The sequence below is a fragment of the Sceloporus occidentalis genome, unplaced genomic scaffold (assembly GCF_023333645.1).
Source record: "Sceloporus occidentalis isolate IW3139 unplaced genomic scaffold, rSceOcc1.0.p SCAF_354, whole genome shotgun sequence".
NCBI lineage: Eukaryota > Metazoa > Chordata > Lepidosauria > Squamata > Phrynosomatidae > Sceloporus > Sceloporus occidentalis.
The window spans coordinates 279,613-351,159 of NW_028317334.1; the positions used below are offsets into that span (position 1 = coordinate 279,613).

Here is a 71,547-nt window from a genome sequence, read left to right on the forward strand (position 1 = left end):
CAGACAAGACTGAATCTCAGTGTTAAGAGAGGAAAGGGTTACCCCAAGATTTAGCCCCACGTTCATCCCTCCCTATTTGAGGTTAAATTAATAATGTTGGTGTGAGTGACCTGAGCATGACACTGTTCTGGATGCCCCAAATCCATATAATGACTGTATTCTTACTCAGAGCTACCAAAGAAGAAATTGAAGGGGAACTGTCATGAGGAAATCAGTAGAAGCAGATAGTCAGGCATTTGAAAAATATTCCAATATATATATGTAAAAATACTTTGATTGAAAAGTGGCATCATTTCCTGTGAGACTGCCATAGAGTGTTGAGTCAAAGCACATGGCATGATGCAAGCTAACTGCAGAGGATGCTTCATGATGTGTGGCACCAGGAGATGCCTCACAACCAATACAGTATACAGCTCACATGTGGATTGATGTGGGTTGGAGTTGTGTGTACAAGAGATTGTGAAGTATAGGAAGGGCAATGAATTCAGCTTCCTTACCCACATAGGTCACATTTTCGTAATTCTCGATCATCACATAATTGTACATAAGTCTCTGCTTCTTTGTCAATAGTTTCCATTCATCCTCAGTGAAATATACTGCCACATCTGCAAAGGTCACCTGCAACAGAAAATAGCCCTCATTCAGAGAATGACTAAAAAAAAAAAAAAAGGGGGGGGGGGGGCAAATGATGCAACCCAAAAATTATTTGATCACCTAAGAATTTAGTCCAGGAAATAAACTTTAAATTCTGTCAGCAAGAAAAAAGCTACTGCCTTTGAAATCCAGTTTGTCTCAAATTCTTTCAATATAATATACAATATATTAATCAATATAATTTAGGCCATGGCTGGGATATTGATGATGGATTAGGATACTGACTGTCCCAACACATACAGTACATTTAGCCACCAAAGATTATAGTGGATTTAGCAATTTGTTGCCAAATTTCAGAGGCAAATGTAATTTTTAAAAAGCAGTTCTGGGGAGCACTGTGGGCTTGAGGGCCATGGGGCCACCCCCACTTTATATCCAGTGATATTCTCCCATATCACCCAATGTTTCACAGCTGGTAAAAACAAGACACATGTGGACAAGGAAAACCAGAAAGTGGTGAAGATGGTCAAAGTTGTTTATGAGGAAGATCCCACACGCGGGAAAGGGCACAGCAGTTTGCTTTTGCCTCAGACTCCTTGCAAAGGAAAGTCCCTGCCCCTTTCTGTCTTCTCCTCTCCCGACCTTTGAGTGGATGGGATGCAAACTCCTTTGCACACTTTATGCAGAAATTGAAGTGACTGAAGAAGGGGGAAAGTAGGAGGAGGAGAGAGAAACCAGAACATTTGAAAAGCCCCTGAAAAAGTGGGGTGTCAGAGGATTAACCAGGACTGTCTCTGCCAAACTCCAACAGTATTTTATTTGCTTCTTTTCATAAATTGGCCCAGCAGTGACCCAGATGAAGCTATTAGGATAGTGACTCACCAAAGAGTTGTTGTTCCTGGGCAGCCTCTTTCCGTTGGAGCCCAACTCCCTCTGGTTGGCCTCTGTGTCGGCCATCAGGTGGGCAGGGGTCCTGGTGGTCTTGCACTTGGGTCACTTCCTGCAAGAGAGGCCCCAAAGCTGTGTCCAAGGGGGCCGAGATGAGGTTCCTGAGAAAAGAGACCAGAGATTCAAAAAAGGACACAAATTGGATCTCCTATAAAGAATCAATGCAAACAGATAGAACTGGTTATAGAATAAATACATGAGAAGATCCTAATGATCTTCTCGTGTCTTGATCTTTCATGGTTCTTTGCCAGACAATTAAGAAAGCTATTCCTAATGGATAAAAAACAATACGGTATTTGCAAATCAGACTCTGATCTAGAACAGGAAATAATTCCTTTAAAAGAAATAAACAGTTTGCTTTTCTGTCTAATTCTTATTTTTGTTCTTCTTGTTTGTTTGTATGTTTGTTTGTTTCATTCTTGGTAATATGAGTTATTCTGATCTGCCTCCTTCCTTCTTGCCTGAAAATCTATTAATAAGAAAAGTGAGAAGACTTTTAAAACCTCCCAAAGGAGCTCCTTTTGGCCTTTTTTTTTTTTTTTGGGGGGGGGGGGGGCAAGCCTCCTCTTAGGAGCCAAAGCCAGATGTTTGTGAAGAAGAAGAATAAGGCTTGTATGAAAACCATGCTCCCCATTTCTGTATAAGAAAACCCTCTCAGGAAAGAGACACAAAAGACACACCAAGAAACAGACTGACTCCCTTTTGGCCCAAGGAGCCTGGCCTCCTTCTGGCTCTGAAGTCTCAGGGAGAGAAAGAGGAGTCTCTCAGTTCAACTGAGGAGGCCTCAGAGAAGGTTCTGGAAGATTAGTCCCCACAGTCAGAAGAAGCACAAAATGGTTGCCGGAAGACAAAATGGCCGCCAGAAAACAAAATGGCTGCCGGAACAGAAACTGAATGCCTCTGCCTCAGAATGAACGTGGGGGGGGGGGGGGGGTTGGCATTAATGATGATTAAGGTCTGGTGGCAGCTCCATCCTCTCCCCCTCAGGCCTGATAATATCATCATCACCACCACCAGCACCATTGCTACAGCATGAGAGCCACCATTAAAAGCATTGAAATCCCCTTTGGGGAGTCCCACTCTCCCACCTTCAGAGAGATTGGCTCATGCCTAGAAGGACTGCTGGGCCTCCTTCCTCCCAACCTTAATGGCAGTGGACAAAGAGAAGCACCAGCAGTAGACACAAGCCAGGCCCAGCCAGACCTCAGGACAGCAGTGAAGCCTAGTGGTTCCAGGCCTTGTCCCTCTGCTGTCACTTCACTCACCTCACTCCTTCCTCCCTCTCTGTCTGTCTCTTTCTCTCTCTTACACTCTGCTTCTCTCTCCTTCCTTCCTCCCTCCCTCCCTCCCTCCCTCCCTCCCTCCCTCTCTCTCTGTCTCTTTCTCTCTCTTACACTCTGCTCCTCTCTCCTTCCTTCCTTCCTTCCTTCCTTCCTCCCTCTCTGTCTGTCTCTTTCTCTCTCTTACACTCTGCTCCTCTCTCCTTCCTTCCATCCTTCCTTCCTTCCTTCCTTCCTTCCTTCCTCCCTCCCTCTCTGTCTGTCTCTTTCTCTCTCTTACACTCTGCTCCTTCCTTCCTTCCTTCCTTCCTTCCTTCCTTCCTTCCTCTCTGTCTGTCTCTTTCTCTCTCTTACACTCTGCTCCTCTCTCCTTCCTTCCTTCCTTCCTTCCTCCCTCTCTGTCTGTCTCTTTCTCTCTCTTACACTCTGCTCCTCTCTCCTCCTTCCTTCTTCCCTCCCTCCCTCCCTCCCTCTCTCTCTGCCTGTCTCTTTCTCCCTCTGACACTCTGCTTCTCTCCTCAGTCACTCTTCCGCGCGCAGAGCTAAATAGAGAAGCAGAAGCTCCTCCTCTTCTTGAAGCTGGCCAATGGGGGCAGAGCAGCTGGAAAACCCCGCCCACTGCCCCAGACTCACATTTTGTGTTCTGGCGTCCATTTTGTGTTCTGGCAGCCATTTTGTGTGCTGCTTGTGACTGTGGGGAATGTTCCAGAACCTTCTCTCTGAGGCCTCAGTTGAACTGACCATTGGCTTCTCTTTCTCTTCCTGAGGCTTTAGAGTGATAAGGAGACCCAGCTCCTTGGGCCAAAAGGAAGGAAGTGTGTTTCTTCGTGTGTTTTTTCAGATTTCAATCCTATCTATACATATTATCAGACATAACTCCAGAGAATGTTAGCCTTTTGGATGCCAGAAGGTTCCTCTCCTTCTTCAGAGCAAGAAGCAACACCTCAGCTGCCTTCTCAAGATAAAGCAAAAAGGCTTCCAAAAGAACTGAAGCCTTGGGCAAGTCACACTCTCTCAGCCTCAGAGGATGGCCATGGGAAACCCACTCTGAAGAAACCTGCCAAGAAAACCCCTTCAGAGACTCCCATAAAGTCACCATAAGACCTGGAAACAACTGGAAGGCACACACACACTAGTCACAATATTGGGAAATAGGTGCAAGTCTTGCCCTGGGCAAGTCACACTCTCTCAGCCTCAGAGCACAGTAATGACAAGAATTGCTCAGCCAAGGGTGCCCACAGCCTTTCACACTGCAGCAGCCATGGAGCACTTGATGATGGAAAGGTCAACAGTGCCCCAGCCACCGGCCACTGCCTTCTTGGCAGAGGCAACGGTTGGGCAGAGGCTCAAGCCCATGGTGGCTCCCTTGATCCCAGCCATTAAGCCCTGAAGTTGATGGGAAGGTTAGGATTCATTTCTTCCCTGGAGAAATCACACTCTCTCAGCCTCAGAGGAGGGCAGGGACAGACCTCCTCCCCGGCCTAAATCTTGAAAGTTAAGAATTGATCCAAGGACAAGATGGGCAGGAGACATCTGCCCCTTTTCTGGAGGGACTAGTTCGGATCTAGGATCCATTTTAAGGCCACCAGGCTCAAACGTAAACACTGATCTCAGTCAGAGTCTTTGGTGAGGAGATAAGTTTGATCCTGCTATAAATCTGTAGATATAAGGATCCAGTAGTACCAGCGGATCCACATATGCACACGTTCAGAACAAGACTGCACCTGTCTATTCACAAGCAAGTCTCACTGAGGTCAGGACAAGCATGTTGTTGTTGTTGTTGCTGTTGTTGCAGTGTGCCTTGGCAGGAATTCTTCAGAGTGGTTTTGCCATCATATCCATCCACTGACGGCTGAGAGAGTGTGGCTTATTGCCCCATTTCATCCAGTGGGTTTATACAGCCAAGCCTGTACTCAAACCCTGGGCTCCAGAGTCACCCAGGACATGATTTGGTTTCCTGGAAATACAGTGCTCAGAGGAAGCCTTTTGGTGCTGGACTAGGACTCTGGAGACCAGAGTTCAGATCTCGTTTGCTCAGCTTCAGAGGGTGGCAAAGGCAAAAAAACAAGGAGTCTTTAACAACGTGTTTTCCAGAACTATATCTCTCAACATCCTCCCTCCTTCTAAGGATCTCTTTTTGCTGCCCTCCCTGCCAGGATCTCCCCCAACTCTAGAATTCTGTGTATTCCTGCATGGCAGAAGGGGGATGGACTGGATGGCCCTTGGAGGTCTGGGATTCTGTGTATTCCTGCATGGAAGAAGGAGGCTGGACTGGATGGCCCTTCATGGTCTAGGATTTTGGGTATTCCTGCATAGCACAAGGGGACTAGACTGGAGGGCCCTTGGGGGTCTAGGACTCTGTGTATTCCTGCATGGCAGAAGGAGGCTGGACTGGATGGTCCTTGGGGGTCTAGGACTCTGTGTATTCCTGCATGGCAGAAGGAGGCTGGACTGGATGGTCCTTGGGGGTCTAGGACTCTGTGTATTCCTGCACGGCAGAAGGAGGCTGGACTGGATGGCTCTTGGGGGATCATTTCCAAATCTAGGGCTCTCAAATTTTCTTCTCTTCCCATTTTATGGAGGTCAAATGACTATGCTTCAAACTCAGTTGGCACTAATTAAAGCAGTGTGTCCTAACCCCATTTAGGACTTTCGGTCCTCGCCTTCCCCATTTCAGCCTCTCTAGACCAAAAGAACTCTGCAGAACCTAAAAGCCTCCATCTTTTTCTAGTCTCAGAGGTGGTTAATAAGGGAGGTCCTTTGCAGTCCAGGCCTCTGGTCACCCTCTTTGGGGTCCCTTCTGACTTTGCATCCCTTTCATCTTGCATTAGGGATTCCCTAAAGGCCTCCACCTGCCAAGTGCTGAGCCAGAGGCAGCCATTTTGTGTTCTGGCGGCCATTTTCTGCTGCTTGTGACTGTGGGGAATAATATTCCAGAACCTTCTCTGAAGCCTCAGTTGAACAGAGGCTCCTCTTTCTCTCCTGAGGCTCCAGAGAGAGTAGGAGGCCAGGCTCCTTGGGCCAAAAGGGAGTCAGTGTGTTTCTTGGTGTGTCTTTTGTGTCTCTTTCCAGAGAGGGGTTTCTTATACAGAAATGGGGAGGATGGTTTTAATAGAAGCCTTGTTATTCTTCACAAATATTGGGCTTTGGCTTCTAAGAGGAGGCCAAAAGTAGTTCCTTTGGGAGGTTTTAAAAATCTCCCCCCTTTTCTTATTAAGAGATTTTCAGGCAAGAAGGAAGGAGGCAGACCAGACCATCTCATATTTCCAAGAATGAAACAAACAAACAAACAAACAAACAAACAAGAATAACAAAAAAAAAGGATTAGACAGAAAAACAAACTGCTTATCTTTTAAAAAGTAAAACCATATTAAAGGGTAAAAATCAGGCTTTGGTGCTTCTACACTTTTACAACTGACTCTGGCTGTATCTGTACTGAAGAAATAATTCAGTTTGAAATCGCTTTAGCTTTCCTGGCTCCATCCAGTGGAATCCTGGGATTTGTAGTTTGTTGCAACACTAGAGCTCTCTGGCAGAGAAGGCTAAGTGTCACAAAGGGGGAAAAACCGGATTCCATAGCAATGAGAGGTTAAGCCTTGTCAAAAGTGCCTTATTTCTGCAGGACCTCCTTTCGATTCTTCCCCTCAGTCTCCCTCTCTTCCCTGAAGGCCTCAAACTGCCAACTGCCAAGCGCTGAGGAAGAGGCGGCCATTTTGTGTTCTGGAAGCCATTTTGTGCTGCTTGTGACTGGGGAACAATGTTCTGGAACCTTCTCTGAGGCCTCAGTTGAACAGAGGCCTCTCTTTCTCTCCTGAGGCTTTAGAGAGATAAGGAGGCCAGGCTCCTTGGGCCAAAAGAAAGGAACTGTGTCTCTTTGTGTGTCTTTTCAGATAGCATTTTCTTATACACCTCTCCTCCTACAGGGAAACATGGGTTTTAAAAGGGATCAGAAATGGGGAGGATATTTTTAATACAAGCCTTATTATTATCCTTCATAAACATTGGGCTTTGGCTTCTAAGAGGAAGCTTGTCCCCCCAAAAAGGCCAAAAGTAGCTCCTTTGGGAGGTTTTACAAGTCTCCTCAGTTTTCTTATTAAGAGATTGTTACTCATGAAGGAAGTTGACAAACCAGACCATCTCATATTACCAAGAATGAAACAAACAAACATCAACAAAAATAAGGATTAGACAGAAAAACAAAGTGCTTAGTTTTTGAAAGTAAAACCATTATTAACAGGGGAAAAAGCAGACCTGGGTGCTTCGACCCTTTTACATCCAGCTCAGGCTGTATCTGCACTGCAGAAATATTCCAATTAGAAACTGTGTTAACTCTCCTGGCTCCATCCTGTGGAATCCTGGGATTTGTAGTTTGTTGCGGCACCAGACATCCAGAGCCACCGCAAGGCAAGGCTCTCCAGGTCTCTCTTGGCCCTCCTTTGCTTGCGAATACAATGGGCCCCTGATATACGTTCCGCCCCCCCCCCCATGTATACCAAAATCTGCGTATGCTCAAGTCCATGCGCGCCGACATTGGGAACAAAAGTCCCTCTCCTCTCCTCCCCAACTTTTCCCCTCCTCGCCACCACCACTGGCACAAAAGGTGTGTTGGAGGCCAAGATAAATGAACAGGGATTGCAATCTTATCATACATATCATCAGACATAACTCCAGAGAATGTTAGCCTTTTGGATGCCAGAAGGTTCCTCTCATTCTTCAGAGCAAGAAGCAACACCTCAGCTGCCTTCTAGAAGATAAAGCAAAAAGGCTTCCAAAAGGACTGAAGCCTTGGGCAAGTCACACTCTCTCAGCCTCAGAGGATGGCCATGGGAAACCCACTCTGAAGGAACCTGCCAAGAAAACCCCTTCAGAGACTCCCATAAGGTCACCATAAGACCTGGAAACAACTGGGAGGCAGACCCCAAGAACAACATTGGGAAATAGGTGCAAGCCTTGCCTTGGGAAAGTGTAATGACTGGGCTCCAGTCAATGGAGGTCTTCTTCAGGCAGAAAAGGGAGGTTTATGCAGATGCAGAATGACATCACTGCTACGGAAGGCTCTCTTGACCAATCAGAGAGCAAGATAAAGGTTCTTCTGGAAGCTTCCGTGAGAAGGCGATATAAGGCCTGAGAGACCAAGAGACAGTTGGGGGAATTGTGTCGGTTGGAGATCGAGAGAGAGAGTTAAAGAGCGGATCTTGGAAGTTAGTCTCAGAATTGGACACTTAGGTTTATTTAATAGCGTATATGAATATTATATACTTACGAATATTGTACCTGCAAGATTCTTAATATCTTATAGTAAATATCTCCTTGGAGTATCTCCTACTCGACGCTCCTTTTACACGTGTTTTGGCTCAGTTGATGCTTGGGAAGATCAGTAAAGAAGGAGAAATAAGGTTCCTTAACTGGTCCCAGTGTAGGTTAAGGGAAACCCTTTTATAATTCACTGGATGATGGCAGGGGGATTTAAGGAAGTTAAGGGTCTGCTGGGCTAAGAGCCATCATGTCTAAATGTCTATTTAACAATTTGTAATCCACTCAGATAGCCTTTTGGCTGAAGAGAGGGATATAAAACTATTATTATTATTATTATTATTATTATTATTATTATTATTATTACAGGGCCGCAGTTTGGCTGCTTGGACCACCGGAGATCATCACAGTGAGTCAGTTGGAAAAGCCCATCTCACTCCAGAAAATAAAGGTACTTGAGGAGTTTGCTCTCTACGTCTTTCTGTAATAATAGCTACAAAACTGATAACAGCATTTGGGACATTTAGTCTTCTAAAAACAAATATGGCAGATTTAAATGCTGCTTTAAAACCTCTTTCCATCTGCCAGCTTTGCCCTGGTTTTGGGGGGAAATCAGAAAGTGTTGGGAGGGAGTGACTGCCAACAGAATTAGGAGATGCATGCAGGCTATGGACAGTTTGCAGCCAAGAAAGGTCCAAAACACACGGCAGCAATAGTCCAGTTTGAGAGCGCTTTCACTGCCCTGGCCCAGTGCTAGGGAATCCTGGGAAAGGGAGTTTACTGTGGCACCAGAGCTCTCTGACAGAGAAGGCTTGATGTCTCACAAAATGACATTTCCCAGAATTCCTTAGCACTGAGCCAGGGCAGTTAAAGCGGTCTCAGATTGGATTATTGCTGCAGTGTGTTTCGGACTTAGTTGACCCTTGGCAAGTCACACACTCTCAGCCTCAGAGGATGGCAATGGCAACCCCTCTCTGAAGATACCTGCCAAGAAAACCCCATGATAAGGTTGCCTTAGGGTTGCCATAAGTTGGACACGACTTGAAGACATACATGAAGAACAGAAAAAAGTCTGTACTTATTTCTCAGGTTGTACATGGGAATGGGAGGCAGTGTGGTGCAATGGTTTGAGTGTTGGGTTGCAACTCTGGAGGCCAGGGTCCAGTGCCTCACTCCTCCATGAAACCAGCTGGGTGCCCTTGGGCAAGAAGCCACACTCTCTCAGCCTCAGGGAAGGCAATGCCAAACGTCCTCTGAACAACTCTTGCCAAGGAAACCCCAGGAGAGGTTCCCCAGAAGTCAGCAATGACTTGTAGCCACACCACAAAAAACTACAAAGCCTCAAGAAAGAGACAGCATGGTTCAGTGGCTGGATGAGTGGACTATGACCCTGGAGACCAGGGTTTGAATGCCCTCTTGGCCACAGAAACCCACTGAGTAACCTTAGGCAAGTCACACTCTCTCAGCCTCAGAGGGAGGCAGTTGCAAAACCACTTCTGGACAAATCTTGCCAAGAAAAGCCTGAGAAGGGCTTCCCTTAGGGTCGCCATACGTCAGAAACAACTTGGAGGAACACAGTGACAACAAAAGCAGTAACACCACTAACATAAGGCAACTAGGGAGAAAAGAAGGAAGGAAGAAGGAAAGTAACAAAGAAAGAAAGAAAGAAAGAAAGAAAGAAAGAAAGAAAGAAGATAAGAAGATATGGGAGTTGTAGTCCTCGGTTCAGAGGGATTGGAGGGGCCTTACTGCACGGCAGGACCAGTGTTGCTAACAATCCTCAAAAATATTTCCTGGCATGTTTTACCAAAATCCACGGAATCCCCCCCCCCCCAAATATTACATGGAATATTCAGTCAAAATCCCTGTAACGTTCCCGTAATGTTAATAATAATAATCGTAATAATAATAGGATGTATTTATATATTTATTAATATGGTGGATCTTTTGCAAATAAACATAACCCTAATTGAATAAAAATAATTGTAACTTATTTCAACTCTCAAAATTACCATTGGACCAAAGAAAGAATCTTTCAGTCCTTCTAATACCTTTAAGATATTTATTTTGACATGAAGGGGGTCCAGGAAGCTTTGTGCCAAATAGAAACGTTTTGTGAGACATTGAGCCTTCTCTATCAGAAAGAGGTCTGGTGCCACAATAAACTACATTTCCCAGAATTCCTTAGCACGGAGCCAGGGCAGTTAAAGCGGTCTCAAACTGGATTATTTCTGCAGTGTGTTTTGGACCTTTGTTATTATAAATGCTCAAGATCCAATCCATACTGCAGAAATAATCCCGGTTGAGACTGCTTTAACTGCCCTGGCTCAGTGCTAGGGAACCCTGGGAATTGTAGTTTTCTGAGAAAACTCTGGTGCCACAATAAACTACAATTCCCATGCATCTGAGGAAGCACGCTTAAGTCTAGGAAAGCTCATGCTGGCAACTTTTCTTTCGTGTGTCTCAAAGGTGCTACAAGATCTATCTCTGTATCATCATCACCATTATTATTATCATTATTAAATCCAAATGCAGCAGAAGAAGTGGACTTAAATTGGCAACACTGATGTACTGTAGACTCTTTCTCTGGGGCTGTGATCTCTAAGTGTGGAGGCAATTCCCTTGTCAAACCAGGGGATCCTGGGAATTGTAGTTTGTTGTGACATGTATGTGTATATATGTGTGTGTGTGTTGTGTGTATATATATATATGTGTGTGTGTGTGTGTATATAAGAGCCTTGTCTCCCGCACGTCTGCTCTGGCTGAGCTTTTCCTGAGGGCGGGGGGGGGGGGTGGACGACTACTCTCCTCTCTCTGATTGCCTGAAAACTCTCAGTGTGACTCCCAACAGGACTGGTTGCTCTGTAGCCTCGCTCTCAGAGTCAGGGCCACTGGTGCCAATTTCGGGGGTTTGTCCCGGAAATTGGGTTGTTTTTTTTCAGGGCTGGAGCTGAAATGTGCAAAAGTCCCTGAATCTCCACAGAATAGAGCCAGGCAGGAAATCACATGGAAAGCACTCAAAAATCCCAATTTCCGTGTGAAAGTCGCAAAATTGGCAACAGTGTACCTCTGTTCAACTGAGGCTTCAGAGAAGGTTTTGGAACATTCTCCACACTCACAAACAGCACACAAAATGGCCATTGGAACACAAAATGGCCTCCAAAACACAAAATGGCCACCGGAAAACAAAATGGCTGACAGAACACAAAATGGCTGACAGAACACAAAAAGGCTGTCTCTGCCTGAGTGCTTGGCAGTTGGCATTTGAGGCCTTCAGGGGAGAGAGAGACTGAGGGAAGGAGGTCCTGGAGGGAAGGGGCCTTGGGAGATATAGGGCTTTCCTGAGATATTTGGGGTTGCTTCCTAACAAAGGGGTTTCTGGACCCATAAAGGATTTGGGGCAAACTGGTTCTGAAAGGCAGTAGCAGCCTTTTCTCTTGCCAATGGGATTTACAGTGTATTTGCTTGACTGGATCTCCCAGCATCCACATGGCCAGAAAGAGGAGGGGTCCTGCCCTGTATTTCATGGGTCTTAGGCTCTGGGAACGTGTGCCTTTGGCCAGTGTCCGTGTGGCTGGGGCTCCAGAGTCCCTCCTGCCTTGTTCCATATTAACTGCAGGAGGAGCCTGTGAGGGTGGGGCAGGGGGCGGGGCCTTCCAGCTCCTTTGCCCCCATTGGCCAGACTGAAGAAGGGGAGGAGCTTCTGCCTCTCTATTTAGCTCTCTGCGCGGAAGAGTGAGAAGGCGTTAGAGAGAGACAAGGAGGAAGGAGAGGGACAAGGCTTGGAAGCGGTAGGCTTCACTGCTGTGCTGAGGCCTCCAACTGCCAAGCGCTGAGGTGGAGGTGGCCATTCTGTGTTCCAGCAGCCATTTTGTGTTCTGGGGGCCATTTTGTTCTGCTTGTGACTGTGGGGAATAATGTTCCAGAACCTTCTCTGAGGCCTCAGTTGAACAGAGGCTTCTCTTTCCCTCCTGAGGCTCCAGAGTCAGAAGGAGGCCAGGCTCCTTGGGCCAAAAGGAAGGAAGTGTGTCTCTTTGTGGGTCTTTTGTGTATATTTCCTGAGAGGGTTTTCTTATCACACAGCTCTGCTCACCTGCGTATGTCACCAGCAGGATTCTGTTCTCTGTCTCTTTGAGTGCTGCAGAGTTTCTTTCCAAGCCAATCCTAATCCTGGTCCCTTTTCTCAGGAACCTCATCTCGGACTCCTTGTACACGGCTTTGGGCCTCTGTTGCTGGAAGTGACCCAAGAGTAGGGCAACCAGGACCCCTGCCCACCTGATGGCCGACACAGAGGCCAAGCAGAGGGGGTTGGGCTCCAACAGAAAGGGGCCACAGAGGTACAACAGCTCTTTGGTGAGTCCCCATCCTGGTTATTAGTCTCATGTGTTTCACTGCTGGGCCAGTTCATGAAAGCAAGTGGAGAACATACTCTCCCAATTTGGCAGAGACAGTCCTGGTAAATCCTTTGTCACCCCACTTTTTCAGGGGCTTTCAAAAATGTCCCAGTTTTGTTCTCCTCCCACTTTCCCCTTTGTCTTCAGCTCACTTCAGTTCCTACAAAATGAGTGCCAAGGATTTTGAACCCCATCAACTCAAAAGTGGGGAGAGAAGAGGAAAGAAGGGGCAGGGAATTGTCTTTGCTAGGAGTCTGAGGCAAAATCAAACTGCTGTGTCCTTCCCTGCTTTTGTGACCTTCCTCATAAACATCTTTGGCCATCTTGACCACCTTCTGGTGTTGTTTGTCCACATGTGTCTTTCTTTTTCCATCTGTGAAATGTTGGGGGATATGGGGCAACGTCTCTGGGTCTAAACTGTGGCCCTCAAGCCCACAGCGTTCTACAGAACTGTTTTTTAAATATGACATTTGCCATGAAATTTGGCAACAAATGGATAAATGCACTATAATTCTTTGGTGGCTAAATGTAGTATATGTTTTGTTATAGTCAATATCTTAATCTATCCTCAATATCCCAGCCATAGCCTAAGTTATTTTGTTTATATCTTATCTTTGGTTTATATATATATATATTATATATTATATATTGTGTATATCGAGCTAGAATAGACCCATTCAATCAACTACTAAACGATTCTTCAACAGATAGGTAAATTCAGCTGATTCAGTGGGTCTACTCTGGTGAGGGCCACAGGCAGTTTTGCTTATGTGAAATTGCAATACTTGTGAAACTCAGCTTATTCCACACATGGTTGTAAATCCTATGGGATCAATAGGTCTTCTTGCACTGAGACTAACAGTATGATTCAGGCCCTTATCATGGTAATGAAAATCATTTGATGGTTCAGACTAAATAATAGTGAATCAAATATGATTGGGTGGGTTATACTTATAAGATGTAGTGATTGTTTGCAGAGGGATTTTGCAGCACCCTTGAGACCAACTGTGTGAAAGATACTGCAGCATTGAACCTGGTCTGTGCCCCTTCCTCTGGCAACAGCCCTCTGACCCTCTCCTCTCACCCCCTCAGAGCTCAGCTGCAGTGGTAAGTGGGACGGAAATGGGTCTTCCCAGCCACAACACATTGCTATGGGCTCCATTCCTCTGGCCATGCAAGCAACTGCACAAGACCATTCCTGAGAGGAACAAGAAGGGATAGGAAATGTCTGAGACCCAGGTAGCCCCCTGTCCTTTTGGACTCTCACTCTGTGGGGCTCTTGCTACTGAGATGGCCTCAGGGAAGGCAGAGCACCTGACTTCTAACCTCTGGTGATGGTGGGGCTGGGGTGTCTTTTCCAGGCATTCCTCACCCTCCTCAAGGGCTGCCCCACCTTCGGCCAGAGCCAGTAATGCAGCCACCATGGTTCTCCAGCTCTGGCAGAGTTTGTCCTTCAGCCCTCCCTGTTAGCTCACCATTTCCTCCAAAGGAGGCCATACTTGAAGGCCACAGACCCGGTCAGTCCCTTGGAGGGGACAGAGAGCTGGGGGGCTCTGGAAGAAAATGGAGTGGGGTGAACCCAGGAGGAAATGGATGGGAAACAGGATGATGTGAAAAGACCTTCCTATTGACACCCAGAGAATGTCAGAAACTCAGAGCTTTGCTTCCCAGATTTTATCCTACACAAACACACACACAATTGACATATCCAGCGGGAGCCATGTTGGCCATATAGCAGTATCATCCCAAATCCACAAAACTAGGATATCGGATATGTTATATGGATGTGAATATACCACATTTTAGGCTTCATGGGAGAATGATAAAGAGAAGGCCAATGGATGGGACCTGTACTATTGGAGGTTGCTACCTCCAACAAAGGTTTTAAAATATCTTTTAAATTGGGACAGCATTGGCATGTTTTACCTTATCAACACCTACAAGTTTTCCTGTGTAAAAGCATGGAGCCTGCCTGAGAAATTCAGTTTTCTCTTCCAAACAGAGGGGCTTGTAGCCTCACAAAGGATTCGAGACAAACTGGATTTCAAAGGCAGTAGCTTTTTGCTTGCTAACATTATTTAAAGTTTGTTTCCTGGGATAAATTCTGAAGTAATGAAATAATATTTGGGATGCACCATGTGCTTTCCTTCCCTTTTATTAGTCACTCTCTGGATCAGGGCTATTTTCTATTGCAGGTGACTTTTGCGGATGTGGCGATATATTTCACCGAGGATGAATGGAAACTCTTGACAAAGAAGCAGAGACTTCTGTACAGCGATGTTATGATGGCGAATTATGAGAATGTGGCCTCTGTGGGTAAGGAACTTGACTCCACTGCCCTTCCTGTGAAGACTGAGGGTCCTTTCATACTACATTGTTATGGTGTTATGTTTCTACTTTAGAATTATGGAATCATAGAGTTGGAATAGGCAACAAGGGCCATCCAGTTAAACCCCTGGCCATGCAGGAATACACATTCAAAGCACCCCCAACAGATAGTCATCCAGCCTTTGTTTAAAGATCTCCAAAGAAGGAACGCTTTAGAAATAAATCTTAATAACAATAACAATGGCTCAGTACAGATTAGAAGAAAGGGGTGGCCACAGGCTGTGCCTTTCTCCTCCGGATCATTGCTGCAGCAACCTCATGGCTGCAAGAACGATCTGCAGCCAAAAGGAGCTCAGAAATGGAACTCCTTCCTGTGATGCCACCAAGGCGCCATTTGCACCTTGGAGCGTCACGGTGATATGTCTTATGTGCCGTGCTGTTTGGATGCGTCACACAAGACACGTCATGGATGCATGCGCCGTATGGATGGCGCTGCGTCAAGATTGTGCTGCCCATAAGTATTAGGCTTTGGGAGTGCGCAGTTACTGCATGCTCCCAAACCCTAAAATCACCGCCGGCATGCCACAAAGTGCCCATTTGTACCAGGCCAATAATAACAATAATGATACTCCACCACGTTCAGAGGAAGTATATTGCACTCTCGAACAGCCCTTACTGTCAGCAAGTTCCTCCTAATCTTTAGGTGGCATCTCTTTTCCTGTGGCTTGCATCCACTGTTCCTCTCCTTTTCTCTGGAATAGGAGAAAGCAAGCTTGATCCATCAAGGTGACATCTCTTCAAATATTTGAACAGGGCTATTATATCCACTCTTAAGCTTCTCTTCTCCTGGATAAATATAGCCAGCTCCTAAGCCACTTCTCATAGGGCTTGATGGTTTTCAGTTCCTTCACCTTTTTGGTTGCCCTCCTTTGGATACTCTCCAGATTCTCAACATCCTTTTTGAATTGTGGTGCCAAGAACTAGACACAGGGTTATTTCAAGTGAGGCCTGACCAAAGCAGAATAGAGTGGCACTATTACTTCTCTTGATCTAGACACTATACTTTTATTGATAAAACCTAGGATCATATTGACCTTTTTAGCTGCCTCATGTTCAACTTGTGGTCTACTATGAGTCCTAAGCTGCTTTCACACGTAGTTTAATTGTCATAACAATATCCTGTGTAATCTTGGAATTTGTAGTTTGGTGAGGCACTATTGCTCTCCACTTTCTAAGGATTCTAAATATCCCATTCTAAACTGCCAATTCTAGGATTCTGTGGGAAGGAACTATGGAGATAAATGCTTTTCACCCCCAAATGCTCCTCAGCACATCCCTCAGTAGGGCGGTTTACAGACTGCCCCTTTGGGGTGGCCTGTACCTGCCCCTTTCATCAACGGATCAGGGCCTCAGCTGCCACAGCGGCAGCCCTGAGGCCCCAATCCACCGCTTTTCCACGCCGTGGCCTGGAAAAAGTGTCCTTGGGGCTTCAAGCCCCAAAGACACCCCAACAGCGGCGTGGAAAGGAGAAAGGGGCCACTCTGCACCTTTCTCTTTTGTATCGCTGGCGCAGCTCTCTAAAGGCTGCACCAGCGACACAAATGAACGAAGGAGCTCCAAAATGGAGTTCCTTCCTGCACCGTGGAAAGGGCGCCACGAACGCCCTTTCATGACACCAGGACGTCACGTCCATGCCGCTCCGTTTGGAGGCAGCGCGATCGTGACGTCCTAAGGGGCACCACTATCTGCATGTAGAATGGGCGCCACCATTTTGTACGTACTGTGTGCATACCAGGGTTGGGGGCATCTGAAAAAGATGCCCCCGGGCAACCCTAGTACGTACACAGTACGTACTAGGGTGCCCTTCTGGAAAGGTCCTAAGTTTCCTGGCTTTTTTGGCCCTTCTTCCAGGCTTTTCAGGCTCAGGAGTGTCTTCTTGGGGAAAAGGCCTCCCTTGGCCCTACAATGGCTCAGAGAGAGCCCAATAGTGGCAAAATGGCCTCTGGTTCCCCAAAGGGATGCTGTGGGATACTGAGGAGAAAATAGTATTTCATTTCACCCCCAGACAATACAACGTTAGGTTGCTCCTGAGATCCCCTGTGGGCCAGTGTGACCCCCCCATCCCCAACATTAGGCCATCCCTGTCTTATAGATGCCTTAAGGCTGGCACTTGACCCTCACCAAAATTGGAGTCCAGGTCCCAGCCCCCTTGCTCTTGCTTTCCCAATGACTTATTTGTATATTGATTATCCTGCCTTTCTCAACAAATGGGACTCAGAATGTCCCTTTTGTGCATCACATGCTGTGGATGTGTGTCTGTGATAGAGAGATGGAGGGAATGGGAAAAACAGAAAGGCAGGAAAGAGATGCTGAAGGTGAAAGCTGAAGCAGTGCGGATAGGCAAGAGGGAAGGTTGGAGAGTGGAGGGAGAAAGGGAAGGGGATCAGGTCTCTGGGAGCCAAGAAAGGAAAGCAGGAGCAAAGCCAGGATTGCCTAGCTCTGTGTTGTTGTTGTTATTATTATTATTATTATTATTATTATTATTATTAACCTTTATTTATAAAGCGCTGTAAATTTACACAGTGCTGTACATACAATCTTTTTAATTGGACGGTTCCCTGCCCTCTGTCTTACAATCTAAAAAGACATGACACAGAAGGAGAAGGGAGTGGTGGTGGCTAAGGGGCCTGTCTACTAAGATAATACATATAAAATACATAGCAATACCGGAAATGATTCAATAAAACAGCCAAGAAAAGAACATCAAATAGCAAGTGACAATTATGCAATGCCTGGGAACGCTTCTCTGAACAGGATGGTCTTCAGCTCCGTTTTGAAGCTGGTTAATGAAGTGATGGCTCTTGCTCGCGGGGGAAGAAGGTTCCAGGAGTGAGGGGCAGCGAGTGAGAAGGGGCGAATCCTAGATGGGGCAGAGGAAATCCTGGGCTGGGACAGCAGGCTTGACTACCAGAACAGAGGGCCCTAGTGGGAAGGTGAGGGGAAGTAAGGTGAGGTATGTGGACAGGAAAGGACCTCTGGGAAGGGTCCAGAGAGGGGCCTTGGGGATTGGGAGGCAGCCACCAACCTGGCAGGTTTTAAGAACTGAACTGGTGAGAACCGGCTCAGACCCTGGTTTTCAGACATATTAAGGGCTTCCATTTAGCAATTATGAACAATGTCTATGAAGAAAGGAAAGGCAACACAAAAATTCCTTTTTCTCTAATGTTTCTTTTTCCTACCTGAGCTTGCTTAGGGTCTTTTACCTGAAATGCTGGAGTTTGGGGAAGACACCTGCAAGTGCTATGCTTTTAGGGGAATTAGATACTTAGCTCAAAGGGGAGATATAGTTTGATTGAGGCAACAGTGATCTCAGGATCCAGCAAAGCTATAGCAGGTCTGCAATCACACAGAACTCCAGAGGCATTTGAAAGGCAAAATGCACACACATGCACACAGAGAATTATGTAACAAAGGTGGGAGTGGTGAATAAATGTAAGACTTTGCTAATGGTAATATGTTGCCTGGATGGATCTCAATCCCAGTTGCTGAGAATCCGGAATGGGGAGAGAAGTCAGTAGCTCCCATGGCAAGTGGGGTTGGAGAGTGTATTGAGGTGCTTAGCCATGTAAACCGACAGAGGACCCTATCGCATGGGATAAAAAAGCCAGCTTAACTTTTCTGAACTGAATTCTGATTCGGGCTGCATCCGGGTCCTATCATATGTGAATCTCCGCTGAATCCACCAGCCAAATCCATCCTGGATTCAGCCCGAATCCCTGCAGCACTTCAGGGCCATTTTTTAATGTTGGAAGCTTCCGCTTAAAAAAGAGGGGGATGGCTGAGCATGCCTCGGACCCAGGCTACATCTGGGATGGATTTGGCCAAAAGATTCAGCAGTGATTTACATAAGATTGGACCCGGACATAGCCCAAATTAAAATTCTCTTTGGGAAAGGTAACCTGGCTTTCTTACCCCATGCAATAGGGAGCAGAGTGTCTGCCTGCAACTGGACTGAGGCTGAAGAACAGCCACTAGGAGCAGATATTTATGCTGTAATTGTTGCTTAGTGGCAGAAACTGAGGGTACGAAAGGTTTAAATTGCTTTAGAATGTTTCCTGGGTGAGGAAAGAATGGTCTGAAACCAAATTTAATGCAATGAGGGCTTGGTTTAACCTCTCCCCATTTACTGTGACTTCCTTCACTCTGTCCATCACTTAAATTAATGAGGAGAATTAAATTAAATTTAATTGAAATTATATTCTGGCCTCAAAAAGAAGAGCCCTCCCTCCGCCCCAACTGTCATCATCAGACCTAGGAGGGTGTGAAAAAGACAGGCCCAATTTCCATCAGGCCTAACTGTGAATTTTACTGTAACTCACGTCGCTCTGTTTTATTTTACTGTATTGTATTTATTTTTGTATTTTATTTTATTCTCTTTATTTTTATTGTTGTAACCCACCTGGATTCCTTGTGATTGGGCATGCTATAAATAAATCATCATCATCATTATTATTATTGGTGCAAGTACCTCAGACAAAAGGGATTAGCACACTGATTCTCAGAGCCTTTTTCTGACTATTTCCTTCCAGTCCCACTCCTTAGCCATAATCCCTTCACCCTCTACAGACATAAATGGATCATGCAGCTAAATCCACTCATTTTCTCAAGGCAGGTTCTCCTACAATCTCTTCTTTGCTACCTCCTATGAGTAGGGATCCATACCTGCAAAAATGCTAAATTCAGGGCACCCACTCTAACTTTATTAATTTTATATCAAATAGGGAAGGGTTAACAGGTGGCTAAATCTTGGGGTAACACATTCCTCTCTTGATTCAGAGAGTCAGTCTTGTGTGTCATTGTTCTTTTTTTCTTTTTCTTTTCAGAAGAACATGTCAGTCTTGAGAGAGTCCATACATGTGAGAGGCCACATAAATGCCAGCACTGTGGGAAATGTTTTCCTTCAAAGTCAGACCTTGTGAGACATCAGAGAGTCCACACAGGAGAGAAGCCATACAAATGCCAGCGTTGTGGGAAATGTTTTTCTTGTAAGTCACACGTAGTGTCACATCAGAGAGTCCACACAGGAGAGAAGCCATACAAATGCCAGCATTGTGGGAAAGGTTTCTCTCAGAAGTCAGACCTAGTGAAACATCAGAGAGTCCACACAGGAGAGAAGCCATACAAATGCCAGCATTGTGGGAAATGTTTCTCTTCAAAGTCATACATAATGATACATCAGAGAGTCCATGCAGGAGAGAAACCACATAAATGCCAGCAGTGAACTAACACTGTTTTTGTTAAGAAGTATTACAAGAAAAATATTTTCAGTGCATTGGTGATAAGAGAAAGCCCTTATGATTTTGTTTTTAAGGGTTGTCTGTTCATAAAGTTATTGATTTTTGTATGTTGTTGTGTTGTGTTGGGTTGTTGTTGTTGTTGTTTTATTTTTTTATAGAATTCTAGAATAAGAATGGACCACAGGACCCATGCAGTCCAACCCCCGACACACAGGATGACAAAGCATGGATTTATAGGATTCTGGCTTTGTAAGGCACCACAAGTGCTATCGAGTCCAAGCCCCTGCCATACAGGAAGACGTAGCATGGTGGGTAGGTGTGTTATGTGTTATTGTGACAGAATTAGAAGATGAAGTATGAGATGAAGGATCTGGCACAGAGAAGCAAGAAAAGCTCAAACTGAATGTGCAAAAGATAAAGACACCGTAATGCAAGGACATGAAACCAAATGTACTAAAAGAAGAATGGACTGTGTATAACACAACTTGATGTAAAGAGCACCAGAACAAGAACGGAATGGGAACAAGAAGTCACTCATCAGGAAAAATGATGCACATATTAAAAAGCATAAAGGAATCTTCAAAACCATGGTGCTAGTGTGCCAAAATCAGCTGGAACTGGCACCCATCGCTCTTTCAGAAAACTGACCGACCTCTGGGAAGATTTGTGTGCATGAGCATTGTATGAATGTGTGCATGATTTGAGGCCTCTTGATATGTAATATAGTAGAATGAATGTCCCTAATGTTAGAATAAATGTTACATACAAAGTGTTTGAACCCAGATCTGGTCTCTTATGTGTCTGATTAAAAGTTTTATAGCCCAATTCTGTATTTACTCACCACTCTAGATGTAAAGAAGAAGACCTAGATTGGTGACAGGTGTGTGATCTCTCATTTCACCTTCTGGAGCTTCTGCACTGATCCCTGAAAGCGGAAAGAGAACTAACCAAGCAGTGGGGACACACTTCCTTTGTTAACCCATTACGATTCCACTACAAGAGACAGGCCTTGGAGTTCTGATCCACTTCCAGCCGTAAGGTTTGGGTTAAAATATGGGGGGTTGGTCATCTCCTGCAGCCTCTGGTTCCGTTGGAGGCAGGGCCTCTTCTCCAGCATCACCTGGAACAACGGACCAGAACAATGGACAACAACAGATGGATGTGGCATGTGTGTTTGTGCATATACATCTGTATATATACATCTGTATATATATGTATGTATGTGGAGGCATCTCTATCTAAGTGCATTCAGACTTATACTTTTAAGAGCCTACACACACAGACATGGAATGTTTAAAGTCTATAGATCTTGCATACAATACCCATAGATACATCATCTATACATACCCATAGATACCTGTGTACGCACATGTATTTTATATATATATATATATATATATAGAGAGAGAGAGAGAGAGAGATGCAAACACATGTACACATATATGTTGGATCATATATATATGATTTATATATTTATATATACTCTTCCACTTGCATACAATTTAAACATAAGGAAATGCATAGAGAAATATGTAAGTACATATGAATGCACATGTATACACCCCCCAGGTTCTGGTCAATATCCGCGTGTATATATAATTATAATTGTATATATGTTTACTTCCGGTCATAACAGCATAACTGCCCTGCAATTGCTGTAATTGGAATTTATACTTTGTGATGTTTTTATGACATGTAGTTTACACATGATTGCCTCCTGAGGAGACTCTGAGGTGCTGCCATTGGCTGGAGTCCCCACCCTCCCTCCATCCCTGGCCCTGATTGGCTGGAGTCCCCACCATCCCTGGCCCTGATTGGCTGGAATCCCAGTCCCTCCTGCCATCCCTGGCCCTGATTGGCTGGAATCCCAGTCCCTCCCACCATCCCTGGCCCTGATTGGCTGGAATCCCAGTCCCTCCTGCCATCCCTGGCCCTGATTGGCTGGAATCCCAGTCCCTCCCACCATCCCTGGCCCTGATTGGCTGGATTCCCTGTGCCTCCCACAGTCTCTGGCTCTGATTGGCTGGAATCCCAGTCCTTCCCACCATCCCTGGCCCTGATTGGCAAGAATCTCAGCCCCTGCCTCCTTGTTTTCTGGCAGCCATTTTGTGCTGCTTGTGACTGTTGGGAATAATGTTCCGGAACCTTCTCTGAGGCCCCAGTTGAACAGAGGCCTCTCTTTCTCTCCTGAGGCTCCAGAGTCAGAAGGAGGCCAGGCTCCTTGGGCCAAAAGGAAGGAAGTGTGTCTCTTTTCTGAGAGGGTTTTCTTATTACACAGCTCTGCTCCTTCTGGGGAACATGGGTTTTGAAAGGGATCAGAAATGGGGAGCATAGTTTTAATACAAGCCTTATTCTTCTTCTTCACAAACATTGGGATTTGGCTTCTAAGAGGAAGCTTGTCCCCCCAAAAAAGCCAAATGTAGCTCCTTTGGAATTTTTTAAAGTCTCCCCAGTTTTCTTATTAATACATTTTCAGGGAAGACGGAAAGAGGCAGACCTGACCATCTGATATTACCAAGAATGATACATACAAACATACAAACAAACACAAATAAGAAGAATAAGGGTAAAACAGAAAAACAAACTGCTTATATTTCAAAAAAGGCAAAGCCATATTTAACAGGATAAAAATTTGACATGGGTGTTTCTATCTTTTTACAGCCGACTTTGGCTGTATCTGCACTACAGAAATAATCCGGTTTGAAACCACTTTAACTCTCCTGGTCCCATCCTATGGAATCCTGGGATTTCTAGTTTTTGTGGCATGAGAGCTCTCTGGCAGAGAAGGCTAAGTGTCCAAAGGTAAAATCCCAGGATTCCATAGCACTGAGGGTTAAAGACAAACCTATTACTCACATTTACCATCCGCTGCTTCCAAACTACCAGACAAACTTTTATTTCTATCTCATTCATTTTTTAATTATCTGTTAATAAGTAAAAAGTAAATATATATTGTTCTACTTATACTTATCCTTACAAATAATTTGTTTTCTCTTGCAGTCCTCATTAAAATTGTAAAACACTTGATACAAAATCGCTCTCATTAGATTAGATTCCACAGCACTGAGCAGTTAAAGCGGTGTCAAAGTGCCTTATTTCTAAAGTGCAGATGCAGCCTTCTTGGGAAAGGGGCTGATGCTGGGGAAAAGAGGAGGAATGCAGAAGGAAAGGAGGACAGACGGACAGACAGAGGGCCACCTGCAGCTGGACTGGCCTCCCTGAGCGGTCAAGACCTGAGAGGGTTGTGGACGAGGGACACTCTTAATATTAATATTGATATATTTCACTATTGATTGTAATTAATCAGGTTCCTCCTTTCAATAGCATCAGGAAAATGCTTAGGTTTTGTTAAGGTTTAGAAGTCCTGTTTGGGTCCCTTCCGACTTTCGGGCCCGTTCATCCTCCATTTTGGTTTCCCTGAAGGCCACAAACTGAAAACTGCCAAGCGCTGAGGCAGAGGCGGCCATTTTGTGTTCTGGTGGCCATTTTGTGCTGCTTGTGACCGTGGGAAATAATGTTCCAGAACCTTCTCTGAGGGCTCATTTGAACAGAGGCTTCTCTTTCTCTCCTGAGGCTCCAGAGTCAGAAGGAAGCCAGGCTCCTTGGGCCAAAAGGAAGGAAGTGTGTCTCTTTGTGTGTCTTTTGTGTGTCTTTTCTGAGAGGGTTTTCTTATTACACAGCTCTGCTCCTTCTGGGGATCATGGGTTTTAAAAGGGATCAGAAATGGGGAGCATAGTTTTAATAGAAGCCTTATTCTTATTATTCACAAACATTGGGCTTTGGCTTCTAAGAGGAGGCTAGTCCCCCAAACAAGGCCAAAAGTGGCTCCTTTGGGAGGTTTTAAGAGTCTCCCCAGTTTCCTTATTAAGAGATTTTCAGGGAAGAAGGAAGGAGACAGACAGACCAGAATAACACAGATTACCAAGAAGGAAACAAATAAACATACAAACAAACAAACAAACAAACAACAACAAGAATAAGGATTAGACAGAAAAACAAACTGCTTATATTTTAAAAAAGCAAAACCATTTTTAACAGGATAATAATTAGACTTTTACATCCGACCCAGGCTTTATCTGCAATATAGAAATAATCCAGTTCTAAAGTGTGTTAACTCTCCTGTTTCCATCCTGTGGAATCCTGGGATTTGTAGTTTGTTGTGGCATCAGAGCTCTCTGGAAGAGAAGGCTAAGTCTCCAAAGGTAAAATCCCAGGATTCCATAGGAATGAGCGGTTAAAATGGTGTCAAATTGCCTTATTTCTATGGTGCGGATGAAGCCTTCTTGGGAAAGGGGCTGATGCTGGGGAAAAGAGGAGGAATGCAGAAGGAAAGGAGGATGGACGGATGGAGGGCCACCTGCAGCTGGACTGGCCTCCCTGAGCAGTCAAGACCTGAGCTGGGTTGTGGACGATGGGCACTCTTAATATTAATATTAATATCCTTCACTATTGATTGTAATTAAGGAGGGGATCAGGTTCCTCCTTTCAATAGCATCAGGAAAATGTTTAGCTGTTGTTAACGTTCAGAAATCCTGTTTGGGGACTTTTTGTGTTCTCACAGCCATCGGGTGCCATCAGGAAAACCTTTCTGTGTTTTTTAGGGTCAGAGATCCTGTTTGGAGTCCCTTCCGACTTTGGGGCCCTTTCATCCTCCATTTTGGGTTCCCTGAAGGCCTCAAACTGCCAGGTGCTGAGGCAGAGGCAGCCATTTTGTGTTCTGGAAGAAACTTTGTGCTGCTTGTTGTTACCCATGCTGGTTTATATAAATTTTGGAATCAATGATAACCCTTGGATGACCCTTGGCCAGACTCCAAGCCTGTCCTCCATTACTGGCAAAGCGAGAGGACATGTGCACCTCCCCTGAGGGGAGAAGCCCCATTTACATCTTAGAAGGTCTGGGAAGTCGCATGAAGGGATTATCTTGAGTCAGAAGGAGTGAAATGTTTGCCTTCCCTGAAGCTATCACCCCCTCCTCAAGTCTGTTGTCCGAACAACTTAAGTCAGTGATATTATCAGATCCAGACATCCAGGTGAAAGAAAGCAATTAAACGCCTTTGTTCCAATCCCCAAAACTCTCTGCCCTCAGGCGAGATTTTGCCCTTAAAAGGTCCCAACTTTGGCTGCTCAGCGCGCCATCCCAAAGGTCTACTTACTCCACGTCAGTCAGACCTCTGTTCTGGTAGCCGGCATTTCTGCTCAAACCCAGGTTGCGGAGCAGACTTGTCTCACTGTCCCACATCCCATTCGCTTCCCAGAGGAAGACTACATCTTGGTGAGTATACCATTAGCAAAGCCTGAACATCTTTTCCACTATTCCAACCTACCTTCCTGAGCCTTGAATGTGTGTGTGAGTGTGTGCATTGTGTGTGTGTTCCCCCCTGTTTTCAATAAAGTAGACATTTAGTTATTGCAATCTGTCTCAGCTTCAGTTATTGGGAGGCCCTGGTCTACTCCGTATACATGTCGGGAGACGATCTCGGTGGGCTCTTGTAGCCAGCCCCCTCTTGCAATATTTGGACTAATAACAACATAATAAAATTCCCCTACGGACCCTTGGCTACACTTGTGACTGTGAGGGTCCACCGGTCCTTGCCTCCCTCTTTGGGAAAGGAGACCCCCTCAGCCCCCTGGACTCACTCCTGCCACTCATTCCTAGAATTGCTGGGACTCAGAGGAGTTTCCTAGGCATTGTCACCTTCTGCCCTCCATGGCCATTGGCACTGACCTTTCCCCATTGCCTTCCCTCCCTCAGCCCTTGGACCTCCTCCTCCTTCGCACTCAGAGCAACCCTTCTCTACGGCTGAGGAGACGGCCTCTGACCCAGCTCCGGCCATAAAGGACTGCGGAAGAGGCCTTCCTGGGGCTGCACGGTCTTTGTACTGAAGGTAGGATTTTATTCCTGGAGCTGGAAGAGGACCTTTGTTTAAATGCTTCAGTCCAGGATTGTATGGAAGGGTTGCAGCTGAGAGAGTGAGACCTTGCTTTGGAGGAATAAAGCCCCAAATTCAGTCTCTGGCAGCATTGTCTTCCCAGAAGTTTGAAGTGAGATTTCCAGACCCCAGACACACAATGCACCAGTGAGTCCTTTGTGTGGGGACTGTGTGTACGTGTTGTTTACTAGGGCTTTGTGAGGTATTTGTTTCACTGGGTTTATATAATGAATTTACATAGGTCTTCACTTCCTCAAAATGAGCATAATCCAGGATGCAATCTTCACTCATAAACCTATACATTTATAGATTTTTGTTGTATAAGTTCAACATATTCAGCAGTGTGCTTCTTTTTTAAAAATATACAAGGAAAAGTGAAGAAATTGTGATTTTGACAATAGATCCGTTCAGAAACAATGCACACAAATGTACATACCTCAATTTCTGTGTGGCTTTTGCAAGCAGAGGGAGGAGGTACATACCTCATGCTCCTGCTATGACTGACACACACAAACACACAAATTTTGTAATTGTCAATTTGTAAACTGCTTTGATCTTTTTGGAAAGGCGGTATATAAATAAATGTATTATTATTATATTATTATATTACAAACACAGCAGTTAAGCTCAGAGATTTGTCTCATTTGTAAAAATGAAATGATTATTTTCACCAGTGTCTAAATGGGGAAGGGGGCCTAATGAGGGGAAGCCATTGATCAGATCATTGAAGAAATACAGGTCTTATTCAGCCCAGGGGCCAGAATTTCTCCACCTGGGATACAAATCATAGAATCATAGAGGGCGACTAAAATGGTGAAGGGTCTGGAAACCATGCCTTATGAGGAATGACTTAGAGAGGTGGAGATGTTCAGCCTAGAGAAGAGAAGGTTTAGAGGTGATATGATAGATATGTTTAAATTTTTGAAGGGATGTCATATTGAGGAGGGAGCAAGCTTGTTTTCTGCTGCTCCAGAGACTAGAACCCGGAACAATGGATGCAAGCTCCAGGAATAGAGATTCCACCTCAACATTAGGAGAAACTTCCTGACAGTAAGGGCTGTTCGACAGTGGAACAGACTCCTTCCTCGGAGTGCAGTCGAGTCTCTTTCCTTGGTCTTCAAGCAGAGGCTGGATGGCCATTTGTCGGGGATGCTTTGATTGAGAGTTCCTGCATGGCACAATGGGGTTAGACTGGATGGCCCTTGGGGTCTCTTCCGACTCTACGATTCTATGATTCTATGAATCTATGTGGCTAGAACAGGACATTCCCAAGCCAACATGGCCAGGCAATAGCGTGGAAAATAGGCAATCTCTATATGGGCAAAGACACTCTCTGAATTGTGACTTCTCTGCATGCAGAAGGCTGCCATGGGAATTGGGGAGGAGGGCTGGATCCCATGGAAGGGGGGCAACCAGAGAAGAGAGAGATCCTTTCCTGCCCTGCCTGACTGGGGGCCTCCCTGGGGGATGGACGGCAACTGGTTTGGCCACTGGGAGAATGAGGGGCCACCAGGCCAGACATGCCTGACCCAGCAGAACCTTCTATGCTCCAGTGTTGCTCCAGGTGGAATCAGGCTGCAACTGGCCATTCAATGACCCAGGTATTACCATAGAGTTGTGGAAGCCATCCCGCATGACCATTCCATGCCTGGTGGGAGTGTTGGGTGCAAGGTATTGGAGATGCATCCAGCTGTGTTTCTATAGCCAGAAGCAAAACGAAGACATTTTCCTGTGAGGGCCACTGGGGACCTCTGCAGGTTTCAGCAGGTGATGCCCTCATTTCACATCTAGCTATGGGGACATAACCAGGGCCTTTTCCAATTTCCCATCCCCGGATCCCCAGCTAATCTAACAAGGTATGGAGTAACTGTTGTGTAGGGGAGCTGCTGTGAGTCTATGCTAGGTCCAAGGGGCTTTGTTTGGTGCAGAGGGAGGAAGTGATGCCCACCTGTCAATTGGGCCAAAGGAGGCATATGTCACCTGCGTATATCACCAGCAGGATGCCGATCTTTGTGACTTTGAGTGCTATAGGGTTTCTTTCCAAACCAAGCCTAACCCTGGTCTCTTTTCTCAGGAACTTCATCTTGGCCCCCCTGTACACTGCTTTCCGGTATCTTTTGCTGGAAGTGACCAAAGTGCAGGCCCACCAGGAACCCCCTGCTTACCTGATGGCTGACATAGAGGCCAAGCAGAGGGAGTTGAGCTCCAAGAAGAAGAGGCTGCCGAGGTGCAACAACTCTTTGGTAAATTGCCATCCTGACTATTAGTTTCATCTGGGTCACTGCTGGGCTGGCTCATGAAAGCAAGCAGAGAACAACTGTCCCAGTTTGGCAGAGGGAGTCCTGCTTAATCCTCTGTCACCTCATTTTTCCAGGGGCTTTGAAAATGACCCATTTCTCTCTCCTGCTCCCACTTTCCCTCTTCTCCTCAGTTCACTTCAGTTACTGCAAAATGTGTTCCAAATTCAAAAGACGTGTCCAGCGCATCAACTCAAAAGAGGGAGAGGGGAGGAGAGAAAGGGGCAGGGTCTTGCCCTTGCCAGGAGTCAGAAGCAAAAGCAAACTGCTGTGCCCTTCCTTGCTTGTGCGATCTTCATCATTAACAACTCTGGCCATCTTGAACCCCTTCTGGTGTTGCTTGTCCACATATGTCTTGCTTTCCCCATCTGTGAAATGCTGAGGGATATGGAAGACTTTCTCTGAACCTAAATTGGGGATGGGCCCAGTGGCCCTCAAGCCCAGAGTACTCCCCAGAACTGTTTTTGAAATTAGGAGAGAGATGGCTAAATTCACTATAATTCCTTGGTGACTAAATGTACTTTACGTGTTGGGGTAATCAGTATCCCAATCAATCAATAATATCTCAGAAATGGTCTAAATTATATTGTTTATTATATTGTTTATTATATTGTTTATTATATTGTATATTATATTGAAAGGATTCGAGACAAACTGGATCTCAAAGGCTGTAGCTTTTTCTTGCTTGCAGAATTTAAAGTTTATTTCCTGGACTGAATTCTGAAGTGTTGAAATAATATTTGCGATGCACCATGTGCTTTCCTCCCCTTTCGCTTAGTTACTCTCTGGATAAGGCTATTTTCTATTGCAGGTGACCTTTGCAGATGTAGCAGTATATTTCACCGAGGAGGAATGGAAACTGTTGACAAAGAAGCAGAAACTTACATACAGTTCTGTAATGATGGAGAATTATGAGAATGTGGCCTTTGTGGGTAAGGAACCTGAATCCATTGCCCTTCCTGTGAAGACTGAGGGCCCTTTCTTCATTCACTGTCAGAGCACTTTGTTTCCACTTTAAAATTATAGAATCAAATCAACTTCCTGACAGTAAGGGCTGTTTGATAGTGGAACACAATCCTTCCTCGGAGTGTAGAGGACTCTCCCTTCTTGGAGGTCTTTAAACAGAGACTGGATCACCATCTTTCGGAGATGCTTTGATTGAGTGTTCCTGAATGGCAAGGGGTTGGACTGAATGACCCTTGTGGCCTCTTCCAACTCTACGATTCTATGATTCTATGATCAGTTATGAGTAATATCTATGAAGGGAAGAAAGGGGGACACAAAACCTGCTTTTTCTCTAATGTTTCTTTTCCATCCTGAGCTTGCTTAGCTTCATGGTTGATTCCAGAGGCCCTTTGTTACCCAAAATGCTGGAGTCTGGGGAGGACACCCGCAAGTGCTATGCTTTTAGGGGAATTTGGTACATAGCTCAATAGATCGAGATAGTTTTACTGGGGCAACAGTGACCTCTGGATCCCGCCCAGCTCTAGCAGGTCCTGAATCAAACAGTACGTCAGAGGCATTTGAAATAGGTTTTTGTGTTTTATTTAGGGGATACACAAAGAAGTATTAAAGCTCTATGTTCTTTCTATTATAATAAGGGAGGCCAGTACATTCCAGCAGCTCTCCAAGTCTTTGTTATTAATATCTTAGCACAACTATTATACGGTTCTGAGATTTGTACTTTCAGTAGCTTTACAACCTTCGAGGCAGTTCAAGCAAAAATTTTAAGAACAATTTTACGTGCCCCAAATTGTGTTTCGAATCCCATTCTCCATCTAGAAACAGGGATGCTATCTGTTGAGGTGCGTGTATGGATATGCAAATTAAATTTATGGCTCAAAATGTTTTTTGTTCCGATCGTTTTAGTGCCATTAATTCTAACAGACTCCTTTTTGTCCCCTGGAAGGAGACACTGACCTTGAAACTCTTATCTCTTGGACTCTCACTATCTGAAATAACTGTACTAGGCTATGATAAAGCAAAATCTGTGATTTCTCAACGCATCAAGGATATTGATTTCCAGACTCATATAAGCCAACTAACTTTACATCCTGTTAGGGAATCCAGTAGACCTGGCAAATATGCGAAATATTTTGAGAATCTGAAGGTCCCGAAATACAGAAGAGCTTTCATGTCAGCAAGGTTTAACATCTTACCATCAGCAGTCCTGGAGGGCAGATTTAAAAAGATCCCTTACGAACACAGATACTGTCCTTGTGGCTCGGAGGAAATCGAAAATATTAATCATGTTCTCTTTGGCTGTTCTTTGTATACAGAAATATGTGCTTTATATATAACACCAATTGTGTTGCAGTTTCCAGGCAGACAAGAGAAATTTTATACCAATTTTCTACTTGCAGATCAGAAGGAAGTTATAACGCAAGCAGTTCTTTTGCAGTTGCTATTGCAAATCGTTAACAGCTTGTTAAACAGATGTAATATGTTATAATCTCAAAATCTGTATAGATGGCTTGATTTAACGTTAAATTTGTAAAGGAGGAGGTATGACCGTATTTTACCATACCATCAAACTAACCTAGTTGGGGACTAAAGTCTAATGAAATTACCCCAATCAGTTGCATCTGATTAATGGCACTTTGTAGTTTAGCTCTTGGTTGGACAGGGGATATGACTGTGGTTTTGAACTAATATGTCTTGAATGTAGTACTCTATTACACAATATGATAGAGCTGTTTGTGAGGTGATGGCAGCCTACTCGTTGTCTGTTTACCTGATCGTGCAGCCCTATCCTTACTTTTTATCCTTACTTTTTATCCTTACTGTTTATAAACTATCATTTGGTTATACTCTCCAATCTGCCTGTACATGAACCTATGTTGTGTTTTAAATTGGAATTTTGTAATTGTGCTGGCCAAATGGCTGTAATAAAGTTATATTATTTATTTAGGGGGAAAGCAAAATACACAGACACACATACTATATATATATAAGTGTTCATGCGCACACACAAGATCTAGGTAGCAAAGGTGGGAGTGGTGAATAGATGTAAGGCTTTGTTAAAGGTATTTATTACCTATCCAGAGCTTTATTCCAATTGTTGGAATGGGGAGAGGTCAGTAGTTCCTGCGACAATTGGGGTTGGTGAGTGCATTGAGGTGCTTAGCCAAGAAAACAGAGTGTCTGTCTCTAACTGGACTGACACTGAAGCACAGCAAGTTGGGCCTGATATTTATACTGAAATTGGTGCTTAGGGCAGAAACTGAGGGTTCGGAAAGGTTTATAGCTCTTTAGAATATTTCCTGTGAGGGGAAAGCGTGACATGGACACGAATTGAATGCAGTGTGTGTTTGATGCAGATACCTCAGACAAAGACCACACTGCCTCTCAGGTCCTTGTTGGCTCTGAATTTCGATTGCGTTCACAATCCAATGTACACTACAATCTGAGGGTGACGCTCCCAGATGCAGCTCAACAATAACATGGCAGAGTATGGAAGCAAATATCTAGATATAGGTATTGGCAATACACAGACCACTTTCCACACTTAAAAATAAGTCACAGACACAGTAGATTTCATTCAAGTCCTTGGAGGTTCTTTATCTTGAGTTACAAAATAATACAAATGAATAAATGAATGATTTATTATGGCACATGGCCAGCTTAAAAAAACAAACAAAGTAAAAACAAGTATTACAAAGAATCACAATAAGTAGACTGCATCCTAGCAATAAGGGTAAAATCAGTTCATAAAATGAAATCCTAAACCTTGCAAGTAAAAATTGTCCCAAATAACTTTGAGAAATATAGACTTAAAACAGTAGACTGACTCTATGTCATAATTATTTCAAGATAGAATCATAGAATAATAGAGTTGAAAGAGACCGCAAGAGTCTAACCCCCTGCCATGCAGGAAATCCAAATCAAAGCATGCCCAGCAGATGGCCATCCAGCCTCTGCTTGAAGACCTCCAAGGAGGGAGACTCCACTACACTCCAGGGGAGTTTGTTCCACTGTCGAACAGCCCTTACTCTCAGGAAGTTCTTCCTAATGGTGAGTTGGAATCTCTTTTCCTGTAGCTTGCATCCATTGTTCCAGGTCCCTGTCTCTGGAGCAGCAGAAAACAAGCTTGCTCCCTCCTCAACATGACATCCCTTCAAATAATTAAACAGGGCTATCATTTCACCACTTAACCTTCTCTTCTCTAGGCTAAACATCCCCAGCTCCCTAAGTCATTCCTCGTAGGGCATGGCTTCCAGATCCTTCACCATTTTAGTCGCTGTCCTTTGGACATGCTCTAGTTTCTCCACATCCTTTTTAAACTGTGGTGCCCAGAACTGGACACAATAGTCCAGGTCGGTCCTGACCAAAGCAGAATAGAGTGTCACTATTACTTCCCTTGATCTAGACACTATACTTTTATTGATGCAGCCTACAATTGCGTTGGCCTTTTTAGCTGCTGCGTCGCACTGTTGACTCATTTTCAACTTGTGGTCTATTTGGATTCCTAGATCTCTTGCACTCATAATTTCATTCAGCCAGGTGTCGCCCATCCCATATCTGTGCATTTCATTTTTCCACCCTAAGTGCAATACCTTACATTTCTCCATGTTGAATTTCATTTTATTAGCTTTGGCCCAGCTTTCTAGTCTATTCAGGTCATCTTGAATTTCATCTTGTCCTCTGAAGTATTAGCTACTCCTCCTAATTTGGTGTCATCTGCAAATTTGATAAGTATGCTCCCAATTTTGTCATCCAAGTCCTTGATAAAGATGTTGAATAGCACTAGGCCCTGGACAGAACCCCACTGGACACCCCACTAGTCACTTCTCTCCAGGATGAAAAGGAGCCATTGTTGAGCACCCTTTGGGTTCGGCCGGTCAACCAAATACAAATCCATGTAACAGTTGCCTTGTCTAGTCCACATTTTACAAGCTTCTTTGCAAGAATGTCATGGGGAACTTTGTCAAAGGCTTTACTGAAATCAAGATATACTATATCCACAGCATGCCCTTCATCTAACAAGCTGGTAATTTTATCAAAGAAAGAGATCAGGTATGTCTGGCATGACTTCTTTCTCTGAAACCTGTGTTGACTTTTTGTGATTATGGCATTGCTTTCTAGATGTTCACAGACTCTCTGTTTAATGATCTGCTCTAGAATCTTTCCTGGTATTGATGTCAGACTAACTGGACGATATTTCATGGTTGTTTCTGCATCAGTTTCAAAAAATTTCTGTGACAAATAATCACATCTGCACAGTATCTGGCAACTTCAACAGTTACCTGCTCCTAATAATGCAAATATTTGCAAGCTCTCCTCTCCAACTTCCATCAACTTCACCATCTCTTGTTCACACACCAATCCAATCCACACCGATTCGCATGTGAGCTGTATACTGTATTGGCTGTGAATCATCTCCTGGAGCCAAACAACATGAAGTGACCTCTGCAGTTGGTTTGCATCATGCCTTGGGCTCCGACTCTGTACTTTATGGCAGTCTCACAGGATATGATGCCACCTGTCAACCAAAGTATTTTTGCACATTTTTAATGGAACATTTTTTCACCAGTCCTTTGACTATCTGCTTCCACAGATTCCCTCAAGGCAGTCCCCATCCAGTCTCTTCTTTGCTAGCTGCTATAAGTAAGGATACAGTCGTTCCATGGATTTAGGGTATCTGCAACAGGATCATGCTCGGGTCACTCACACCAACTTTATTAATTTACTGTCAAATAGGGAAGCGTAAATGGGGGCTAAATCTGGGGGTAACACCCTCCTCTCTTAACTCTGATTTTCACTTATCTGTCATTGTCCTTCTTTACAGAAAAACTTGTGAGTCAAGAGAGAGTCCACACAGCAGAGAAGCCATTCAAATGCCAGCATTGTGGGAAATGTTTTTCTTTGAAGTCAGTCCTAATGACACATCAGAGAGTCCACACAGGAGAGAAGCCATATAAATGCCAGCATTGTAGGAAATGTTTTTCTTCGAAGTCAGTCCAAGTGAGGCATCAGAGAGTCCACACAGGAGAGAAGCCATTCAAATGTCAGCATTGTGGGAAAGGTTTTTCTCGGAAGTCACACCTTTTGGAACATCACAGGATCCACACAGGAGAGAAGCCATACAAATGCCAGCATTGTGGGAAAGGTTTTTCTCGAAAGTCAGTCCTAACGATACATCAGAGAGTCCACACAGGAGAGAAGCCATACAAATGCCAGCGTTGTGGGAAAGGTTTTTCTCAGAAGGCACACCTTTTAGAACATCGCAGGATCCACACAGGAGAGAAGCCATATAAATGCCAGCATTGTGGGAAAGGTTTTTCTTCGAAGTCAGTCCAAGTGAGGCATCAGAGAGTCCACACAGGAGAGAAGCCATACAAATGCCAGCATTGTGGGAAAGGTTTTTCTCGGAAGTCAGACCTAGTGAAACATCAGAGAGTCCACACAGGAGAGAAGCCAAAAAAATCCCAGCAGTGAACTAATATTATTTTTGTAAAGAAGGAATACAGAAAATATATTTTCAGAAAAAAAGGTTCTTTTCTTGATTTTTCAATTCAAATCAACTATCAAAACATATATAAATTAGGATGAATTAATCTCCTCTTCTCTTAAAGAGTAGAAACAAGAACCAAGTAAAAATGGAGATTGGTTTTTTGTTTATCTAGCTCTATTTTTCTTTGCTGAAAGATTAAAACAGGAAACTAGAAGAAATGAAAATTTAAGAGGTTTAGAGACCATCTAGGAAGTATACATAGTTTAGAGATACAGAAACTAATTTGGCTTTTTTCATATATATATATATATATATATATATATATATATATATATATACTTTGTATATTGTGTAAATATGTTTCAGTGTGTACTAATGTTTTGTTTTGTATGTCTTTTTAATGAATGTTCAATATTTTTTTAAAAGAAAATATATTTTCAATGCAGCCGTGAAAAGGCCTTTATGATTTTGTTTGTAAGGTTTGTCTGTCCATATGTCTGTTTATGTTTTAAAGTTATATTTTGTTACGTTTATGTTTTAATTGCTATTAGTATAGATTATTGCTTTGGGTTATAAACTTGGCTAAGGATTATGGGTTGTGGTATAGGTTAGCTAGATGGGGGGCTGGGATTTGTTGCAGCTGGTTAGAATAGTTATGGGAATGATAGCTTTTGCAATGTTTGGGATGTTTGCTGAAGAAAGTTGGAGGCCAGCATTAAGAGAAAGGGCTAGTTTCTGGGAATGGCAAAGGGGTCTTGTTTCCTGTGGGGCAGAGACTGTGGGAATTGGAGGTGGGGGCTAGTTTTCGAAGAGGGTGGAGTTTTAGGTTTGGGGGTTGTAATGTATTCATTGGATTGGCGAGGGCAGTACTGGCTTAAACACCAATTTTCTGACTATGTGTTCTTAATAAAGTTCTTTGTTGTTTCAACACACTGGACTCATTGATGCACAGAAGTTCTGCATTTGCACAAAATTGACCCTTTCTTCTCTCCTCAGCCCTCAGCTCCATTCCCAGCCATAAGAACAGAGGCAAACACACACATATTTATAGACACACAGACAGACATCAGAGCTATATGTACAAAGCAGAGCCTTCCCAGACTTTCCCTCCTGAGTCCAGCTCCGCAGCTTGGGTTCCATTCTAGAACAAACAAAAAACAAACAGCTTCATTTATATACCGCTTCATACTGAACTAACAGTGTCTAAGCAGTTTCCAATTATAAGCTAATTGCCCCCCCCCCCAAAAAAAAATCTGGGTACTCATTTTAGCGACCTCAGAAGGATGCAAGCCTGAGTCAAGCTTGAACCCTTTCACAGGTATTGAACTCACAACCTTATGGTTTTGCAGTACAGGCATTTAAACACTGCGCCACCAGGGCTCCTTCCTTTCTTCCAAAGGCCGACAGTGGAGTAAGCGGCAGCAGCAGCATGGTCCTTGCAGTCCCTGCACATGCTCAGGAGGGGCCTTTGGTGGCAAATGTGTATGCACAGTCTCAGCCCCTGAACCTGCCGCCCTGACAGCCTGCTCTGAAGGAGGGAAGTGGGGAGAGCCCTCGTTCGTTCGAAGATTTGGCTGCAGGGTCTTTGGGAGGGGGGGAGTTCGGGGGGTTGTAAGAAGGAAGGAAACCCTGATCTCCTCCCCCAAAGGAAGGCAGGGGCTCTGCCAGTCCTCCTCTTCCTCCTCTCCCTTCCCTGCCCCCTCCTCGGGGGATTCCTTGGGGCCCAGGTACTTGGGGGGTTATTATGAGAAAAGAGGGCAGGAGGGATCTTTGCAGAGAGGCATGGCCTTGGTGCCCAGGTACTTCAAAGCATTGGAAACAACATTATTTGGGAGGGGTGGAGTTTTCTCTGGGGGGGGGATGGGGATCTGTCTGGAGGGAGAGAAGACCAAAATCTAGGCCAAAGCCAAGAGGAGGGAGATGGAGGGACCCCAAAGCCCCTTCTGGGGATACTGACACCCCCCGGCAACCTGGGAACTAAGCTTATAGGCCCACAGTTTCTGGATTAGCCCCCCCCCCCCCCACATAGATACCTTTCCCTTCAAAACAAGCCTGTGGAGGAGGACCAGCGGAGAGACCCTCAGCCCCCCCCCCCCCCCCCGGTTCTGGGAACATGCTGAAAGGGCCTTGGGCTCCCTTGAAGGGATGTATGTTAGAGAAGGAAGGAATGGAGTGAAAATGCCAAGGAAAGAAAAGCATAAAGGGAGTGCTGAAGTCGGGGGGGGGGGGGACATCTGGGACCTGACTCAGGCACCTTTCCCCCCCCCCCCCCCCCAGAACTCATTATTAGAGCCTTCCACAGTTCACTTTGACAATTTAAATTACTATTTCACAGAGAACATCTCTCAGATAACAGCCGAATTGGATGCCGGCATTATTGCAGAGGCTACAGGTGAGGTGTCCAGTGAATTGTGAATAAGATCATACTGGGTCTATTTGAATCTGTAAGTACCAAAAATATGGACAAGCTCCTTGGAAGTATGAAGAAGACAACTTGCCCTCTCGGCCCTTGCCCTTCATGGCTGGTCATCCAAGGAGGAGATGCACTTAGGACTCAACTGAGATATGCTTCTCTTAGGGAGGGCTATTTTCCATCTTGCTTAAAAGAAGCGGTGTTACGGCCGTTTATGGAAAAGCCCTCCCTAGATCCCTTGGACATGAACAATTACAGACTGGTCTCCCATCTCTCATTTTTAAACAAGGTGATTGAGAGGGCAGTTGCTCTTACTCTCCAAGTGGTCTTGGATGAAACAGATTATCTGGACCCATTTCAAACCGGCTTAAGGATGGGATACAGAATCGAAACTGTTATGGTCGCCTTAGTAGATGATCTCCTCTTGAATATCGACAGGGAAAATGTGATCCTGATGGTGCTTTTGGATCTCTCAGTGACTTTCAATACCGTCGACCATGGCATCCAGAAAGGTCTAAGGAAATTGAGGATCGGGGGCAATGCGTTGTGGTGGTTCTAGTCCTATCTCTCAAGCAGATTCCAGATGGTAATGTTTGGGGACAGTTGTTCCTCTAAAAGGGAGTTTAAATCTGGCTTTCCTCAGGGCGGCATCCTGTCACCAATGCTGTTTAACATCTGCATGAAACCACTGGGAGAGATCATCTGGAGGCATGGATTGGGGTATTATCAGTACACTCAACTATACCTCTTCATACGCCAGGCCTCTGTGTCAACTAAGGAAGGCATCTCCCCTCTGAATGAATATCTTGGGGCAGTAATGTGCTGGATGAGGAAAAAGAGATGAAAACTGAGTCCAGGTAAAACAGAGGTGCTTGCTGTTGGAAGTCCTAATCTGGGTATGGAGGTTTGTCAACCTGTCCTGGATGGGATCACACTTCCCCTAAAGGATTGTGTTCGCAATTTGGGGGTGCTCCTGGATCTGTCCATCCAGATGTCAGCTCAGATAGATGCAATGGCCAGGAGTGGCTGTTATCAGCTTCGGTTGATACGCCAGCTGTGTCCCTTCCTGGAACCTGAAGGCGCTGGTAACCTCACGTCTTCACTTTTGCAATGCAGTCTACAAAGAACTGCCCTTGCACCAAGTCCAGAAACTTCATCTAATTCAAAATATGGCAGACGGAGTGGTCACTGGAAGATCTAGATGTGACCATATTAAACCTATACTAAAGTCTCTTCACTGGCTGCCTGTTTATTTCCGGGCAAAGTACAAGATCTTAGTAAAGGCAAAGTACAAGGTCTAACCTGTAAAGCCCTTCATGGCTTCGGTCCAGCTTATTTACGGGATCACCTTCTCCCATATAATCCGCCCCACACATTGTGGTCCTCTGGTAAAAACCTACTATTAAAAACTAGCAAAGGCAGCATCAAAGAGGGCTCTAATAGTTTGACAGGACAGAATCTAGATAGACTCTCCCTCCAAACAAAACGTATTTCACACTTCCACTTTCTTTCCTTTCTGGATATGCTGATGCCTCAAGGGCTGGATTATAAAGGTTAGCAAAACAAGGTACGAGGTTTGAACTGCTGTATAATTCAAAGGTCAAGGTTTCTATTTTATTTTTGATAAACTATTATTTTCATTACATTACATGTAGTATGTAGTATGTAGTATTAGTGAAGCATGTTGCATGCATTTTAGTTGAGATGAAGCAGTGAATCTTATTGTGTGCATTTTCTTTTCTTTGTTTTCTTCAATGTACGTACAGAGATATGCTTTTCCCCATCAACAAACTTTTGAATGTTTATCTTTCAATTGTACAAATGTATTAAAAATGCAAAATTAAAAAAAAAGATAAACTATTATTTTCAAGGTGCAACTTTATAAATGGTTTCATTTTTTAATATATATATATATATATAGAGAGAGAGAGTTATAATTTTAATGGCTTTGCGTTGTTTTGAATTTGTACTGTTTACAAGTTGTTATCCATCTTGAGTCTCTATATTGGGAGAAAGGCAGGATACAAATAACTAAATTAAGTAAACTGGAGGTCCCTTGGAGATCTAAGAGTTTCTTGGTGGAGATAGCCCCTCCACCAATAGAGACGGAGACTTCAGAGACTTGATGAGTCTGTCCAGAATTGCTATGGGCCAATTTTGGCACCTGAGGATACATCTCTTTTGCCAAAACATAGCACTTTGATAACATGAAACTTCCAGGTCTCAGTCCAACACAATCCTGGGATTTCTTGTTTCATGAGGTACAACTCTCACTAGAAGTTAGCTCGCAAAGCTTGTTCTCACTAGAACTGCACTAGGGCTCTATACCTAGCAGCCTATTCTAAGCACCCCATTCACCAAACTACAATCTCCAGGATTATATAGGATGGAAGCACAGCTGTTAATATGGCACCAAACTGCTATGATTGGGAAGTATGACTAGGCCTTTGGTTGCCAACTTTCTGGTGTCCCTCCATCTCTCTAGTAAGGTTGTGAATTCAGGATTGTCTTAGGCCCCATGGTTTGTGAGCTAAAACCTAGGTCCTGGGGCAGGGCCTCTAGTGATGGCATTCAGTTCAATGCATAAAGTACCAACTACAGTTGCTCACATCTTATCATTCAAATATATTCCATATACTTTTCTGTATGGAAGTGAAGAGAGACATGTATGCAGAGTAGTGAGCCCCTGTAACACCACAGCCAATCCATAGACCACTGCAATCTTTGCCAGTTGAAGCAACCAACGAATTAAGCCTTCCAAATTCTAATAAGCTACTGCTCTTCCATATGAGCTGGATATTAGTGCAGAGCCCTTTTCTCTTGACTGGAGTTGCCCTCCTCCTCCCCCTCCCCCCAAAAATGGAAAAGAGGCACAATTGTCACCTTCCTGAAAATGATCCCTGAAAACTGGAAGCTCAGTGCCAAGCCCTGATGTACAGCCCCCCTACTGCTCCATGCAAAAAGGGCAAGGAAAAACACAGGTTACAGGAGAAGATCCCAAATAAAACCTGATCCTTTCTAGCCCAGGTTTAGATCCTGGGGACAGGGAGGGAAATCAGAGTTTGACTCGGGAGTCAGTGCATGTTGTGTGTGTCGATATAGGGCTAGATAGGAGACAGAAATTCATCTTCAGCATCCTTTCTCATAGTCACAACCAGCTGAATTCTAGCAGCACCTCATTTATGCTAAAACTGATGCTTCCGTAATTGACACTGTCCTTCAGATTCTCAGTGAAGAATACAGGATGCTCAAAATAGGGCAGATGTTTATTGAATGTTTCTGTAAGGACAAGATACTTTCAAACCAAGAACTTTGTAGCAGAAGTAGCATAAATGAAGATTATAATAGAGCTTTACAAAATACAGTAGCCCCTCCCAATTCGCAGGGATCCATTCCGGACCCCTCGCGAAAATGATGACCCCCACATATCCAAGTCCCATAGAAAATAATGGGCTGCACACCCATGGCACCGGGAGGGGAGGCGTATGCAGGAGCACGCCGTTTTATTAATGGTCGCCTGTCCCTCCCGCGAGGAGTGAGGCTGCGGATACTAAGTCCCCAAAAAGGGAGTGACAACTGTACAACAAAATGTATGAAGGCTGCCTCTCCAAAAAAATAAATAAATTCCTATTTAATTTTTTTAATTAAGTCTTATCAAATAATAAATTTATAAACAATCAAAAACGTACTTTCAACTGCTCAGATTTCTACACTTTCTCTCTAGTGGATACCTCTAAAGGTATAAAAGCAAACCATTTCACACATTTGTTTGATTTCTCCTCAGTTTCTATTCTCTGATGAGTCTCAGGTTCTTCTATAAAAAAGGGCAAAGACAGAGAAGAGTCATATCAGCATTAAGAGAGGAGGGACGCCTGGGATCTACTATGGAGCTAAGCAAAGGTCATCTAGGAAAATAGATGAGAGATAAAGTAGTTTCAGTCTCCCCTTTCCTTCCTATCATAGATATTAGTCACAGTTGCTAAATGGAACTCCTTAAAATGTTGGAAAACAAGGCCTTGAGCTGGTTCACACCAATTACTTGAACCAGTTGAACCAGGTGTCAGAACCAGGATGGGAAATTTGGATTCTTCCATAAATGTTGGTGTATAATTGGATTCTTCCATATTTGTTGTTGGAAGAATGGAAGAATCCGAACTGAATGTAATTATATAGTTTATAGAAAATGGTAGAGGTGTTACATATTTGGAAAAAGGGGTTGAGTGAAGTTTGTGGAACTGGATGTTGGGAAGGTTAATTCATTGAGTTTGTGGAGCTGGATAGCGGAAGGATTGATTCCTGGAGTGAACATAATGTGGAGGGAAAGGAATGGGACCCATAGCAAGCAGCCAAGCCTCACTCGCCCACATGCCCCCTCCTCGCCCCCCACCCCTGATGGGAAAGCTGAGAAGGGGAAAGGGTTGGTTTGAGTTAATTTTAATATATATTATTTGGCCAGATTGCTTGACTGGGTTTATTGGTACTTTGGTTGAATTTAAGGTTGCAAAATGGTGGGAGCAGATGGGAATTATCTCACTGTTTTGGGGAGGTTTGCTGGGAACTTGCTGACCCTTCCGTGGTTCTCAAAACAACATATTTGGGGGGAGATTTTGGATGATGAGGTAATTAACTTGTCAATTATATTTCTAGCAGGAATAAAATACCCAATAGATCTTGATGTGGGGTGGGATGTTAATTGGGGATATAAAATGGTCAAATCTTTATTGTTATTTAGATCTGACTATAACGCCATGAACTGTGCCTTTTATGCAATCTCTTTCTTTCAACAAAGTTTTGAGTTTAGACTCCTGTTCTGAAATTTGACTTTGTTGATGAAGACTTTGTTAGACTTGTTTCTGACAATCATTAACAAAGCCAAAATACGAGTAAAAGGAGTGTCAAGTAGTAGATACTCTAAGGAGGTATTTATTATTGATAACGAAATATAAGTAAAATATGTCATACAAGATATTAAGAATCTTGCAGGTGCAATATTTGTAAGTATATAATATTCAATTCATACAAGCTATTAAAAAATAGACCTAAGCGTCCAATTCTGAGACTGACTTCCAAGATCCGCTCTTTAGCTCTCTCTCTCGATCTCCAACCGACACAATTCCCCCAACTGTCTCTTGGTCTCTCAGGCCTTATATCTCCTTCTCACGGAAGCTTCCAGAACAACCTTCATCTTGCTCTCTGATTGGTCAAGAGAGCCTTCCGTAGCAGTGATGTCATTCTGCATTTGCATAAACCTCCATTTACTGCCTGAAGAAGAACTCCATTGACTGGAGCCATGTTATTAAAACAACAACAACCCCTCTTGTCCTTGGAAGAGATTTCCAACGATGCCTTGCTTCCCAGCTGGGAAAAAGAGGAGAATTCCAGAGGTTCCCATTTCCACTAAGATTAGGAGCTCCCTAATTTCCATGGAAGAGGTTTCCTAAGGCATATCCCAGGACAGAGGGGGGAAGGTGGGTTCATCATGGGCGAATTACCATTTGTCAGCTGAACTTGGGGCTCAGGGTCCCTAAGAAGAGGAGGTGCCCAGGCCCCCCAGAATCTCCTCTGAGCCTCCAGGAGAGCAAAATTCAGGGAAGGGACAGTCTGCAAGGGGCTCAGAGTCCATCAGGGCAAACCTTGAGGGCCCTTTCCCAAAAGCTGGCCAGGATTGGTTTCAGGGGCTGGCATTTTCCTCTCAGAGGACCATCAGGATCTCAAAGACCACTCCCCATTTTGGATTTTGTTCCTTGACTGTGCTGCCCTCAGTGGAGACTTGCTTGCTCCTAAGGTGCCATGGAGGTGAGCATGGAACGTATAGGGAAGATGGCTTTTGCAGTCTTTTCCACCATTGAGCTTACTTTGTGTTGTCTTCAAGCCTGTCAAAAGAGAGCAGGAAAGTAGTTGGGGGGAGAAAGCAAAGTCCCACATTTGCTCCCATAAGCTCCCCCTGAAGCTTTTCCCAGCATGCCCTAGTCCTCAGTCTCCCTCCCAGGCTCCTCCATTTCCTAGAGAGATGGAAACCTTCAAGGGAGAGTCTTTGGGAGTCAAGCCAAGCTCTCCTCTGCTTCCCCAAGGCCTCCTTCTCCATCCACTGCTGGCCTTTGGAAGGGAGACATAGGCCTGTTACAAACTGCCAAAATAAAGCTACTTCGGATCTCTTTGAAAGTATGCTGTTTAAATGATGCATGCACCCTAAGAATCTGGAAGCTGCACCAAAGCTGCGACTCTTAGGACCCATGCGTCATTTAAATAGCATACCTCCAAAGAGACCCGAAGCAGCTTTATTTTGGCAGTCTGTAACAGGCCATAGACTGCTCTTGGGAAAGTTGCTTTTGGAGGGACAGGGACTCCCAAAACTCTCAGTCTGCCTCTAACATTAAGTATGTGAAATATCTGCAATGAACTGGGCAAAATGTTATGTCAGGAGTGGGGATCCTGTGGCCTTCGCTCTGTATCTCCATCAAGAAAAAGACTGAATCTCCATGACTGGTGCTATGTTTCATACTTTTGGGATGGGCAGCCAGGAAAACAGAATGCTTGAAAGAGTTCAAAGGTTTATTGGATGGAGATAGAAGTGCAAGATGCCTTAAAATCATATGTTCTGAATCAAAGACAGCATCAAAGGGGCTCTAATAGTTTTACAGGACAGAATCTGGATAGACACTTCCTCCAAACAAAAAGTATTTCACACTTCCACTTTCTCTCCTTTCTGGAAATGCTGATGCCTCAAGGGCTGGATCCTAAGCAAAACAGAGATAAGGTTTGAACTGCTGTGCAATTCAGAGGTCAAGGTGAAATTGTATATGGTTTTTTTCAAGGTGTAATTATATAAATGGTTTAATTTTAAAAAATAGTTATAATTTTAATCCCTTTGCATTGTTTTGAATTTGTACCATATTAAATTTATTGTTAGCCACCCTGAGTCCTTATATTGGGAGAAAGGATGGATGTATATAAATAAACTAAATAAACTGGAAATCTTTTGAAGATCCATGGGTTTCTTGGTGTAAATAGCCCTCCACCAATAGAGACAGAGACTGAATGAGTCTGTCCAGAATTGCTATGGGTCATTTTTGGCACCTGGGTTGTATCTCCATTGCCCAAACCTAGCACTTAGATACCATGAAACTTAAAGGACTCTGTCCAACAGAATCCTGGGATTTCTTATTTCATGAAGTACTTAAAATTATATAGCAACTCTCATGAAGGACTGCACTGGGGCTCTCTACCAAGCATCCAATTCTAAACACCCCATTCCCAGGTTTCTGTAGGATGGATCCACAGCCGTTAACATGGCACCAAACTGGTACAATTGGATAATATGTACAGGACTTTGGTTGCCTACTTTCTGGTGTCCCTCCATCTCTCTTATAGGGCTGTGAATTCAGGTCCTGAGGTTTGTGAGCTAAAACCTAGGACATGGGGCAGGGCCTCTAGCGATCTCATTCAGCCTAATGCATAAATTACAAACCACAGTCGCTCACAGTTTGTCATTCAAATGTACTCAATATACTTTCCTGTGAAGAAATGAACAGAAAATTTTTTAAAGGTATGTTCCCAGATCAAGGGGAAATGAGAGAATTATTCTTTCTCACTTGCTTGGAGAGACAGGATAAAAAGTGTGAAGTCAAAGGCTTTCATTGCCGGCTTCCATAGCTTTTTGTGGGTTTTTCGGGCTATTTGGCCACGTTCTAGAAGAATTTCTTCTGATGTTTTGCCAGCATCTGTGTCTGGCATCTTCAGAGATTCCAGCCACAGATGCTGACGAAACGTCAGGAAGAAACTCTTCTAGAACATGGCCACATAGCCCAAAATATCCACAAAAAACTAAGGATAAAAAGCATTTAATTTAGCCTCCTTCTTTCTAGCCAGATGGCGAATGCAGAGTATAGTAGTGAGCCCTTGTACCACCACAACTGAGAGAAAGCAAGAAACTAAACCAATCCATAGACCCCTGCAATTTTTCTAGTTGAAGAAACCAGTTAACCAAGCCTCGCAAATTATAATAAGCTACTGCTCTCACATCTGATCTGGATGTTTGCACAGAGCCCTTTCCTCTTTCCTGGAATTGGGCTCCCTCCAAAATAGAGAAGAGGCAGCCTCATCTCCTGTCTGAAGATCATGCATGAAAACTGGAAGCTCAATGCCAGGCCCTGCTGTATCGTATCTTTACTGCCACGTGTAAAAAGGGCAAGGAAAAACACCTGTTGCAGGAGAAGAAAGCAAATAAAACCTGATCCTTTCTGGTCCAGGTTTAGGTCCTGGGCAAAAGAAGGGAAACCAGGATTTGACTTGGGAGTTAGCGAATGTTGTGTGGCCTGCCCTGCCTGACCGGGGGCCTCCCTGGGGACCAAATCCATCTCCCTTCTCTTCCCCCTCAGTCAGCATTCTCACAAAGGAACCAAATTTAGGGGTCTCCCATCGGCATCTCGAGGCACCCACCTTTCCTTTCCTTTCCTGCCAAGGAAACCCACCAGCCTTCTAGAACCCTATTCAGGCTCCAAGCCAACCACTAACAATGGTCCAAGTTCAGGGCTGCTTTAGCTGTCTGGCTGAATGCTAGGGAATTCTGGGAACTGTAGTTTTGTGAGATATTTAGTCTTCTCTGTCAGACAACTCAGATGCCATAATAAACTAAAATTCCCAGGATTCCCGAGTACTGAACTAGGGCAGTTAAAGTTGTTTATTTCTGCAAACTGGATTATTTCTGCAATGTGTTTTTGACCTCTGTTACTATTTGAGCATCCACAAGGCTCTGTGGGTTTGAAGGGAAGATTCATCATCATCATCATCATCATCATCATCATCATCATCATCATTTCTGCAGTGTCTTTGAACCAGATCTGAGAGAGCCCTGCAGCCTGGATCTGCCCAAATCCCAAATATTGCCCTCTCAGCAAAGCCTGGAGATAGTAACCTTTAAGGACCAGAACTCTTCAAAGGCTGACTTTCCCAATCTCTCCTGAGAGATCCTCCTGGCCCCAGAGCAGCCCCAAAGAAAGGGGTCCCATTGATTGGGGGCCCATGTCTTTCTGAGTCTGTGGGTCCAGAAGAAGAGGACTGTTTTCCAGGAACCTCTTCCTAACCTCACAAGACAGCTCTTAGCATTTGCCCAACATGCAAAGATCAGGCAAGCAAGATCTGCTTTGCTCTTTGCAAAAAAAGATGGAAAAACAATAGGCCCTTGGCATCCTTTGGGATTTGGTTTGGATAGAAAATCCATGGGTGCTCAAGTCCCATTATATAAAATGGGTGACCTTGGGTAAGTCACACTCTCTCAGCCTCAGAGGAAGACCAATGGCCAACTGGAAGGCACACAACACACACACACACAAACACACATCTACATGATGAAAATGGCATTCATTCTGGGCCATGAAACCCACTGCGGGGGAACCTTGGGCAGCAGACACTCTCTCAGCCTCAGAGGAAGACAATGAGCAAAGTTGAAGGCAAACCTGAAGGCAAGGAAACCCTGGGAATAGGGTCACTAGATGCGAGTTCAAGGCAAGCAGCACACCCCCAGCCCCCAAGGCACACTCTCTCAGCCTCAAAAGATGGCAATGGTAAACACTCTTCGACAAAACCCACAAAGAGACTCCTGTGATAGTGTTGCCTTAGGATCCCCAGAAAGGAATTGAAGGCACACAATTGTCCCCCCAAAGTCTGGGAGAATAAGGAGGAGGAAGGCTTAGAGGAAGGGCTGGAGGCAGAGGAAGGCTTAGAGGAAGAGGAGGAGAAGGAGGAAGGCTTAGAGGGCCTGATGAGGAGGAGGAGAAGGAGGAGGAAGAGGAAGGGCTTACAGGAAGGTCCTGAGGAAGAGGAGGAGGAAGGCTTAGAGGAAGAGCCTGAGGAGGAGGAGGAGGAGGAAGAGGAAGGGCTTACAGGAAGGTCCTGAGGAGTAGGAGGAGGAAGGCTTAGAGGAAGAGCCTGAGGAGGAGGAAGAGCAGAGAGGCCTCTGGAGGATTCTGCAGAGGAAGAAGAAGGAGAAGAAGAAGAAGGGGCTCCTGAGCATACGCAGAGGCCTCTGGGGCAGAAGCCACCGGGAGAAATCTCCTGGTTGTACCTTATTATTACTATTATTAGTAGTACTTGTAGCATTAGTATTATTAAATTTTCTTTATTTATAAAGACATGGAAAGACGTATTTATAAAGAGTATCTCAGTGAGTCTCTATATTATAGCATCAGGAAAGATTTCAGCTGTTGTTAAGGTTTGGAAATGCTGTTTGGGGTCCCTTCTGACTTTGGAGCCCTTTCATCCTCCATTTTGGGTTCCCTGAAGGCCTCAAACTGCCAAGCATTGAGACAGAGGCAGCCATTTTGTGTTCTGGTGGCCATTTTGTGCTGCTTGTGATTGTGGGGAATATTCTTCCAGAACCTTCTCTGAGGCCTCAGTTGAACAGAGGCTTATCTTTCTCTCCTGAGGCTCCAGAGTCAGAAGGAGGCCAGGCTCCTTGGTCCAAAAGGAAGGAAGTGTGTCTCTTTGTGTGTCTTTTGTGTCTCTTTTCAGAGAGGGTTTTCTTATTACACAGCTCTGCTCTTTCTGGGGAACATGGGTTTTAAAAGGGATCAGAAATGGGGAGCATAGTTTTAATACAAGCCTTATTCTTCTTCTTCACAAACATTGGGCTTTGGCTTCTAAGAGGAGGCTTGTCCCCCAAACAAGGCCAAAAGTGGCTCCTTTGGGGTTTTTTAATAGTCTCCCCAGTTTCCTTATTAATAGATTTTCAGGCAAGAAGGAAGGAGACAGACCAGAATAACTCATATTACCAAGAATGAAACAAACAAACATACAAACAAACAACAACAAAAATAAGGATTAGAGACTAAAAGAAACTACTTTTTTAAAAAAGAAAAACCATTATTAGGGGGGGTAAAAACAAGACTTTGGTGCTTCTACTATTTTAAAGCTGACTCAGGCTGTATCTGCACTGCAGAAATAATCCAGTTCTAAAGTGTGTTAACTCTCCTGGTTCCATCCTATGGAATCCTGGGATTTGTAGTTTGTTGTGGCATGAGAGCTCTCTGGCAGAGAAGGCTAAGTGTCCAAAGGTAAAATCCCAGGATTCCATAGCATTGAGCGGTTAAAGTGGTATGAAAGTGCCTTATTTCTAAGTGCGGATGCAGCCTTCTTGGGAAAGGGGCTGATGCTGGGGAAAAGCACTGGGGACCTCTGAAGGTTTCAACAGATGAATTATTTATTTATGATGCCCTCATTTCACATCTAGCTTTGGGGACATAACCAGGGCCCTCTCCAATTCCCCATCCCCTAATCCCTCCCCCCCCCACTTGAATAAGGCATGGAGTATCTGTTGTGTACGGGAGCTGTAGTGAATCTATGCTATGTCCAGGGGGCTTTGTTTGGTGCAGAGGGAGGAAGGTGATGCCCACCTGTGCATCGGCCCAAAGGAGACTTATGTCACCTGCGTATGTCACCAGCAGGATGCTGTTCTGTGTGTCTTTGAGTGCTGCAGGGTTTCTTGCCAAGTCAATCCTAATCCAGGTCCCTTTTCTCAGGAACTCCATCTCAGCCTCCTTGTACACGGCTTTGGGGCCTCTCTTGCTGGAAGTGACCAAGTGCAGGGCCACCAGGACCCCTTCCCACCTGATGGCCGACACAGAGGCCAAGCCGAGGGAGCTGGGCTCCAACAGAAAGAGGCTGCTGAAGTACAACTCTTTGGTAAGTTACCATCCTGATTATTACTTTCATCTATGTCTGGACTGGCTCATGAAAGCAAGCGGTAAACATACTGTCCCAGTTTGGCAGAGGAAATCCTGATTAATCCTCTGTAACCTGATTTTTTTCAGGGACTTTGAAAATGTCCTATTTTATTCTCTTCCTCCCACTTTCCCCCTTGTTTTCAGGTCAGTTCAGTTGCTGCAAAATGTGTTCCAAGTTCAAAAGAGTGTGCATTTGATTCACTCAAAAGAGGGGAGAGGGGAGGAAAGAAGGGTGCAGGGTCTTGCCCTTGCCAGGAGTCGGAGGCAAAAGCCAACTTTTGCACCCTTCCTCGCTTGTGTGATCTTTATCATTAACAACTTGGGCCATCTTGATCCCCTTCTGGTGTTGCTTAGCCACATGTGTCTTCCTTTCCCAGTCTGTGAAATGCTGGGGGAGATGGAAAAATATCTCTGTACCTAAATTGAGGGTAGGCCAAGTGGTCCTCAAGTTTGAGTACTCCCTAAACTGTTTTTTAAAATTTGCCTCTGAAATTAGGTGATATATGGCTAAATGTACTATAATCCATACATGTTGTGATAGTCAGTATCCTAATCAATCAATAATATTCCAGAAATGGCCTACATTATATTGTTTATCATAGTATATATTATTTTGAAAGGATTCGAGACAAACTGGATCTCAAAGGCTGTAGCTTTTTCTTGCTTGCAGAATTGAAAGTTTATTTCCTGGACTGAATTCTGAAGTGTTGAAATAATATTTGCAATGCACCATGTGCTTTCTTCCCCTTTTGTTTAGTCACTCTATTTTCTGTTGCAGGTGACCTTTGCGGATGTGGCGATATATTTCACCGAGGAGGAATGGAAGCTGTTGACGAAGAAGCAGAAACTTATGTACAGTTCTGTAATGATGGAGAATTATGACAATGTGGCCTCTGTGGGTAAGGAACCTGAATCCATTGCCCATCCTCTGAAGACTGAGGGCCCTTTCATAATTTACTGTCAGAGCGTTGTGATTCAACTTTAGAATTATAGAACCAAAGAGTTGAAACAGACCACAAGGACCATCCAGTTCAGTTCTCTGCCATGCAGGAATAAACATTTAAAGCACCCCAAAGAGATGGCCATCCACCCTCTGTTTAAAGACCTCCAAAGAAAGAGACTCCACCAAACTCTGAGGGAGTATATTCCACTGTTGAAGAGCTCTTACTGTCAGGAAGTTCCTCCTAAAGTTTAAGTGGAATCTCTTGTCCCTGTGGCTTGCATCCATTGTTCCATGTCCTTTTCTCTGGAGTAGCAGAAAGCAAGCTTGCTTCATCCTGAATATGACATCTCTTCAAATATTTGAACAGGGCTGTCATATCCACTCTTAACCTTCTCTTCTCCAAGCTAAACATACCCAGCTCCCTAAGTCATTCCTCAGAGAGCATGGTTTCCAGACTGTTCACCATTTTGGTTTCCTTCCTCTGGACATGCTCCAGTTTCTCCACATCTGTTTGAATTGTGGTGTCCAGAACTGGACACAGGATTATTGCAAGAGAGCCCTGTCCAACAAAGAATAGAGTGGCACTATTACTTCCCTTGATGTTGACACTATACTATTGATACAGCCTAGGATCACATTGGCCTTTTTAGCTGCTGCATAACAATGTTGACACATGCTCATCTTGTGCTCTACTACCATTCCTAGTTCCCTTTCACATGTAAATTAATTGTCATAACAACTTCCTGTGGAATCTTGGAATTTCTAATTTTAGTGAGGCAATATTGTTCTCCACTTCGTAAGGATTCTAAATCTCCAATCCTAAATTGCCAGTTCTGGAATTTTGTGGGAAGGAGCCATGGAGATTAATGCTTTTTGCCCCTAAATGGTCCTCAGCCCATTCCTGAGCAAGTTTCCTGGCTTTTGTGGCCCCTCTTCCAGCCTTTTGAGGCTCTGGAGAGGCTTTGTGAGAAAAGGACTTCCCTTGCCCCTGCAATGGATCAGAGAGGGTACAACAGTGGCAAAATGGCCCCCACCTCCGCTCTGAGATCTCCTGGGGCCCAATATGCCCTCCCCCCAAACCCCAACAGTAATCCATCCCAGTCTTGGAGATGTCTTAAAGTCTCCCATCTTCCATTTCTAACCAACATAATTTTGAGGGCAGTTGCTCTTCATCTCCAAGCGGTCTTAGATGAAACAGATTATCTAGACCCATTTAAGGTGGACCCTGGCACTTGACCCGCACTAATATCAAAAACCAGGTACCAGACCCCTTGTTCTGCCTTTCCTAATGCATTAGTTGTATATTGATGGCCCTGCCTTTCTCAAGAAATGAGCCTCAAAGTGTCCCTTTTATGCATCACACTCTGCGGGTGTGTGTCTGTGATCGAGCGATGGAGGCAATGTGAAAAACAGAAAGGCAGGAAAGAGATGCTGAAGGAGAAAAGGTAAAGCAGTGCAGATGGGCAAGAGGGAAGGTTGGAGAGCGGATGGAGAAAGGGAAGGGGATCCGGCCTCTGGGAGCCAGGAGGGGAAGGCAGGAGCAAAGCCAGGATTGCATAGCTCTGTACGGAGAGGAAGGGACCTCTGGGAAGGGCAAGGAGAGGGGTCTTGGGGATTGGGAGGCAGCCACCAACCGGACAGATAATAATAATAGGTTTTATTTGTATTTACCTGTATAATAGCCACAAAACAATAATAGCATCCAATTTACACACAGTAAAAAAACAAGTTGCTTAAAACTCAGTTCGGGACAAATAAAAACATCGTATAAAATGCACAATTGCGATCAGAAGTGGGATTTTTCCTTAAGTTCTTTAGAAGAGGTCGGGTGGGTAAGCCTGCCGGAAGGGATCAGTCTTAAGTTCTTTCTTGAAAGCATCCAAAGTGGTGATAAGACAGATCTCCTCCGGCAAGTTGTTCCATAACTTGGGGGCCATGGCTGTGTATGCTCTGTGAGAAGTTGTTCATGGCCTGACCTTTGGGTAATCTAATAGATTCTTCCCAGATGTTCTGAGAGTGTGGGGCGGATTGTGTAGGGAGAGGCCTTCCCTCCGTGGTTGATTCCAGAGGCCCTTTGTCACTCAAAATGCTGGAGTCTGGGGAGGACACCCACAAGTGCTATGCTTTTAGGGGAATTTCATACTTAGCTCAAAGGAGAGATTGAGGCAACAGTGACCTCAGGATTCATCCCAACTATACCAGGCCCAGAAGCACACAGAACTCCAGAGGCATTTCAAATAGGTTTTTGTGTTTTATTTAGGGGAAATAGCAAAATACATACATGCACACACAAATATACACATATAGGTGTTCACGCACACACACAAGAATTGGGTAACAAAGGTGGGAGTGCTGAATAGTGTGAGGCTTTGCTAATGGTAATACGTTACCTAGATCGATCTTGATCCCAATTGCTCAGGGTCCAGAAAGGGGAGAGAAGTCAGTAACTGCTATAGCAAGTGGGGTTGGCGAGTGTAGTGAGGTGTTTAGCAATGTAAACCAATGGAGTGTAAGTCTGCAACTGGACTGATGCTGAAGAACAGCCAGTTGGGGCTGATATTTATACTGAAATTGTTGCTTGGGGGCAGAAACCGAGGATTCGAAAAGGTTTAAATTGCTTTAGGATGTTTCCTGGGAGGGGAAAGAATTATATGAAACTGAAATAAATGCAATGGGTGCTTGGTGGAAATACTTCATCCAAACAGGATTGTCCCACCGGCTCTCAGGTCCTTCTTGGCTCTAAATTCTGGTCCCATTCACAAGCCAATGTATATCACAGTCTGAAGGTGACACTCGCAGAGCTCAACAATAACATTGCAGAGTACAGAAGCAAATCTCCAGATATAGGTATTGGCAATGCACTAACCACTTTCCACACTTAAAAATAACTCACAGACACAGTTGATTTCCTCCAGGTCCTTGGAGGTTCTTTAGCTTGAGTTGCAATAGAAAACAAATATGTACCAGCTCTCCTCTCTGACTTCCATCAACTTCACAATCTCTTCTACACTCATCTCCAATCCGCATGTGAGCTCTATACTGTATTGGTTGTGAGGCATCTCCTGGGGCCACACAGCATGAAGCATCCTCTGCAGTTAGCTTGCATCATGCCATCTGCTCTGACTCAACACTCTATGGCCGTCTCACAGGAAATGATGCCACTTTTCAATTAAAATAGTTTTACATATATTTAATGGAATATTTTTCAACGACGTGACTATCTCCTTCCACTGATTTCCTCATGGCAGTTCCCCTTCAATCACTTCTTTGGTAGCTCCTATGAGTAAGAATACAGTCATTATATGGATTTGGGGGCATCCAGAACAGGGTCATGCTCAGGTCATTCACACCAACTTTATTAATTTAATCTCAAATAGGGAGGTGTGAAAGGGGGGCTAAATGTTGGGGTAACCCTTTCCTGTCTTAACACTAAGATTCAGTCTTGTCTGTCATTGTGCTCCTTTACAGAAGAATTTGTCAGTCACGAGAAAGTCCACACAAGAAAGAAGTCACATAAATGCCAGCATTGTGGGAAATATTTTGCTTACATGTCAGTCCTAGTCATTCATCGTAGAGTCCACACAGGAGAGAAGCCATACAAATGCCAACATTGTGGGAAATGTTTTTCTTCAAAGTCAAAACTAGTGAAACATCAGAGAGTCCACACAGGAGAGAAGCCATACAAATGCCAGCATTGTGGGAAAGGTTTTTCTTCCAAGTCATACCTATTGGTACATCAGAGAGTCCACACAGGAGAGAACCCAAACAAATGTCAGCATTGTGGGAAATGTTTTTCTTGGAAGTCAGCCCTGGTGATGCATCAGAGAGTCCACACAGGAGAGAAGCCATACAAATGCCAGCATTGTGGGAAATGTTTTTATATGAAGTCAGTCCTAGTGACACATCAGAGAGTCCACACAGGAGAGAAGCCATACAAATGCCAGCATTGTGAGAAATGTTTCTCTCAGAAGTCAGACCTAGTGTTACATCAGAGAGTCCACACAGGAGAGAAGCCTTACAAATGCCAGCATTGTGAGAAATGTTTTTCTTCAAAGTCATACCTATTGTCACATCAGAGATTCCACACAGGAGAGAACCCAAACAAATGCCAGCATTGTGGGAGATGTTTTTCTAGTAAGTCAAACCTAGTGACACATCAGAGAGTCCACACAGGAGAGAAGCCATACAAATGCCAGCATTGTGGGAAATGTTTTTCATTGAAATCAAGCCTAGTGAGACATCAGAGAGTCCAAACAGGAACGAAGCCACACAGATCCCAGAAATGAACTAACATTATATTTGTCAATAAGCAATACAAAGAATATATTTTAAATCCTGTGGTGATAAGAAAAGGCCCTTGTGATTTTGTGTGTTAGGTTTGTGTGTCCATATGTCTGTTTATGTTTTTCAGTTATCTTTTGTTGAGTTGAGGTTTTAATTGCTATTATTATAGATTATTGCTTTAGTTTATAAATTTGAGTGGGGATTATGGGTGGTGGAATAGGTTAGTTAAACAGAGGGGTGGGATTGGCTGCAGCTGGTTAGAACAGTTATGGGAATGATAGCATTTGGAATTTGTGGGATGTTGGCTGAAGAAAGTTCGGGACAGGCATTAACAGAAAGGGCTATTTTCTGGGAATGGCAAAGGTGGCCTTGTTATCTGTGGGGCATAGACTGTGGAAATTGGAGGGGAGCTAGGTTTGGAAGAGGGTGATGTTTTAGGTTTTGGGGTTTTAATGTATTGTTTGGCTTGGGGAGGGCAGCTCTGATTTAAACGCTGAATTTCTGATTATGTGTTTGCAATAAAGTTTTTGTTGTTTCAACACACTGGACTCATTGGTGTACAGAAATTCTGCATTTGCACAAAATGTACCCTTTCTTCTCTTCTAAGCCCTCAGCTCCTTTCCCAGCCATAAAAACAGAGGCAAACACACATACACACATATATACTCAGAGAGACAGAGCTATATGTACAAAGGAGAGCCTTCCCAGCCTTTCCCTCCTTAGTCCAGCTCTGCAGCTTGGGCTCCATTCCGGAAGGAAGGAAAAAAGGCCGTAGTCCTTCCCTTCTTCTAAAGGCCAACAGTGGAATAAACAGCAGCAGCAGCAGCAAAGGCCTTATGATCCCTGTGCATGCTGAAGAGGGTCCTTGGGGGCATCTGTGCATGCACACTCTCAGCCCCTGATGCTGCTCTGAGGGAGGGAAGTGGGGAGAGCCCACATTCATTTGGGGGAACCTCCCGGTTCTGGGACCATGCTGAAAGGGCTTTGGACCCCCTTGAAGCGATGTATGTAAAAAGAGGAGAAGGAAGGAATAAAGGAATGAAAGTGCCAAGGGAAGAGAAGCATAAAAGGACTGCTGAAGTTGGGGGGGGGGGGGGATCTGGGACCTGTTTCAGGCACCTTCCTCCCGGAACCCATTATGAGAGCCTTCCACAGCTCACATTAATGCTTTAAATGACTATTTCACAGAAAATATCTCTCAGATAAGAGCCAAATTGGACGTCAGCATTATTGCGGAGGCTATAAGTGAGGTGTCCATGAGTAAGATCATACTGGATCAATTTGAATATGAGTACTGAGGACATGAACAAGCTCCTTGGAAGTGTGAAGAGGAGAACTTGCCCTCCCGACCCTTGCCCTTTTTATATCACCTGAGATATATCATATATGCATCTCTTAGTTAGGGCTATTTTCCATCATGCTTAAAAGAAGCGGCGCTACGGCCCTTTATGGAAAAGCCCTCCCTAGATCCCTTGGAGATGAACAATTACAGACCGGTCTCCCATCTTCCATTTCTAACCAACATAATTTTGAGGGCAGTTGCTCTTCATCTCCAAGCGGTCTTGGATGAAACAGATTATCTGGACCCATTTCAAACTGGCCTGAGGATGGGATACGGAGTCGAAACTGTTATGGTTGCCTTAGTAAATGATCTTTGCTTCAAGGTGGGATGTAACATACCATACTTAAAGCTGTATTATTATGCAGCTTGTTTCAAATGGTTAGAAGAATGGTTCAAATTAGAAAACAAGAATTTATTGAATATAGAAAAAGCTAACCTGAATCTTGGTATCCATGCATATATGTGGTATACAAAACCAAAATATAATAATGCTTTTAACCATCATGTTATAAGAAGATCATTGCTTAAAGTATGGTATAAAATAAGACATCAATTTTGGGTGTCACTGCAAGAAGCCTATTACAATAGAACAAAGGACAAAGATACTTCATGGCTAAGGTATGGAGATTTAATAAACAAAACACCAGAAGGAAAATACAATATGAAATCTATGGAAGAAGTTAACGAAAGAGGAAACATGAAGGATTGGTTTTTATACAACTAATTAAACAATCGTTTTAAGGCAGATAATAAAGCTCCTGAGTTAACAATGGATAACAATGAAATAGATAAAATTATGATGGACCCAAAAGGTAAACACATATCCAAATGTTATAAACTATTAAAAGAAAGAGATCTAGAAGATGAAATTATTAAACACAGCATGGTAAGATGGGCACGTGATATAAATAAATCTATAACTATAGAGGAACAGGAAAATCATGGAAAGGAACAAATAAACAGGGCCAAGTGGGAATGGGGCCTTTGTGAAGGTGGGGAACTGACCTTCCTGGTGCTGGTCCTCCAGGTGAGAAATGCATTGGGCAAGGAGTCCCTCTCGCTCATCGCCTGCAGCCTCTGGTTCCGCTGGAGGCAGGGCCTCTTCTCCAGCATCACCTGGAACAAGGAACCAGAACAATGGACAACAATAGATGGATGTGTGCATATATGTATATACGTGGAGGCATCTCTATCTAAGTGCACTCAGACTTATACACTGGTACCTCGGGATACGAAATACCCAGGTTACGAAATTTTCGGGATACGAAAAACGTGGATTGGAAAAAACTGTTTCGGGTTACGAAATGGTTTTCGGGTTACGAAATCCATTTCGGCGCGAAATTCAAATGATGCAAAGTGCAACGTACAGACTTTCCAGGGATTTCCAGGGCTAACGGAAACCTAAGGGGGCTGGGTTAGGGGTTAGCTTTGGCGCGAATTTTGAATTTCGTTAGCAGCAGTGATTGGCTTGCGAAATCAAGCTGATCAACTGTATTGGCTAACGAAATTGGGGGGGGTGGCTTGCCTTGAGAAATAAAAGCCGGCTTCCATTGATCTGCTCCTTTGTCTGGCCCTGTGGACTGTGTGAGGAAGAGTTGATATTCTGAGCTCTGACTCTTGGGTCCACTTGAGGTTCGGACTTTTCCTGGCCTTTGGACTTTTGCTGCCTTTGCCAGGTGTATCTTCGGATCAAGACCGGCCATCAGGAATTTCTCTACAGGTAGGTTGATGGATTTTTACCTTCTTCTTGTGGGGTGGGCTGGGGTGAGACAGTGTGACCATGCTTTTGCTGTGGGGTGCTGGGTTTTTTTTTTTCAAAGTGTGGATTGTGGGTTTTGCTACTGGCATGTTCAGATTTGTGGATTATGGGCTTGAGGTGCTGGGTTGCTTTTTTGGGTTTTTTTGCTGTTTGGGTGACATGCTCTGATTTGTGGATTATGGGCTTGAGGTGCTGGGTTGCTTTTTTGGCTTTTTTCCTTTTAGGGTGGCATGTTCAGATGTGTGGATTATGGGCTTGAGGTGCTGGGTTGCTTTTTTTGGGTTTTGTTGCTGTTTGGGTGGAATGCTCTGATTTGTGGATTATGGGCTTGAGGTGCTGGGTTGCTTTTTTTGGGTTTTTTTGCTGTTTGGGTGACATGCTCTGATTTGTGGATTATGGGCTTGAGGTGCTGGCTTGCCTTTTTTGGCTTTTTTTCCTTTTAGGGTGGCATGTTCAGATGTGTGGATTATGGGCTTCACGTGCTGGCTTGCCTTTTTTGGCTTTTTTTCCTTTTAGGGTGGCATGTTCAGATGTGTGGATTATGGGCTTCACATGCTGGCTTGCCTTTTTTGGCTTTTTTTCCTTTTAGGGTGGCATGTTCAGATGTGTGGATTATGGGCTTCACATGCTGGCTTGCCTTTTTTGGCTTTTTTTCCTTTTAGGGTGGCATGTTCAGATGTGTGGATTATGGGCTTGACGTGCTGGCTTGCCTTTTTTGGCTTTTTTTCCTTTTAGGGTGGCATGTTCAGATGTGTGGATTATGGGCTTGACGTGCTGGCTTGCCTTTTTTGGCTTTTTTTCCTTTTAGGGTGGCATGTTCAGATGTGTGGATTATGGGCTTGACGTGCTGGCTTGCCTTTTTTGGCTTTTTTTCCTTTTAGGGTGGCATGTTCAGATGTGTGGATTATGGGCTTCACATGCTGGCTTGCCTTTTTTGGCTTTTTTTCCTTTTAGGGTGGCATGTTCAGATGTGTGGATTATGGGCTTGACGTGCTGGCTTGCCTTTTTTGGCTTTTTTTCCTTTTAGGGTGGCATGTTCAGATGTGTGGATTATGGGCTTCACATGCTGGCTTTTCTTTTTTTGGCTTTTTTTCCTTTTAGGGTGGCATGTTCAGATGTGTGGATTATGGGCTTCACATGCTGGCTTGCCTTTTTTGGCTTTTTTTCCTTTTAGGGTGGCATGTTCAGATGTGTGGATTATGGGCTTCACATGCTGGGTTTTTTTTTTCTGTTTTCAAAGTGTGGAGTGTGGGTTTTGAAACTTTGGCCATGGTCCCATGTGGGCCAGAAGAGTCCCACCATAGGGTGGCATTTTCAGATTTTGGGTTTCTGGCCTATGGGCTTGTGTTCTTGTGTGCTTTGGCCATGGCTGTGATGATTTGAGAGTGTGGGGTGGGACTTTTGCAAGTTTGGGCCAGAGAGTGTGACCATGGGGGTGGGGGTGGTTTCCAATTGTGGCTTTTGCTCAGTGCCTGTGCCTTTTGTCCTTTTTAGGCTTGAGCTATGGCTCCCAAGCCAAGCGGTGAGAAAAAGAAGAGGGCTCCCTTGTCCTTGGAGGACAAGAAGGACATCATCGCCAAGCACGAGAGGGGCGTGCGCTTGGTGGACATTGCCAAGGAGTATGGACGAAACCCTTCGACAATTGGCACTGTCCTCAAGCAGAAGGAGGCCATCAGAGCTGTTGTGGCTCCAGCGAAAGGCGTGACGACGATTGCCAAGCAGAGGACACCGAAGCACGAGGAGATGGAGCGCCTGCTTCTCCTCTGGATCAAGGAAAAGGAGCGAGTCGGGGACACTGTGACCACCTCGGTCATCTGCGAGAAGGCCATCACCGTTTTCGAAGACCTGGCCAGCAGGGAGGCAGGCGAAGGAACTTCTTCGCAGGAGGAGCCAGCCACCCCGGACTTCAAAGCATCACGTGGCTGGTTCGAGAAGTTCAAGAGGAGGACCGGGATCCACTCTGTCGTCCGTCACGGCGAGGCGTCCAGCGCAGACCACCAGGCCGCCGAAGCATTCGTCGTCGCGTTCAAGGCCATGGTGGAGGAGGAAGGCTACGTCCCGCAGCAAGTCTTCAATTGCGACGAGACGGGCCTCTTCTGGAAGAAGATGCCTCGCCGCACCTACATCACCCAGGAGGAGAGGAGACAGCCAGGCCACAAGCCTATGAAGGACCGCTTCACACTTGCGTTGTGTGCCAATGCCAGCGGGGACTGTAAGGTCAAGCCCCTGTTGGTGTACCACTCCGAAAATCCAAGGGCCTTCAAGGCACACAACATCCAGAAGGACAGGTTGCCAGTGATGTGGCGCTCCAATGGCCGCGCATGGGTCACACGCCTCCTTTTCGTCGAGTGGATCAACAGTGTCTTCGCCCCGACAGTGAAGCGGTACCTGGAGGAAGAAGATTTGCCCTTGAAGTGCCTCCTCCTCTTGGACAATGCTCCTGCGCACCCGCATGGCCTGGAGAAGGACATCCTCGCGGAGTTCTCCTTCATCAAGGTCCAGTTTCTGCCACCCAACACGACCTCCCTCTTGCAACCCATGGACCAGCAGGTGATCGCCAACTTCAAGAAGATCTACACCAAGCACATGTTCAAGCGTTGCTTCGATGTGACGGAGAGCACACAGCTGACCCTTCGAGAGTTCTGGAAGCAGCATTTTGATATCGTCGTGTGCTTGAAGATGGTGGACTTGGCCTGGCAGGAGATCACCAGGCGCAACCTGATTGCTGCGTGGAGGAAGCTGTGGCCTGATGCTTCTTCCTTGGAAGGGTCACAGTCCGAGGGTGCTGAGCCAGGTGAAGAGGAAGAGGTGCACGAGATCGTCTCCATCGCAAGGTCCCTGGGACTCGACGTGGACAACGAGGACGTGGAGGAACTCATCGAGGAGCACAACGAGGACCTGACAACAGAGGACCTGAAGGCCTTGGCGGCGATGCAACACTCGGCCGTGGATGAGGACGTGCTCCATTTCGACAGGGGCCAGGAGGAGGAGGCTGCGGGGGCATCTTTGCCAACGGCAGAAATTAAAGACATTTTGCGGCAATTCCACAATGTGTCTTCATATGTGGAGAAGCACCACCCTGAGAAGGTGCTCACCAGCCATGCCATTGCCCATTTTGATAATGTCTGCCTTAGCCATTTTAAGAACCTGCTTAAGGGCCGGCAAAAGCAGACATCCTTGGACCAGTTCTTCACTAGAGAGGGAGAACCGTCATCCAAGAAGGCAAAAGGTGACCCTTAAAAAAAAGGTGACCCTTAAAAAAAACACCAAATTCTTTTTAAAAAAATGGTTAACTTTGTTAAATTGGTGGCATTGGCTAAATTGGCTGAATTGGTTAAATTGCTTGAATTGGCTAAATTGGCTGAATTGGTTAAATTGCTTGAATTGGATAAATTGGCTGAATTGGTTAAATTGCTTGAATTGGATAAATTGGCTGAATTGGTTAAATTGCTTGAATTGGCTGAAGTGGTTAAATTGCTTGAATTGGTTTAAATTTGGCTTTTTGGGCTGCCCCTCTCCTCCTCCTCCTCCTCCTGCCTCACTCCGAGATGCCAGGACCAGATGCCAAGACCAGCAAAGATAAGAAAAACACTTTTTTTCTTTATCCTTTAAAATGGGCCTGACCATGGGGTTGCTTTTTTAGATTTGGGGTTTCTGGCCTTTGGGTTTGAGTTCTGGGGTGGTTTGGTCATGGGTGTGATGATTTGAGAGTGTGGGATGTGAGTTTTGCATGTTTGGCCTTGATTTGATGTGGGCCAGAGAGTGTGACCATGGGGTTGCATTTTTAGATTTGGGGTTTCTGGCCTTTGAGTTTGGGTTCTGGGGTGGTTTGGTCATGGCTGTGATGATTTGAGAGTGTGGGATGTGAGTTTTGCATGTTTGGCCTTGATTTGATGTGGGCCAGAGAGTGTGACCATGGGGTTGCATTTTTAGATTTGGGGTTTCTGGCCTTTGAGTTTGGGTTCTGGGGTGGTTTGGTCATGGCTGTGATGATTTGAGAGTGTGGGATGTGAGTTTTGCATGTTTGGCCTTGATTTGATGTGGGCCAGAGAGTGTGACCATGGGGTTGCTTTTTTAGATTTGGGGTTTCTGGCCTTTGAGTTTGGGTTCTGGGGTGGTTTGGTCATGGCTGTGATGATTTGAGAGTGTGGGATGTGAGTTTTGCATGTTTGGCCTTGATTTGATGTGGGCCAGAGAGTGTGACCATGGGGTTGCTTTTTTAGATTTGGGGTTGCTTTGGTCATGGCTGTGATGATTTGAGAGCTCCTCCTCCTCCTTCTCCTGCCTCACTCTGAGATGCCAAGACCAGCAAAGATAAGAAAAACACTGTTTTTCTTTATCCTTTAGAATGGGCCTGACCATGGGGTTGCTTTTTTAGATTTGGGGTTTCTGCCCTTTGAGTTTGGGTTCTGGGGTGGTTTGGTCATGGCTGTGATGATTTGAGAGTGTGGGATGTGAGTTTTGCATGTTTGGCCTTGATTTGATGTGGGCCAGAGAGTGTGACCATGGGGTTGCATTTTTAGATTTGGGGTTTCTGGCCTTTGAGTTTGGGTTCTGGGGTGGTTTGGTCATGGCTGTGATGATTTGAGAGTGTGGGATGTGAGTTTTGCATGTTTGGCCTTGATTTGATGTGGGCCAGAGAGTGTGACCATGGGGTTGCATTTTTAGATTTGGGGTTTCTGGCCTTTGAGTTTGGGTTCTGGGGTGGTTTGGTCATGGCTGTGATGATTTGAGAGTGTGGGATGTGAGTTTTGCATGTTTGGCCTTGATTTGATGTGGGCCAGAGAGTGTGACCATGGGGTTGCATTTTTAGATTTGGGGTTTCTGGCCTTTGAGTTTGGGTTCTGGGGTGGTTTGGTCATGGCTGTGATGATTTGAGAGTGTGGGATGTGAGTTTTGCATGTTTGGCCTTGATTTGATGTGGGCCAGAGAGTGTGACCATGGGGTTGCTTTTTTAGATTTGGGGTTTCTGGCCTTTGAGTTTGGGTTCTGGGGTGGTTTGGTCATGGCTGTGATGATTTGAGAGTGTGGGATGTGAGTTTTGCATGTTTGGCCTTGATTTGATGTGGGCCAGAGAGTGTGACCATGGGGTTGCTTTTTTAGATTTGGGGTTGCTTTGGTCATGGCTGTGATGATTTGAGAGCTCCTCCTCCTCCTTCTCCTGCCTCACTCTGAGATGCCAAGACCAGCAAAGATAAGAAAAACACTGTTTTTCTTTATCCTTTAGAATGGGCCTGACCATGGGGTTGCTTTTTTAGATTTGGGGTTTCTGCCCTTTGAGTTTGGGTTCTGGGGTGGTTTGGTCATGGCTGTGATGATTTGAGAGTGTGGGATGTGAGTTTTGCATGTTTGGCCTTGATTTGATGTGGGCCAGAGAGTGTGACCATGGGGTTGCATTTTTAGATTTGGGGTTTCTGGCCTTTGAGTTTGGGTTCTGGGGTGGTTTGGTCATGGCTGTGATGATTTGAGAGTGTGGGATGTGAGTTTTGCATGTTTGGCCTTGATTTGATGTGGGCCAGAGAGTGTGACCATGGGGTTGCATTTTTAGATTTGGGGTTTCTGGCCTTTGAGTTTGGGTTCTGGGGTGGTTTGGTCATGGCTGTGATGATTTGAGAGTGTGGGATGTGAGTTTTGCATGTTTGGCCTTGATTTGATGTGGGCCAGAGAGTGTGACCATGGGGTTGCTTTTTTAGATTTGGGGTTTCTGGCCTTTGAGTTTGGGTTCTGGGGTGGTTTGGTCATGGCTGTGATGATTTGAGAGTGTGGGATGTGAGTTTTGCATGTTTGGCCTTGATTTGATGTGGGCCAGAGAGTGTGACCATGGGGTTGCTTTTTTAGATTTGGGGTTTCTGGCCTTTGAGTTTGGGTTCTGGGGTGGTTTGGTCATGGCTGTGATGATTTGAGAGTGTGGGATGTGAGTTTTGCATGTTTGGCCTTGATTTGATGTGGGCCAGAGAGTGTGACCATGGGGTTGCATTTTTAGATTTGGGGTTTCTGGCCTTTGAGTTTGGGTTCTGGGGTGGTTTGGTCATGGCTGTGATGATTTGAGAGTGTGGGATGTGAGTTTTGCATGTTTGGCCTTGATTTGATGTGGGCCAGAGAGTGTGACCATGGGGTTGCATTTTTAGATTTGGGGTTTCTGGCCTTTGAGTTTGGGTTCTGGGGTGGTTTGGTCATGGCTGTGATGATTTGAGAGTGTGGGATGTGAGTTTTGCATGTTTGGCCTTGATTTGATGTGGGCCAGAGAGTGTGACCATGGGGTTGCTTTTTTAGATTTGGGGTTTCTGGCCTTTGAGTTTGGGTTCTGGGGTGGTTTGGTCATGGCTGTGATGATTTGAGAGTGTGGGATGTGAGTTTTGCATGTTTGGCCTTGATTTGATGTGGGCCAGAGAGTGTGACCATGGGGTTGCTTTTTTAGATTTGGGGTTGCTTTGGTCATGGCTGTGATGATTTGAGAGCTCCTCCTCCTCCTTCTCCTGCCTCACTCTGAGATGCCAAGACCAGCAAAGATAAGAAAAACACTGTTTTTCTTTATCCTTTAGAATGGGCCTGACCATGGGGTTGCTTTTTTAGATTTGGGGTTTCTGCCCTTTGAGTTTGGGTTCTGGGGTGGTTTGGTCATGGCTGTGATGATTTGAGAGTGTGGGATGTGAGTTTTGCATGTTTGGCCTTGATTTGATGTGGGCCAGAGAGTGTGACCATGGGGTTGCATTTTTAGATTTGGGGTTTCTGGCCTTTGAGTTTGGGTTCTGGGGTGGTTTGGTCATGGCTGTGATGATTTGAGAGTGTGGGATGTGAGTTTTGCATGTTTGGCCTTGATTTGATGTGGGCCAGAGAGTGTGACCATGGGGTTGCATTTTTAGATTTGGGGTTTCTGGCCTTTGGGTTTGGGTTCTGGGGTGGTATGGTCATGGGTGTGATGATTTGAGAGTGTGGGATGTGAGGTTTGCATGTTTGGCCTTGATTTGATGTGGGCCAGAGAGTGTGACCATGGGGTTGCTTTGGTCATGGGTGTGATGATTTGAGAGCTCCTCCTCCTCCTCCTGCCTCACTCTGAGATGCCAAGACCAGCAAAGATAAGAAAAACACTTTTTTTCTTTATCCTTTAGAATGGGCCTGACCATGGGGTTGCATGTTCAGATTTGGGGTTTCTGGCCTTTGGGTTTGAGTTCTGGGGTGGTATGGTCATGGGTGTGATGATTTGAGAGTGTGGGGTGTGGGGTGTGAGTTTTGAAAGTTTGGCCTTGATTTGATGCGGGCCATAGAGTGTGACCATGGGGTTGCTTTGGTCATGGCTGTGATGATTTGAGAGTGTGGGATGTGAGGTTTGCATGTTTGGCCTTGATTTGATGTGGGCCAGAGAGTGTGACCATGGGGTTGCTTTGGTCATGGGTGTGATGATTTGAGAGCTCCTCCTCCTCCTCCTGCCTCACTCTGAGATGCCAGAACCATCAAAGATAAGAAAAAAACTTTTTTTCTTTATCCTTTAGAAAGTTTAGAATGGACCTGCCAGTCATTGTTAAGATCATTAGTGCCTCAGGCAACTTTGTATTACATTGTATTGTAGGGTACTTAGCTTAATAGGCCTCTATTGTGCCTTTGTTTTGACTTGCAGGTTCAGTCTGAGGTCATAGAACGCATTAGTTATTTTCAATGGAAAATGTGTTTCGGGTTACGAAATTTTCGGCTTACGAAAGGAATAGCGGAACGAATTAATTTCGTAACCCGGGGTAGCAGTGTATTTTGGATGAGTTGAATTTTCCAGACTTGGTACAAGGGTAGCTTAGGTAGAGCGCATTACAGAAGTCAAGACGTGAGGTTACTAGAGCGTGCATGATAGTTTTCGGGTCTACAGGTTCCAGGAAGGAGTGCAGTTGTTATATCAACCAAAGCTGATAACAGGCACTCCTGGCCATCGCATCTATCTGAACTCACATCTGGAGCGACAGATTTCCCCGAACTGCAAACACAGTCCTTTAGGGGAAGTGTGACCCTATCCAGGACCGGTTGACAAACCTCCATACCTGGATTATCTGGATTCAGTTTTAATCTGTTTCTCCTCATCCAGCACATTATTGCCCCAAGACATTCATTCAGAGGGGAGATGCCTTCCTTAGTTGATGCAGAGGTCTGGGAAATGAAGAGATATAGTTGGGTGTCATCAGCGTACTGATAGCACTCCATGTCTCCAGATGATCTCTCCCAGTGGTTTCATGTTAAACAGCATTAGTGACAGGATGATGCCCTGAGGAATGCCAAATTTAAACTCCCTTTTAAAGGAACAACTGTCCCCAAGCATCTCTTTCTGGAATCTGCTTGAGAGATAGGACCGGACCCATTGCAATGCATTGCCCCCGATCCCCAATTCCCTCAGGCTTTCCAGAACGATACCATGGTCGATGGTATTGAAAGCCACTGAGAGATCCAAAAGCTTCAACAGGGTCACACTTCATCTGTCAGTGTTCAAGCAAAGATCATCTATTAAGGCGACTATAGCATTCTTGACTCCGTATCCCATCTTGAAGCCAGTTTGAAATGGGTCTAGATAATCTGAGTCTTCCAAGAATGCTTGGAGTTGAAGAACTAGTTCCGTCTCAGTCACCTTGCTTAGAAATGGAAGATGGATCTGCAACAGTTCATGTCCAAGAGATCTAGGGAGGGCTTTTTCAAAAGACGCTGAACCACCGCTTCTTTTAAGCAAGATGGAAAATAGCCCTCCCTAAGAGATGCATCTATGATATATCTCAGGTGAGCCCTATGTTCACGCCTCCCTATTTCAGGTTAAATTAATAAAGTTGTTGTGAGTGACCTGAGCATGACACTGTTCTGGATGCCCCCAAATCCATATAACGATTGTATCCTTACTCATAGGAGCTAGCAAAGAAGAGATTGAAGGGGAACTGCCATGAATATTCTAATAAATATGTGTAAAAATACTTTGATTGAAAAGTGGCATCATTTCCTGTGAGACTGCCATAGAGTGTTGAGTCAGAGCACATGGCATGATGCAAGCTAACTGCAGAGGATGCTTAATGCTGTGTGGCACCAGGAGATGACTCACAACCAATACAGTATACAGCTAAAAAGGCCAATGTCATTCTAGGTTGCATCAATACAAGTAAAATAGTGCTACTCTATTCTGCTTTAGTCAGAATAATCCTGTGTCCAGTTCTGGGCCCCATAATTTAAAAAGGATGTTGTCAAGTTGGAACATGTCCAGAGGAAGGCAGCCGAAGTGGTGAAGGATCTTGAAACCATCAAGCCCTTCGAGGAGCGACAGTAAGACCTCCCTTAGTTTCGTGGAGTCCTCTTCCTTGGAGGTCTTTAAACAGAGGCTGGATGAAGTTTGGAAATGATTCTATAATTCTAGTGGAATCATAGCACCATGATCATTTAGCACAAAATGAACCTCAGTCTTCATAGAAAGGACAATGGATTCAGGTTCCTTACCCACAGAAGCCACATTCTCATAATTCTCCATCATTACACAATTGTACATAAGTCTCTGCTTCTTCGTCAACAGATTCCATTCATCCTCAGTGAAATATACTGCCACATCCGCAAAGGTCACCTGCAACAGAAAACAGCCTTCATCCAGAGAGTGGCTAAGGAAAAGGGGAGGAAATCGCATGGTGCATCCCAAATATTATTTCATCACTTGAGAATTCAGTGCAGGAAATAAACTTTAAATTATGTTAGCAAGCAAAAACCTGCTGCCTTTAAATCTAGTTTGTCTCGAATCCTTTCAATATAATATATTTAGGGAGCTGGACATGTTTAGCCTGGAGAAGGCAAGGTTAAGAGGTGATATGATAGCCCTGTTTAAATACTTGAAGGGATATCATATTGAGGAGGGAGCAAGCTTTTTTTCTGCTGCTCCAGAAAACAGGATCCGGAACAATGGATGCAAGTATTAGGAGCATTAGGAGGAACGTCCTGACAGTAAGAGCTGTTTGACAGTGGAACACACTCCTTCTTCAGAATGCAGTGGCGTCTCCTTCCTTGAAGGTCTTTAAGATGAGGCTGGACGGCCATCTGACGTGTATGCTTTGATTGAGAGTTCCTGCATGGCAGGGGGTTGGACTAGCTGGCCCTTGTGGTCTCTTCCAACTCTATAATTCTATGATTCTAATATCATAAACAATATAATTTATGATACTCACTATCCCAACACATACAGAACATTTAGCCACCAAAAAATTATAGTGCATTTAGAAATTTCTTGCCACATTTCAGAGGCAAATGTCATTTTTAATAACAGTTTTGGGGAGCACGCTGGGATTGAGGGCCACTGGGGCTACCCCATATTTAGATCCAGAGATGTTCCCCCATATCCTCCAACATTGCACAGATGGGAAAAGCAAGACACATGTGGACAAGCAATCCAGAAGGCAGTGAGGATGGCCAAAGTTGAGGAAGGTCACACAAACGGGGAAGGGCACAGCAGTTTGCTTTTGCTTTAGCCTCCTGGGAAGGGCAATATCCTGCCTCCTTCTTTCCTGTCCTCTCCCCACTTTTGAGTTGATGGGGTGCAAACTCAATGGCACTCAGGAATCGAAGTGAGCTGAGAAGGGGGAAAGTGGGAGGATGAGAGAGCAACTGGGACATTTTTAAAAGCCCCTGAAAAAGTGGGGTGACAGAGGGTTAACCAGGACCGTCTCTGCCATATTGGGAGAATATGTTCTCCGCTTGCTTTCATGAACTGGCCCAACAGGGACACAGATGAAAATTAATAGTCAAGAACTTCAACTCACCAAAGAATTCTTGTACCTCCGCAGCCTCTTTCTTTTGGAGCCCAACTCCCTCCGCTTGGCCTCTGTGTCAGCCATCAGGTGGGCAGGGGTCCTGGTTGTCTTGCACTTGGGTCACTTCCAGCAAGAGAGGCCCCAAAGCCGCGTAGAAGGAAGCAGAGATGAAGTTCCTGAGAAAAGGGACCAGGGTTAGGATTGACTTGGCAAGAAACCCTGCAGCACTCAAAGACACAGAGAACAGCATCCTGCTGGTGACATACGCAGGTGACATATCAATTAACCTAAATTCACAATGGTCCCATCTCATTGCTGCAGGCAAGGAGCATCAACCTGAGGTCACAATGGGCCAGTCTCATTAAGGGAAGGAGCACCAGCCTGAAGTCACAATATGTCATTAATCCCTTTATTGATTTGAAATGAAATGCGTTACAGGAATGCAACCTGTCCCTTTATTCATGCATTTATGCACAGGGATTGCCAGGGCCTAGCTGCTGCTGCTTATTCCGCTGGCAGGCTTTGCAGGAAAGAAAGGTATGCGCCGGGGGTTCAGCGACCTCCCCTTCCTTCCCTCCTTTCTTCCTTTGAGGAGACTGCAATGGAGCCCAAGCTGCAGAGCTGGACTCAGGAGGGAAAGGCAGGAAAGTAAGGCTCTAGTTTGGAAATATAGTTGTCTCTGTGTATCCTTTATGTTTGTGTGTGTGTGTGTGTGTGTGTTTGCCTCTGCTGTTGTTATGGCTGGAAATGGAGCTGAGGACTGAGGAGAGAAAAAAGGTTCCGTTTGGGCAAATTCAGAACTTCTGTGCATCAGAGTCCAATGTGTTGAAATAGCAAAGAACTTTATTGAGAACACATAGAAATTCGGTGTTTAAGCCAGAACTGCCCACTCCAATGCAAACAATACATTTAAACCCCAAAACCTAAAACATCACCCTCTTCCAAACCTAGCCCCACCTCCAATTCCCACAGTCTATGAATATTGAAATTCTTTATTACAGTCAAAACCAGCAGAAGAGGCCCCTCCCTCCTTTAACTGTCACCTCGGCCTCAGAGGGAGCGATCAGGGCGGACCCAGCAACATCGGGGACTGCCTGAAGGAAGAGGCTCCTCCCTCCTTCCACTGTCATCTTGGCCTCAGAGGGAGCGATCAGGGCGAACCTAGCAACATCGGGGACTGCCTGAAGGAAGAGGCCCCTCCCTCCTTCCACTGTCACCTTGGCCTCAGAGGGAGCGATCAGGCAGACCCAGCAACATCAGGGACTGCCTGAAGGAAGAGGCCCCTCCCTCCTTTAACTGTCATCTTGGCCTCAGAGGGAGCGATCAGGCAGACCCAGCAACATCGGGGACTGCCTGAAGGACGAGACTTTTCCCTCCTTTAACTGTCACCTTGGCCTCAGAGGGAGCGATCAGGCAGACCCAGCAACATCAGGGACTGCCTGAAGGACGAGACTTTTCCCTCCTTTAACTGTCACCTTGTATTTTTTATTGTATTACAATTTTTACTGTACACCGCTATGATCATCGCGGAATAGCGGTCTATAAATAAAACGTATTTATTATTATTATTATTGTTATTATTATTATTATTAAAGCCAGATATAACACATCCCAGCTCCCTGACTACCTAACCTATACCACGACCCACAATCCCCAGCCAAATTTACAACCCAAAGTAATTATCTACATATACTATTAGCAACAAAAACGTAAACTTAACAAAATACAACCTTAAAACATAAACAGACATATGGACAGACAAACCTTACAAGCCAAATCACAAGGGCCTATTCTTAGCACCACTGGATTGAAAATATATCTTTTGTATTCCTTATTGACAAAAATAATATTAGTTCACTATTAGGATTTGTGTGGCTTCTCTCCTGTGTGGACTCTCTGATGTCTCACTAGGTTTGATTTCAATGAAAAACCTTTCCCACAATGCTGGCATTTGTATGGCTTCTCTCCTGTGTGGACTCTCTGATGTTTCACTAGGTCTGACTTTGAAGAAAAACATTTCCCACAATGCTGGCATTTGTATGGCTTCTCTCCTGTGTGGACTCTCTGATGTTTCACTAGGTCTGACTTTGAAGAAAAACATTTCCCACAATGCTGGCATTTGTATGGCTTCTTTCCTGTGTGGACTCTCTGATGTTTCACTAGGTCTGACTTTGAAGAAAAACATTTCCCACAATGCTGGCATTTGTATGGCTTCTCTCCTGTGTGGACTCTATGATGTGTCACTAGGTGTGACTTCTGAGAAAAACATTTCCCACAATGCTGGCATTTGTATGGCTTCTCTCCGGTGTGGACTCTCTGATGCATGACAAGGGTAGACTTGTAAGCCAAACATTTGCCACAAAGCTGGCATTTATGTGACTTCTTTCCTCTGTGGACTCTCTCATGACTCAAATATTCTTCTGCAAAGAAGGAGAATGATAGATAAGATTGAAAATCAAAGTTAAGAGAAGAGGGTGTTACCCCATAATTTAGCCCTCATTAAACCCTCCTTATTTGAGATTAAATTAAGAAAGATCCTGTGAGTAACCCAAGCATGACTGTGCTGCTTATGCCCCTAAATCCATGGACCGATCGTATCCTTACTCATAGGAGCTAGCAAAAAATGGGGACTGCCTTGAGGTAATCAGTGGAAGCAGATAGTCAAAGGACTGTTGAAAAAATATTCCATTAACCATGTGCAAAAAATCTTTGATTGACAGGTGGCATCATATCCTGTAAGATGACAATAGAGTCCTGAATCAGAGACCAAGGCATGATGAAAACTAACTGCAGAGGTACCCTCATGCTGTTTGGCACCAGGACTCACAACCAATACAGTATGCAGCTCACATGCAGATTGGTGTGGATTGGATTGGAGTTGTGTATACAAGGGATGGTGAAGTTAATGGAAGTCAAAGAAGAGTGCTTGCAAATATTTGTATTATTTTGCAACTCAAGAGAATCTCCAAGGATTTCGATGAAATCAACTATGTCTGTGACTTATTTTTAACTGTGGAACGTGGTCAGTGCATTGCCAATATCTATATCTGGATATTTGCTTCCATACTCTGCTATGATATGTTTGAACTGCATCTGGGAGCGTCACCCTCAGATTGTAGTGTACATTGGCTTGTGAAGGCGATCAAAATTCAGAGCCAACAAGGGCCTGAGAGGCAGTGTGCTAATCCCTTTTGTCTGAGGTACTTGCATCAAACACCTGTTGCATTCAATTTGGTTTCACACCATTCTTCCCCCCAGGAAACTTTCTAAAGCGATTTAAACCTTTTTGAACACTTGGTTTCTTCCCGCAGGCATCAATTACAGTATAAATATTTGCCCTTACTGGCTGTTCTTTGACGTCAGTCCAATTACAGACAGACAGTCTGTTGGTTTACGTGGCTAAGCACCTCAATGCAGTCGCTAACCCCACTTGTCGCAGGGGCTTCTGACTTCTCTTCCCATTTCGAACCCTCAGCAATTGGAATCAAGATCCGCCTAGGTAAAGTATTATCATTATGAAAGTCTTACATCTCTTGACCACTCCCACCTGTTATCTAGTTGTTGTG

The 71,547-nt window shown here is 44.7% G+C and overlaps 2 protein-coding genes across 2 annotated transcripts; both read left to right on the forward strand.

Moving 5' to 3' along the window:
* The first annotated feature begins 16,488 nt into the window (after positions 1-16,488).
* LOC149273995 (uncharacterized) lies at positions 16,489-35,065 on the forward strand. The gene is made up of 5 exons (XM_089505942.1): positions 16,489-16,498; positions 19,681-20,066; positions 28,250-28,267; positions 29,133-29,253; positions 34,110-35,065. Exons 1-5 carry the CDS (start codon positions 16,489-16,491, stop codon positions 34,757-34,759), a joined length of 1,185 nt encoding a protein of 394 aa, XP_089362068.1. The 3' UTR covers positions 34,760-35,065.
* Positions 35,066-48,713: 13,648 nt separating this feature from the next.
* LOC149273996 (uncharacterized) lies at positions 48,714-54,137 on the forward strand. Its single transcript, XM_089505947.1, has 3 exons — positions 48,714-48,867; positions 49,687-49,807; positions 53,320-54,137. The coding sequence occupies exons 1-3, from the start codon at positions 48,796-48,798 to the stop codon at positions 54,135-54,137; spliced, it is 1,011 nt and encodes a 336-aa protein (XP_089362073.1). The 5' UTR covers positions 48,714-48,795.
* Positions 54,138-71,547: the final 17,410 nt, after the last annotated feature.

Excerpts from the sequence above, each read along its gene's own strand:
- LOC149273996 (XM_089505947.1), top strand. The coding sequence starts at position 48,796 with ATGGCCGACACAGAGGCCAAGCCGAGGGAGCTGGGCTCCAACAGAAAG. Across the intron at positions 48,868-49,686 it reads TGCTGAAGTACAACTCTTTG|GTGACCTTTGCGGATGTGGC; the intron begins GTAAGTTACCAT and ends TTTCTGTTGCAG. Across the intron at positions 49,808-53,319 it reads TGACAATGTGGCCTCTGTGG|AAGAATTTGTCAGTCACGAG; the intron begins GTAAGGAACCTG and ends GCTCCTTTACAG.
- LOC149273995 (XM_089505942.1), top strand. Across the intron at positions 29,254-34,109 it reads TGAGAATGTGGCCTTTGTGG|AAAAACTTGTGAGTCAAGAG; the intron begins GTAAGGAACCTG and ends CCTTCTTTACAG.